Here is a 72,089-nt window from a genome sequence, read left to right as displayed (position 1 = left end):
ACTCAGATGCTTCAGAAGTTTTTTACTTAACTTTTTTTCTTGATTGTTTTTCCAATAAATGTGACAAATGATGTGAACACTTTTTTCGTGCTTTGAAATTTGTATTTTGAACAATGTAATGCAATTTTAATTTTCGAAGAATGGTCATATATTATCCGAGGCATTTAACTGGCAGCTAATACTAAAACAATTTGATTTTTCAATGAAATCCTCTATATCTGATCACAGAATTATACTCTATATTCATTCCATTAGATTGCGAGTTCCAACTAGCAATTCGGGTTATATAATTGGCTTTATTAATGGAAAAAACTAATTATATATTTTTATGAGTGGTAGTTTATTCCTAACTTGCCGATGAACTTAGCATGCGTAGAAGTAATTGGAGAACGAAACAATTTGAATATTTCGTTGTAATAGATTGTCTTAAGTTTTTGTCTCTTGATCCTCCTGATTCAAAAATGTCCGTAAATTTTCAAATTAAATTCAATTTTCCAACTGCTCACAGAGATAGTGCTAACTAATACCCGTCCCCTTGCTGTAATAATTTTAAATGGATGATTTTTGCCAAAACTTTTTGTGGGGTATACAGTGGACAGTTAGCAATCAGTTTCTGTCTTCATACCTTAGTTTTATGATATTGTTTTTATTTAATCATTAAAAGAGGACTATATGTTAGTAGTGTGTCACTTTAATGCCCGACACGGACAATTGAGATTACTGCAGTCGAATAAAAAGTGGTCAAAAAATTGTCTCTTTCAGTTTGATGGTTGATTTGAATTGTGAAGTTTTACAAAGATCAAATCAATTTAGGACTATATCTGATTGTTTATTCCACTGAACTGGCGTGCATTGCAAGTTTTTTTTTTGTGTCAAAATTGAAATGCAGTGCTTACGTTATTGCGTCATGGAGCATCAGCATTTTCTCTTCGTATTAAGAGAGTTTATCTCCTTAGTCAAAAAATGTTAGTTCTTAGGGCTTTGAGACAATTTCACAGAACAACCCGAAAGCACCCCGAACGCTCCCCGAACGCACCCCGAACGCGCCCCAGACGGATCCCGAAATATCCAGTATCAGTGAAAGTAGCAGTATGCACACGGTATGTAGTACGTATGTAGCTGTTTTAACTGGTAACGTGTCGTTACAGCGAAATGCATACATTCTGCATGCATTTTGCATGCTTTTCTGACATGCTCACCATATTTCAACATTTTCGAAAATTTCAAAGCACTGTTTTTACTCTGAAATTACTCTGAACAGTCTGAATAGTTGTTCTGTTTTTTTCTGGGCATAATGACCAACTTTTTTGATGTAAATAAGCTGTTTCAGTGCTGGTTTTGTAAGATAATATGGAGATACTCAGGTTCAGTACTGAAATACTCTGGGTGGTCAGCCCGGGCAGTGACTTAATTTTGAAGACGAAAACAACTCAATTTGCTTTTTCACACTAATAGGCAACCTGATTGCTATTTTCTATTAAATTTCAGTTGACACCTAATCCATACTCTCATTGTGGGACGGAGATTCGGCTTTAGTTTTCACCCTCTTAACATTTTTATATTTTTTTGGTGCAGTTTTTTTTCTAAATCTAACGGCCAATTTTTTCAAGTTTACTTTTACTCGAGAGAACTGTCTCAAATGGAAATTTTCCTTCGAATAGTCCCTACTAGATGTTCGTACGCCGTTGGAAATGTAATCATTGACCAATTAAATTGTCTTCTTGAAACATCATTTATTATGTTTTATACTTGTGAGTGCAAATAGGCAATAGATTACAAAATATTGGAACAATAAAACCGGGTTGGGAAATAATAATAAAATTGATGTTAAACAGTCTATCGAGCCAATATTTTCAAATCAGAACAGTTTGAGATAGAAAACATTGCAAATCTTTGGCTTTAGTGAAATAAAAGTGCTTTTTTGGACAACAGCTTGAGGTCTTATATTACTGATGTCTGTTCTTGATGCAATTTAATACTGTTCACAAGTTTTAAGCAACTTTAACACAATTTTCACATGCTCGAAAACAAAGACGTGCCAAAATGACGTATTGTGTGTTTTTTAATATTTTACAAAATCTATTAAATTTTGAAGAAGTTAACTTATCCTTGTGCTCTGTTATAATTTTCTGGTATAAAAAGAACGCAGGTTGCATAATTCAAAGTTACAAAAGGTTTAGTCAAATTTCACAGATTTCATAGTTGAATGCACAGAAATAGGGAATCAAAATACACTAGAGCGCGCAAAATTTTCTAATTTTATCATTGACTTTGTAAAAACAATGGTAATCTTCGCCAATTTTTGCCATAAATTAAAAAAGAATGTACTTATATTTATAGTTCGCATCTGTTCCGTATACTAGAGATTAATCTGTAAAAAACTCATGGGGATTCAAAGTTAAGAGCTTAATACAGTTTTTATTTGTGCTTGACTTCAGGGACAAAACTGGAACGCTTTATATTCTTTAAATTTTAATTTTTGTATTGTACTCAGTTTTTTAGGTGAGTGTCTGCTGTTTAAATCCGGCACTTAAATTGCAAAGATGCTCTGATACGTTTAGCAAAATTTTTGAAAATGACTAACCACGCATTGGTAACAGTATAAAAGCTAAAGTTGCCCAGAAATTCCAAACTCCAAGAAATTCCAATCTCGACTCTTGAAATTGTTATTGTAAACCTGCATGGCGTTGAAGATATTGTTTCAAATTTTTATACATTAATAGCAAAATCTCAACCCTTAAGTCAATTACAACTTTTTCGAGTTTAAATAAATAAATTGGTTAATATAAAATAGAGCAGAAGGCACTGTATGGACTATGGTAAAGAAATATTTCATTATTCAAGAAAGTTAAAACAAGATTCGAGATTTTTTTAATTGAGACACTTTTAACTGCATTATGTTAAAAAAAACTGAAACCCAAATACAATTTCATATAATTATTTTGCAAAATAATTTTCTTCATTTCGTTTGCTTTCTGGCTAACATTACGCATAGTGTTGCATATATTGGCTGCCATGGCAGATGCGATCTCAGGTTTAACGATTACTTCAGTGAATTTTATATCCGTTGTCAGTATTTGTGTTTTGTCCTCCGAAAAGATCATTTTGAAATATTTTGCTGAATAAAAACGATTCGCTTTCTAGGGTTTTTGAGCTTTTTCATTGTTCCAGTGTCGTCACTACTTAGTTGTTTGTTTCGTGATTGCCTGATGATTGCTTTATTTTTTTGGTTCAACGACAACTGGTTTCTTTAAGCTAAAAAATGTTTTTGATTTTGAGATCAAACCTAATACCTAATGAAACAGCGAGATCTTGTGGTAGCATATGAATTTTCTACTTGGCAAAGTTAATCTCAGCTTATCAATTACAAACTCAGATGTTGGTAGCCTTACGAATGTGTATGTCGTTTACCCATTTCCCGGGTCTGATTTATTTCGCTTAATGTCTTCATCCCATTCAAAGCATTATCAGAAGCAAGAAACGACCGGCACTTTAACTTATATCAAACAACAATAGAAAAAAAAGAGGTTCCAAATCCTCGTTTTCTCTGTGACAGGACTGCAGTTCTAATGAAAAGACCACAATTCAATTGTTTTGCAACGAATGAGCATACATCAATAGTTTTTCTTCTCCGCGGATTACAAAAAAGGCGTGTTTGGACTTGAGTTGCATGTAACGATGGTTTTTTCTTGAAAAACAACTTAACGTAAATTTTATCAGACAAATTTTTTAGTTAACAAAGTTTGTAAAGCAACTCTAAACAAATGCCATAACTGAAACTAGATGTAAAATGGAAATAACTTTTCCTCCTTGAATGAGAATTTAAAAAATTTGGCATCAAAACCCAGAGCATGAGCTGCACAAGGCTACATAAGTGTTTGAAATGTATTGCAAAAAATCCAATTATCAAGCTACCTTATAAGTTATTCTGTTTCTCATTTGTTACACTGCCGAAAAATGTAACATAGACAGTCATTTGCTTTTTTAGATCAATATGCGCACCTATATGATTATATTAAGCTGAAATGGTGCAAAAATTTAGTACTTCGTCTTAAAACTGTGCCACTGAAAACCACACTCCGTATCACTGAAAAGATTCCCTATTTGATTTTTGACAGAGGTACAAACTAATGAAGATAGTCACTCCCACTTTCTATCTTGTCCTCAATGAAGTGGGTTTTGGCTCACATTGTTTGGTCCTCTTTTGCATGACATATTAAGGCACGAATATATGAAACTTGGGTGGCCTCCAATAATTATATCGGGGCTCTTGTTTGTAATCCAGTGTTCTCTAGAGGTTGTGGCTTCAAAAAATGCAGCCACAATATCATGACTTTCTGCTTCTATTGAAAACATGAAAGGCGTGGTTGCTTTTTACTCCACAGTTGAATACTACGCCAAGCCCCTTCAATTTAAAAAAGTAGCTGACTTCCATTTGTCAATTTCCTGTTAGTTGAATTCCTATCATATGCCTCTCAGAAACAGTCGGTATCTTTTTTAATCAAATAAAACATAATTTTCCTTATTAGTATAATTAAGTGTCAACCACCTCTTAACAGCTCAGATAGCGCAAAGATTGTTTTCCACACTGCGAGTTTTGAATTCGCAGGTGCATTCTTGTGTCTGGAAAATTTGTTACCTATCAATATCAGTTCTACTTTTGTGAGTTTTGACAAATAGAAAAGTTATTAAGACAAACTTCTTTAGATTCCCCCATCCAGTTTCTCGCATCAGTTTATGCTGCCTGAAATTTTGAGAGTTTCGGGGAAATCACCCACGTATCGTCTCTAAGTAACGCATCTTGTCGGTTTTGGCTTTGATGTCGTATCTTCTGATCTCGGGGCCGCGCAAACCGTGATATAACCCTATGTTGTCCATGTGAGAAATAACTTATACAGCCTTCTTGGAGTCAAAAATCACATCACTGGCCAGTTTCTTGATGCTACTTGTTTCTGTCACTCTCTGTGAAGGCCGAGCTTATCTAAAGTTCCCATAATTGTTAAGCAAACATATCCAGCTCTGAATTGGACATATGTTACTCAAAGTTTGGTGTACGATATATTTAAAGCCAAACAATTACGTCAATTTTTCACCAAAAAGTTGACGTGGATTTCCAATACAACACAACAATTCTTGACGTCAGTTTTGCATAGAAAAAATGACGTTTTTAATGCCGTCATAGCCAACCAATCAAGGATGCAGTTTTGACATGTAGAGCAGTATAAATAGAGCTTAAAAAACTACCAAAAAGGAGCGAAAACTCGATAATTTTGTGATATTAAAATTGACATAAAGTGCGTATTGAAGCACAATTCCTCGAGCAGTAAATAACTGGTTACTGTGTCCTGTATCGACAAAATACTTGGGAAATAATTCAACTGTTGGCATCCCAAATTTTGACGTTTTCAAATCGTGAGTACAGAGAGCAAAACTCTACTTAAGTTTAAGTTTAAATATTTTTGCAAAACAGGTCTTAGACATATATCTTTGTCTTCGATTTGTTCTGATATCGGAGTGAACTGGTATACATAAAAAAGATTGCGTATTTTGTGATCTGTAGTAAACCCAGTTGAGTTTGATATTGAAAAAACTAAGATTAGCTAGCAGTTAGTTGTGAACTGAAATTGTAATGCAACGGTAAGAATATAGCGGATATACAGCTACAAAAGCGAATAGCAAAAACACAATATCCGGACAGATTTGTGGCCGCTGAAACGAACTGGGCGGTGTAAAGCTTTCCTCGTCATAAGTGGGAGAGCAGCCGTTACATTTGGTCCGCCGACCCGGACAGTGGAAGGCAAACTGCTGTCCAATCTGATGAAGAGAGTGTCTAAGGCACCCACTAAAGAAAGTCAAACGAAACAACAACGCAACACCAGTGAGGCAGAGCGAAGAGTTCAATTCACTGAAGCAGCTATAGTCCCATACGAGTGGCTAACTCTGCGTAAAAGCAAGAAGTAAAGCAAAAGCGAACAGCAACCAGGCAATTCAAGCACAATCAGCAGAGAACAGCTTCAGGCAACAGTTCAAAGGCACGACAACAAGCTTCAAGATTTAGTGGACGAAGTCAACACTAAAAGAAGACTTGGTCAGAGAATAATTGCAGATTCAGATCGACCTAACAAAACTAAAGGTACTCTATCAACAGACTGTTCATTTACTAGAGGAAGAAATACCCAAGCAATTGCAGCGTCGTAACCAACTTGCACCCTACCCAACAAACTTTTTTGAAGAACAACTACAGCAGGCAAGGGAGTGCAAAGCAAATCTGTATATTCATTGGCTTGCGTATATAAGCAAAAGCACGCAACCAGAAATGAATACAGAGCAAAGCAACACGAGTCAAGCAGTGAACGAAAGTGAGAGTAACAACAACTATCCAACGGACAATTCAGCTACCCAAACGCTACAAAATGGCACATTAGCAAACGATCAGAATACTGAGAATATTTCTGAAACATCTTCAGCATAGCAAAGGCGCGAAGAACGGATGAAGAAGTTCGATATTGAGTTCGAAACACAGTTGCGGCTCGAACAGGCAAGGTTCGAGCGAAGTAAGCTAGAGCTCGAGATGCAGATGAAGGAGTTAGAAACCAAGCATCAACTACTGGAACAAGAGCGTGAACTGGAGCGCAAAGTGAAAAGAACAGCATTAGAGAATGATGATGCTCGTTCCCAATCAACCGGTGCTCGAGATAAATCACCCTTCAACTGGACCCCAAGGAGAAGAGATGTCTCTGACTGGGCCAGCAGGATCGACCCCCTTCTAACCCTAAGCAGTGCAAGAGCTCGCTTCGATGCAACCCCTGAACTGAACAGGCAGAGTCAGTTCTCACGATATCGAAACCGTTCATCAAGTGCTGAAGACAGGGACGTTTCCCCCAGAGCTGGATTACGATACAACAGTGGATATGCAGGTAGCAGTAACCTACCTAAGCTGAAGTTGAACAGCTTCGATGGAAACCCTCTCGAATGGCCGGAGTGGTCCAGTATGTTCATTGCTACGGTGGATAGACGAACAATACCAGACTCAGAGAAGATGAGCCATCTCAAGACCCTCCTGACAGGCAAGGCAAAGTCCGCAATATCTGGAATGGGCTACTCTGGGCAACTCTATGGTGCTGCTTGGAGCATTCTGGAGAGGAAGTTTGGAAGGCCTCATGTGATCATCGATGCACAGTTGGAGAGTCTTCGCAAGGCTAGTCAGGTGAAACCACACAACTCAACAGGTCTGATCAGTTTCTCAGTTATTGTATCAAACTTTGTGAAAATGCTCAAAGAGTACAAGCAGATCGGCGATCTGCAATCAAGCTCGACACTGTATATGGCAGTAGATAAACTACCTCAAGTTCTCAAAGGGAAGTGGTGGTTTTATGTTGATGATAAAGATGAAGACTGGCCTGATCTGATTATGTTTGAAAAATGGCCATCACAAATGGCAATCGTGCATGAAGGGTTTTCAGCTTTCAAGGGAGAGCGCAAGGACGAAGACCGAAGAAGCACGAACAGAGACAAACAGTTTTCAAAGACATCGAACTTCAGTGCGAGTTCAAATGTGGAAGAAGTGAAGCGAATGCACAACGACCACTGCCTGCTAGCTGATGGCACCCACAAGATTTGGAACTGTCCACTCTTCAGGAATATGAATGTGAATGATCGGTATGCAGCAGTGAGGAAGCAACGCTTATGTTACGGATGTCTGGGCAAAGGACATGCAATCAAAGATTGTAAAGTCAATGCGTGCGGTATCAATGGATGCACCAAGAAGCACAACAGATTGCTACACTGAGAAAACTAAATGGACGAGGGCAATCACGCAGTCAACGTAAGCGCAGCAACACTCAACAAGAGTAACGAAGTCACGAGCTTTCTACAGATAGTTCCTGTCTCAATACAGAGCGGTGGCAGCAGGCTGAACACATATGCTTTCCTCGATAGTGGATCAACGGTGTCATTCATCGATCAAAGTGTGCAACAGAAGTTACGAGCCCAAGGCACCGATGCAACACTCAACATAGCAGGCATACACGGAACGAAGGATCTGAAGACAGAAAAGATTCTTCTCAAAATAAAGGGATTACCTTCAAAGATGCATTCAATCGAAGTGTTTGCACACCCGTCAATTTCGATGGGAAACACAAACTATGACTACAGCAAGCTGAAGCAAAGCTTCAACCACTTGAGTGTTCTATCAAACAAGAGCTTCAACTTGAAGGAAGTTGACATCATCCTTGGTCAAGATGCTTACGAGCTACAACGCCCATTGGACTACAAGATAGGAACACGAAGTGAACCTTTCGCCGTTCTAACAGAATTAGGATGGGTAGTCAGTGGACCCATGACGGGATAGGGAAGACAAAATGTTTGTCACTTTGCCTTCACAGAGGATGTGAAAGTGGCTGAGAATATCCAAACGTGGTGGGACATAGAAACACATGCCTCCAAAATCAACGTTGTCAGTCAGTCAAAGAAGGAACTGCAGGCACAAAAGATGCTAGAGTGTACGACGAAGTTTACAGGCGAGCGGTACGAAGTGGGAATGCTATGGAGTGAACCAGAGCCAAGCCGAACAACTACAGCTCAGCCTTGGGTCAGCTTTTCTCACTGGAGCGAAGATTCCAAAAAGACCCAAACCTGAAAAGTTTGTATCAACAGTCAATAGATACCGATGTTGAAAAGGGATTCGTAAAGATACTGGACAAATCCGAAGTGAAAGGCACCTCCGGGAAGGAATGGTAATTGCCGCATCATCCTGTGCTGAACCCGAACAAGCCTGGGCAAAGTAAGACGCGTTTGCAATGCTGCATCAAAGTACAAAGAAGGGTTCCTAAACAACAAGCTACTAGCAGGACCCGATCTAATACATGGATTGATCGGAACAATATTCAGATTTCGTGAGAGACCAATAGCCCTAACAGCGGATATCGAATCAATGTTTCTGCAAGTACAAGTTCCCGAACAGGACAGAAGTTGCTTGAGGTTTCTGTGGCGTCCAAGAACTAACGAACCTGTTCAAATATACGAATATCAGCGACACGTATTTGGAGCAAAGAATTCTCCAACATGTGCAAATTACGCTCTCAAGCGAGTGGGACTGGACAATGAAGAAATGTATCCAATAGCAGCAAAGGCAATACAAAACAACTTCTACATGGACGATTTCATCAATTCAGTAGAAACCCCTGAAGAAGCAATCGAAGTCTTTAATCAGTTACAACCTCTTCTCTCTCAACACGGATTCAAGCTAAAGAAGTGGATAAGCAACAACGATGAGGTTACCGAAGCAATCCCAGAGGACTTGAAGTCGATCAGCAACACAAAGCAAGTCGAGGTGGAACCCAACGCGGAGGGATCTTCAGTGCTTGGACTACAGTGGACTGTTACTGACGATAGTCTTCAAGTGTGTAGAGGTACAAACAAAGAAGTTGAAACTCCAATAATTCAGAGGAAGATTCTTTCACTTGTCTCTTCACTCTTTGACCCGATCGGATTGTTTGCTCCGTTCAGTGTTCACATGAGACGACTACTAAAAGGAATTTGGACTAAGAATGGACAACATTGGGACAAAGAAGTCGAGCCTGGTGAGGAAGCAGAATTTCTAAGGTGGAAATAACAACTTCCAATTGTAGCTGAAACAAGCATTGCTAGAAGGTACTTCTATACAGCAAGGGACAAAATTGAACTTCATGTGTTTGCCGACGCATCTGAAGACACGATGTACGCAGTGGCCTATCTACGTTCACAACCCAAAAAGTACTCAGCCGACTTAGCATTTGTAATTAGAAAATGCAGGGTGGCACCGATGAGGCATCTTTCAATACCCCGCTTGGAACTGCAAGCAGCGGTGATGGCAGTGAGGTTGAAGGAACAGATAGTCAAGGAATATGAGATGAAGATAAGCAGTTGCAGTTTTTGGTCAGACTCAACTACAGTATTACAGTGGATACACCGCTCCCATTGTAAGCAGCAAGTGTTTGTGGCCAATCGAGTTGCTGAGTTACTGGATACAACTGATGTTTCACAGTGGAAACATGTGAGCGGTATCAACAACCCAGCTGACATTGGCACGAGAGCAATCAACATTGAAGAACTCAGGAGAAGTGAGTGTCTCGCTGGGCCGGCCTGGTTGAAGCGACCAGAAAGTGAATGACCAGAGCAAGTGAACCTAGTCTTCGACTCAGATGAAGAGAATATACCCGTACGGTCTTTGCAACACAGACTGAAGAGGAGAAAGCTGTTATTCAGTGGGAACGATTCAGTAACTTCAACAGGCTAGTGAATGCAGTGGCATATGTGCGGCGAGCCATGAGCAAACACAAACCAGCAACACTTATAGTAAGCGTTGAAGAACGAGAAAAAGCAAAAGCAACAATCTTCAAGCTACTACAGCAAGAACAGTTTAGTGAAGAGATGAAATCTCTCAGGGCTGAAAAAAAAATTCCAAAAAGCAGCAAAATCCTACAATTTTCACCCTTTCTATTTGAAGAGGGGCTTATTCGAGCCAAAGGCAGAATAGGCAAAAGTCAATTGGACTTCGATGCAAAGCATCCAATATTGCTACATTGGAAACATCTTGCAGTTGAATTATTCTTGCGAAACGAGCACAAGAACAATCAGCATGAAGGCACTGAGCATGTAAGAAACATTGTTCAGCAGAAGATGTGGATCCCAGGCATACGAAATGCCTTGCGATCAATCAAGAACAAGTGTGTAACCTGCAAAAAGGGCAGAGCACAAACGATAGCACCAGTAATGGCAGATCTACCCGAAGAACGGCTAGATGCTTCAACAGCCTTTACAAATGTTGGAGTGGACTACTTGGGCCCTTTCATTGTGAAGATTGGGCGAAGGAACGAAAAGCGATGGTGTTGTCTGTTCACATGTCTAACTGTGAGAGCGGTGCATATAGAGGTTGTACCCAAGATAGACACAGACGGTTGTCTCAATGCAATTATGAGGTTTATTGCACGAAGAGGCAAACCAAGTACAATGATCAGCGACAACGGGACAAACTTTGTTGGAGCTGAAAGAGAATTTGCAGAATATGTTGCAGCATGGAACAAAGAGATGATCCAAGAACATTTGATTCAACAAGGAATCAGATTGAAGTTCAACCCACCCGCAGCACCTCAATTTGGAGGAGTATGGGAGCGGCTGGTCAGAAGCTGCAAGAAAGCAATGTATGCAGTGTTGGGGAACAGATCAGTCACCGAGGACGTTCTATCAACTACGATGTGTATTGTGGAACAAAAGATGAACGCAAGACCGTTGACTTCGGTCAGTTCAGATGCTAATTACTTAGAAGCATTGACCCCTAATCACTTCTTGCTTGGCAACAAGAACATTTGCCTACCCTATCTACCATGCGCAGAGGAATTTGTTGACCACAGAAAACTCTTTCGACAAACTCAAGCATATGCAAATCTCATCTGGGACAGATTTCGTAAAGAATACTTGCCAACTTTGAATAATTGGCAAAAGTGGAGATCTATGACGAACGAAAACCTTAAAGAAGGAGATCTCGTTTGGTTGATCAAAGATAGTGACAAGCGAGGATACTACAAACTGGGTCGAGTTGTGGAGAGGTCTGACGGGGTCTGAGGGTCTGACGGAGTCTGAGGGTTAGAACGAACGCCGGAGTTTACAAGAGACCAGTAGTGAAGCTCGCCCCTGTGCTGCCAAACGAGAAAGATGTTTTCACTAAGGAAAACAGGGCCGGCGATGTGAAGGCCGAGCTTCACATATTTCCTGCAAGATTTGTTATATTGCATTTACCAAATTGATGTTTTCATTAATGAATAATGCTCACAATATCAAGGCGTTATCAAAACAAATAGGCATCCAGTTTGACTTTTCTCAACACAAATAGAACACGTAATTCATTTCCACTCGTACGGAAATACAACAATAATTCATTACAGAATCAGTGCAATTTTCTTACTCTTAGAAGTAACTCCTCATCTTCTGTTCATATTTGAATTGCGTTATTTCATAATTTAGACACTGGTGCAGACTTAGAGTCAGATTATGATCACTGATCGTATTCTGATTCATGAACTGATCTGAAATCCTGTGAAGGCCGAGCTTAACTAAAGTTCCCATATTTGTTAAGCAAATAAATCCAGCTCTGAATTGGACATATGTTACTCAAACTTTGGTGTACGATATATTTAAAGCCAAACAATTACGTCAATTTTTCACCAAAAACTTGACGTGGATTTCCAATACAACACAATAATTCTGGACGTCAGTTTTGCATGGAAAAAATGACGTTTTTAATGCCGTCATAGCCAACCAATCAACGATGCAGTTTTGACATGTAAAGCAGTATAAATAGAGCTTAAAAAACTACCAAAAAGGAGCGAAAACTCGATAATTTTGTGATATTAAAATTGACATAAAGTGCGTATTGAAGCACAATTCCGCGAGCAGCAAATAACTGGTTACTGTGTCCTGTATCGAAAAAATACTTGGGAAATAATTCAACTTCGTCTTAGATATATATCTTTGTCTTCGATTTGTTCAGATATCGGAGTGAACTGGTATACATAAAAGAGATTGCGTATTTTGTGATCTGTAGTAAACCCAGTCCAGTTTGATATTGAAAAAACTAAAATTAGCAGTTAGTTGTGAACTGAAATTGTAATGCAACGGTAAGAATATAGCGGGTATACAGTTATAAAAGCGAATAGCAAAAACACAATATCCGGACAGATTTGTGGCCGCTGAAACGAACTGGGCGGTGTAAAGCTTTCCTCGTCATAAGCGGGAGAGCAGCCGTTACACTCTCTCAATGATTTCGTGCTTCTGCAGAAAAACAATTATCTTTCTCGTTTCTGTTGTTGTCCTGTCTCAGAAGAAAGTTGGTTGATCCGATTGTAACTGTAAATTATTTCATTTGGTACGCATTTTTTTTTCAATTGTCCTGTCTGTGCTTCAAAAACTCTTGAAGCAGTTCCAGGTATACTTCTTCAGTAGCTGAATGCAGGATAACCGAATTGACCTCATTTTGGTGCGTCACATGGATTTGCTGCACTCAAGGTTGAAGTCAAATCTTCTCAATGTTGTCATGTCAATCCTGTAGTCTGCCGCCCATTGCTGTACGTGTCATTTAGATTTGTATTTGGATTTAACATCGGTACCAATCAGCTACAACAATTGGTGCCTATGTTCAATTTCGGTCGAAACTAAACTAATAAATTTTATTGAGCTGAAAATATAGTCTATACGTAATTTGAATACGTAATGTTCACCTGTACAGCCTGGATTTCAATATCGGTTCTTCCAAAGTAACAACTGGAAATTTGTGTTATATGAGTGGCTGACATCTGACATTTGATTTCTGGCTTCTGTATAAAAATTCCCTGACTGTGTTCTTCTCTGTAGGCCTGCTCTTGTACGTCTTTCGATTCCTAATGGTTGATCCATTTGTCTTTTAGAAGCTCTGCTCGTTCTGTAGTCTGTGTAAAAATTTTAAATCCTCGCTTCAATATCAATGCTTTCGAATCAACAACTGGAAGATTTGGTTCAATCTTATGAAAATTTGTTTTTCAAATTTCTTGTTAAAAACTGAGCGCTCTCCAAAAGATTGAGTCGTTTTCTCTCGTTGTAATTTTTTTTACCATTTAATAAACGGGCTGTAAATTTATGATAGTAACTCTTTGATGAGCTCTAGTTGTTAAGTTTTAAAACTATCAATAAATCAATTTACCAATATGGTTGAGACCAAATGTAACTACGGGGAAATTTTTTGCTAGTTTTCGTCGGTTTGTTCTCCGCCATTTTTCTCAATTCACTTTTAGTCTAAATGAACACATCCTTTTGTGTGACTTTATCTTCAGGCCTACGGTTTTGCTGTGATTCGCTTTTTTTACAGTAGTTTTCACTTATAGTTGAACAAGTCCTGTTTGAGCTGTCAACATTTTTATTTGAATTTAAATGTACGGTGAAAAAAAGAGTCGATAATTTGCTCTGAAACTAATTTTGGAGACGAAGCATATTTGCTGACAGAAGTGAATGCTTAATAAAAAATATTCACAACTTTTTTTAATTGCCTTAGACGTTTGTGGTGTTATTTTTGTGAGGCTAGAATGCAACTTAAAATTTTGAACTTAGGTGACATTATCAACAGATAATAACGTCCTTATTTTTCGAAAGGATTCCTTTGGGAAAACTTCAAAATAGGGTCTACTGCACTGTTCTCAAGAGTCTTACGAACCGTTGCAACCGTCTGTAAAATGGGATGCCCCCCAATATTAAAAGACTAAGGTTGAAGAACAATAAGTTTTAAACTAGTTCTAACTATTTAACTGCACTTAAATTTTTCATAATATAAAGTCTATTGATACTATAAGTAAATATGAGGGTAAAAGTTATTAAAATAAAAATAAAGGAAATTTGTTTTTGCAAGTAGGGAAGAAAGCTTTTAAGTTCACAGGTATAGAGTATATAACTTCCATAAATATTTAGTCCTTGCAAAATAACCATAGAATGGAAGTAAGTTCAACTGCAAATGTAATATTCAGTATACGTCGCGAAGAAGACTAAAAACTACCATTTAAGTGGGACAATAATGAAAAGTAAACAATAAACAACCTAGTTTTTATTATAATAACCGACAGTCAATCTATTTATTTCTCTCCGATCATTGAAATTTTACTTTTTTAAAAAATATATCACATAACGTCAGGAAATCTATGAAACATAGTAAGCAAGAAACCGAGTATTTATATATGTATATAAAGTATGTCCTCAAACTATTAGTTTAAGTTGCGGCTATTTTCACGCTAAATGTTTTTTGCCCAAAATATTTTTTTAGCCAAAGGGATAAAAACGACACTTAAATATCAGCTCTCACTTTCACGGGTAGCAATTTGATGCGTATACGTATGCAAATAATTTTCACAAGCGCTTCTTATAGATTATTTGAATAAATTGCCTCGACTCAAAGTTTTCCAAGCCGAGGTAACATTTTCCTTTCCATAACGAAAGGCGGGTTGAAATTTGGGCAAAAAATTGTACACCAGCAAAAATTTTATTTATTTTGTTTGTATGCTATGGTACTGTATGTATGAGTTGATAAGGGTAAAAACATGCAAATATATTTGGGTAGAATTAGGTATATGTTAATTAAAATTCAACTGATAAAATTATATGCGTTGGCTATCATTACGTAAACAACAACAAAAAACAATATTTTTTTGCTAAATTTAGGGCAATTATGCATGAATTTTGCCTGTTTATCTTCTGAAAAAAATTCACAATTTGTTAAAACTGGCCATGACCTTTACCTGAAAAAATAAACATTTTTCAGTACGGATTACATGCGCTATATTCTCAATTAATTTTCCGCTTTTCCAAATTTTAGACTTGATATAAATAATAATAATTTTGGTTCCTGCGTAATCGCAGCGGAACAGCATTAGGCCTACAGTAGCCTGTTCTCAGCTGTCCTTTTTCTTATTTTCTTATATATCTGTTACTCTCTTAGTTGTCAAGTTTTGTGCTCAAAAAACTCTGTATAAAGTTGCAAAAGTATTTCAACCCAAGTAAGGACAACTTCAAATGAGTTATGGGCTGATACGCTCAAAAACGGTGATCAACTGTAGAAAATGCTCAAAAACTATCATTTCCTATATCGGAAAAACGATCAAAAACGCTCAATCCGGTCTCAAAAACGTATGTAATTTGACCGTTTTCCCTAAAAATACCCCTCAAAAACGATCATTTCTTATGTTTTGACAAAATTTCAACAGGGGTACCGCACAGATGAATTTTTCTCTGCTCGAAATGAAATGTAAAATTAAGTCAAATCTTGAAAATATGATGTTTGAGGGCATTTCCCTTCTTATAAAATGTTTATTCTGTTAATATTTGTTCATATATTTGTTCTGCTCATATTTGATGTCGAGGCAACCAAGATCAAGACAACATTAATTCAGATTTGAATCATGATATCTCGTCTACTATGAAGTCTACGTTTTTTATATTTTCTAGGAGAGAATGAAACGCATCGAACAATGGAATATTTTGCCTCGAATTTTTAGAAACTGAGTTTTAGTTCCATGGTATTACATTGGAAAAAATAACTGAATTGCTTACGAGAATAAACAACGGCTGGGACAGTAGAAACAAACGACTACTGCACCCAACATTTAAAGCACCCAATATGTAAAAATCTTTCAGCCAAAGTGCGATTCTAAATATGCTTCGTCGGCACACATAAGATAAAAATACGAAGTTGCCCGACTTATCTGGATAAACGCTAGCTGAAATTGTTTGTGTTTTTAAACTTTTATTTTTCAAAAATTTTTGAAGCCTAATTCTTTAGAAAAGATAACCGACAACTTGTACAGCCGTCGGACTCGCTTCATTGTGTAGATTCATCTAATTCCAATAGGTTAACTAGTTTCTTTTGATCAGTGATTGCGCGACCTGCAATTCATTTATGTGCAGCTTATCCAGCATCATGATATTTTTTCAAACACTTCAGAGTTCTTCCAGGTGAACACACCAATAAAAAATTGTAACCAATCAAATAATTCTACTCCCAACTTCATTGATTGAAATACCAACTTTTTAAAAAAATGATTCAAGCAACAAGAAAATTGGTATCAGTTTTGTAGCCAATACATTGTAGAATACTTATGGCTGGTGGAGTGAAACTTTTTTGAAAAAAAAAGGATTCAGAAAAAAGTTGAATCAACAAGAATTTGTTTTTGGAGTTGCTATCACTTGATCTGATTTTGAACAAAAACTACTCAATTTTTTTCAGTTTTTAGTTTTGACCGTTAACTTTATTACCTATTCTTCGGTCTGCAATCAATATTTTGACATCGGTACACTTTTTGTAAAGTCTGAAAAACTTGGTATATCAAATTAATCAAAGCACAATATGTTAGAAACGAAAAATGTTAGAAACAGAAACACAACTAAGGTTTCAGAGAAATAGATAACTATAAATATTAAAACATCAATGTTTGATTTCGACAGTTTTATAATTCTGATGCAGATAGTGTCCAGCAAGACGACCCATTTAGTTGCTCTTTTTACCTCAAATCTTTGATTGATTGCTTTAAAATCCAAAAAAAATTGGTTTTTCTAATATTGGCTGTTAATTTTAATACTCAAGGCAACTTGCTGTAAACGAGGTTCTGCGAATTTTGTCTTCAAGGCAAAGAATTTGCCAACGAAAAACTAATGTTTCTAGAACTCATTTTTGAGCTTAGCAGCAGATACTTCACAGGGATTAAATTGCAAAGTTCTGCAAATACTTTAAGATAAATTGATAATAGATATTTTTTCAGCAGCACTTGCTTTCGGATTTTGAGATATCTTCTGATTATTACTTTCTTCAAAATTTTTTTCTTAAAAATTTCTTGAGAGGAGATACTGGCTGAGTGAGCCTGGGAGAAAATTTACTCAACTCTATTTGTTTTAAACAGAACAAAGGAATAATCGCTCCTGGAGTTGAGTTCAATGTGTTGAAAAGGTTGAAGTTTTTTTAGCTTGATGTGGCGGCTGAGCGTACTAACTCAACAACCAAATTGAATAGCGCTTTAAGGCCATTTCAAGCATTAAAGCTAGATAAGCATGAAGAGCGAAATTTAATGCTACACTCTGTCAAAGCCATATGGATTTGTTCACTTTGCTCAACCTTTATGTTTAGCAACTATTATTAGTACCCAATGGTCAGACATGAAGTGAAAAACAAACTCGAGTTACCTCAACCACCAACAAAACAATACTACGACTTAACAGTATTGCATCAGATTCTTTGCGATTGGATTGCGAATCAAGCTGTTATTGATACAGAATATTCGACACAATTTATACATGATTAACAAGCTTCCCCTGACATCAAGTTCACACTGAAAAAGTGACGTAATGGAAAAACGTTCACATTCTATATTCTTATCTACAACCAATCAGAGATGCTAATTTGACACGTACGGCAGTATAAATAGAGCTTGAAAAACTACCAAAAATTAATAGCAATTAGCAATTTGGTTAGATAAAAACTGACACACAGTGCGTATTGAAGCACACTTTCTTGAGCGGTAATTTATTTGTTATTGTGTCTTTTTTTGTAGATCATATTAGTGATTGTACAGCTTTAACTTAACTTTGACTTGTTGAAAAGAGAATTAACTTTGATATTCTCAAAACTTTCTTTCTGAGGAACAAAGTTACTGAGTAGGAGAAACTCTGTGCAAAGCACATAGTCAGTTGCTCTTACTGGCTTTCAAAAATCCCACTGTAGTTCAAAATAGGTAATATTTAAACCAATAGAGAGACTTGATAACTTTGAAGTTAGAAAACTTTTAGTGTTTTTTATCAGATTTGCATCTCTTAAAAGACCCTGTTTCACAACTGCTATTTGCAGCAGTTTGAAATTTTGCATAGTTATAGCTTAGTTATAGAGCTACAATTTTTTAAAGCGGGATTTCTAAAATTTGATTAATAATTTGAGTTAAAAACAAAAACTCAATATAAGATTTGATTGTTTCAATTGGAAATATTTTGTTATTCTGAGAGAATCAAGTTGTTATACAGCAAAACTGAGCATTTAGTTATCAGGAGTAATTGAGCAACAAGTAATGCAGCAGTAACCTACAGTATAGTGGACAATACACTTCACAAGAGTTAACTGCACAAACACAAATTCTGGACAGATTTGAAACCGATGAAACGAACTGGGCGGTGTAAAGTTTTACTTGACTCTGATAGGAGCGCAGCCGTTACACTTGATAATAGATATTTTTTCCGCAGCACTTGCTTTGGAAATTTGAAATATCTTCTAATTAATACTTTCTTCAAAATTTTTTTCTTCAAATTTCTTGAGAGGAGATACTGGCTGAGTGAGCGTAAGAGAAAATTTTACACAACTCTGTTCGTTTTAAACAGAACAAAGGAATAATCGCTCCTGGAGTTGAGTTCAATGTGTTGAAAAGGTTGAAGTTTTTTTAGCTTGATGTGGCGGCTGAGCGTACTAACTCAACAACCAAATTGAATAGCGCTTTAAGGCCATTTCAAGCGTTAAAGCTAGATAAGCATGAAGAGCGAAATTTAATGCTACACTCTGTCAAAGCCATATGGATTTGTTCACTTTGCTCAACCTTTATGTTTAGCAACTATTATTAGTACCCAATGGTCAGACATGAAGTGAAAAACAAACTCGAGTTACTTCAACCACCAACAAAACAATACTACGACTTAACAGTATTGCATCAGATTCTTTGCGATTGGATTGCGAATCAAGCTGTTATTGATACAGAATATTCTACAAAACTTGTACATGATTAACAAAATTCCCCTGACATCAAATTTACACTGAAAAAGTGACGTAATGGAAAAATGTTGACATTCTCTATTCTTATCTACAACCAATCAGAGATGCTAATTTGACACGTACGGCAGTATAAATAGAGCTTGAAAAACTACCAAAAATTAATAGCAATTAGCAATTTGGTTAGATAAAAACTGACACACAGTGCGTATTGAAGCACATTTTCTTGAGCGGTAATTTATTTGTTATTGTGTCTTTTTTGTAGATCATATTAGTGATTGTACAGCTTTAACTTAACTTTGACTTGTTGAAAAGAGAATTAACTTTGATATTCTCAAAACTTTCCTTCTGAGGAACAAAGTTACTGAGTAGGAGAAACTCTGTGCAAAGCACATAGTCAGTTGCTCTTACTGGCTTTCAAAAAGCCCATTCTAGTTCAAAATAGGTATTATTTAAACCAATAGAGAGACTTGATAACTTTGAAGTTAGAAAACTTTTAGTGTTTTTTATCAGATTTGCATCTCTTAAAAGACCCTGTTTCACAACTGCTATTTGGAGCAGTTTGAAACTTTGCATAGTTATAGCTTAGTTATATAGCTACAATTTTTTAAAGCGGGATTTCTAAAATTTGATTAATAAATTGAGTTAAAAACAAAAACTCAATATAAGATTTGATTGTTTCAATTTGAAATATTTTGTTATTCTGAGAGAATCAAGTTGTTATACAGCAAAACCGAGCATTTAGTTATCAGGAGTAATTGAGCAACAAGTAATGCAACAGTAACCTACAGTATAGTGGACAATACACTTCACAAAAGTTAACTGCACAAACACAAATTCTGGACAGATTTGAAACCGCTGAAACGAACTGGGCGGTGTAAAGTTTTCCTTGACTCTGATAGGAGCGCAGCCGTTACACTTGATAATAGATATTTTTTCAGCAGCACTTGCTATGGAAATTTGAAATATCTTCTAATTAATACTTTCTTCACAATTTTTATCTTCAAAATTTCTTGAGAGGAGATACTGGCTGAGTGAGCGTGAGAGAAAATTTTACACAACTCTGTTCGTTTTAAACAGAACAAAGGAATAATCGCTCCTGAAGTTGAGTTCAATGTGTTGAAAAAGTTGAAATTTTTTTCGCTTGATGTGGCGGCTTAGCTTACTAACTCAACAAGCAAATTGAATAGCGCTTTAAGGCCATTTCAAGCATTAAAGCTAGGTAAGCATGAAGAGCGAAATTTAATGCTACACTCTGTCGAAGCCATATGGATTTGTTCACTTTGTTCAACTTTTATGTTTAGCAACTATTATTATTACCCAATGGTCATACATGAAGTGACAAACAAACTCGAGTTACCTCAACCACCAGCAAAGCAATACTACGACTTAACAGTATTGCATCAGATTCTTTGCGATTGGATTGCGAATCAAGCTGTTATTGATACAGAATATTACACAAAACTTGTACATGATTAACAAAATTCCCCTGACATCAAATTTACACTGAAAAAGTGACGTAATGGAAAAATGTTCACATTCTCTATTCTTATCTACAACCAATCAGAGACGCTAATGTGACACGTACGGCAGTATAAATAGAGCTTGAAAAACTACCAAAAATTAATAGCAATTAGCAATTTGGTTAGATAAAAACTGACACACAGTGTCTATTGAAGCACACTTTCTTGCGCGGTAAATTTTTTGTTATCGTGTCTTGTTTTTGTAGATCATATTAGTGATTGTACTGTTTTAATTTAACTTTGACTTGTTGAAAAGAGAATTAACTTTGATATTCTCAAAACTTTCTTTCTGAGGAACAAAGTTACTAAGTAGGAGAAACTCTGAGCAAAGCACATAGTCAGTTGCTTTTACTGGCTTTAAAAAGCCCACTCTAGTTCAAAATAGGTATTATTTAATCCAATAGAGAGACTTGATAACTTTGAAGTTAGAAAACTTTTAGTGTTTTTTTTATCAGATTTGCATCTCTTAAAAGACCCTGTTTCACAACTGCTATTTGCAGCAGTTTGAAATTTTGCATAGTTATAGCTTAGTTATAGAGCCACAATTTTTTAAAGCGGGATTTCTAAAATTTGATTAATAAATTGAGTTAAAAACAAAAACTCATTATAAGATTTGATTGTTTCAATTTGAAATATTTTGTTATTCTGAGAGAATCAAGTTGTTATACAGCAAAACTGAGCATTTAGTTATCAGGAGTAATTGAGCAACAAGTAATGCAACAGTAACCTACAGTATAGTGGACAATACACTTCACAAAAGTTAACTGCACAAACACAATTTCTGGACAGATTTGAAACCGCTGAAACGAACTGGGTGGTGTAAAGTTTTCCTTGACTTTGATAGGAGAGCGGCCGTTACACTTGATAAAAAAGACAAACCGTTTCTGAATCGTGAAATAAAATTTACACATATTCATCTTTATGGATTTTCGAATTGTATGAGAACTCAAAATCTGTATAGCAGATTATAATATTAGTTTTTATCTGTTTTAGCGCATTCTTTTTTTCGGTTTACGGAAGTGCTCCTAAGGAATTTTTAGACAGATACTAACATCAATTTGTAACCCTTCGGCTCCAGTTTACTCCAACAAGATATAAAGTTAGAAATACTAATTCAAACCAAAATTTAAAGCTTCCGTAGCCAGCATATTTAAAAGTAACCTCTGGGCCCCCAATAGTTGTTTACAATCGAATAAAATCAAACTATTGTGACAACTACTGTTTGAGCAATTGAGCAAAATGCTTTTTTAAATAATTTTAACAGCTATCGTAATTTTTTTTTCAAAAATCGTTACTTCAGTTTATTCAGTTTGAGTTCTTTGCAAGATGAATTGTGTTAAATTCACTACAGATTCTCCTTTGCAAGATTCTGCCAGAAAACTATGGTTTTTACGCGATGCAAATATTTTTGGAGTGATTATATGATGCGCAGCGCTGCATTTAGTTTCCTGAAAAGATCCCGTGAGCTAGGACAATTTTTCTACATGAAGCATTTTTTACTTCCCAGTTGAATTGTCGGTTCGATCCTAGAAATGCATGGCAATTGAGACTTTGACAAGAAATTGCATTGAAAATGAAATACAATTAAGCAAATGGTGTAGTCTGTATCAGTCAGGCTTTGAGAGGTACTTGATAGCACATCGAATAAATTGACCTCATCGTATTATTATTTTTGTTCCCACACACTTTAGGGGGGGGGGGGGGGGGGAGGAACTATATACTCAACTGGTTTTTTTTGCTCAGACAATTTTGGCCGATCGTTAAAATCATCGTAGAGAGTTGTGAGTGGTATCATTAGAAAGCACCTCGAGCGTAGAATATGGAATTAAAAAAATTTTTCCAATTTTCGCTTTTTAAAGGGAGTTATCGAGGCTTAAATTATTGTGAATATTAGACGCAATTTAGCTGTTTTTATTCACATTTCCGTTATTTTTGACCGAATTTTGCTAAAATATGCTGAAATTGTTCACTGTAGTTTTTTTTGATTTATTCTCTAAAGACAGAGGAGGGTTGCTGAACTGTTCGATCCGAGTTTTTTTTTGCTAGAAATAATGCTAAAATATTCATAATTCTGATTTTTTTAGTCAAAATGAGACGAAAATTGTTTTTTATAGCCCACTTGCTTTAAATCTGCTGGAAGTAGACGCCTTAAAGCACATGTACTCCCGCTGGTTTCAAGAGGCTTCTGGAATTATAGATTGGCCAGTTTTTTGTTGCAACTTTAGACTCGATAATTATACAAAATGCCGTATTTAATTTTCACAAACTGAAAAACTTTGGTTAAAACTTGATCTGTTTCGCAACCATTTGATCAATTGTGTATTTTGTTAGAGGCTCAGCAACATCTGGGCTGAACTTGATATCAACATGAATCCTCACCATAAAAAAGTTTTTAGATTTAATGGGACGCGAGCTTTTTTGTTCAAAATATTTCCGCTATGTAAATATTTTTCAAGCAAAATACTGACACGAATTTCAAATCAGGGCTCAATTAATGAGATATAAAATTTCTAATGAACGAGGCTCAACGAGATTACACTTTGATTTCAGAGTTTAGCTCATGGCTCTGTCCAATTGTTTACGTGAAAATTTTAGGGTCTTCTTGAATTTTTCTTTCATTTGTTGTTTTCTGTAACCTAATGACTTGGTGTCCCCAATCAAAGATCCCGTTGGCTTTCCAGGGGTTATAACGAACCTAGAGAACTCTTACAGTTGTTATCTGGTGTCTTTTATGTCTTTGAAAATAATTGTTTTTAAGAAAATATCGGAATTTTTTTGAACGTTGCCACTAATTTATTCGACTTTTCTTAACTACGAGCGCAGTCGAAGTAATAAAACGGAAAACATTTTCCGGAGAATTATAATTTAAAGCAGGTTACGGTTTTATAATCAACTAATGGTTTCTTTGTTTTGATACTACGCTTTTCCATTTTTTAGCAGAATTGTATAATTTAAGAGTTCATTTTGATTCCTGGTCTGATTATTACAATTTTGACCAATTGGCAGAAAGCATAGTATGGAAATTCCCATTGCTGGAAAAAGCGTACCTGGATATGTTAACCGTTTTTTTTGAAGAGTTTATGCTTTTTGTGCTGAGACAAAGTTGTCTCGCCAAAATGTGTTGATTATTTTGTTTTTACCTGTGTTTGTCTTTTTTGTTGTTGTTGTACGCCATATACCTGATAACGATAGGTCTCAACTGCTTCTCCAAGACGTGTAACGCAAAACCTTCTTAGAGATTTCAGTTCATAGCTGTTTGTTTTAAAGATTTTTGAATCAAATTTAAAAAAGAGATTTTTTTCAACTGTCTCCTTTGTTTTCAGCTTTGTCGCCATGTAACTCAATCTCATTAATTAGGATATTGTTGATTCAGACATTTTTTTGCGCTTGGTTATGCGTTGTGACTGATTGGTTCGGCCGTTTAGTTTCACAAAAGTTTTCGATATTTATGTACTAATCAATTTTTGAGTTTCTTTCTGTTGTCATGTTTACGTAGTCCTTTTATAGAGAAGACACGTTGCTGATAAAATGTATAAAAAGTGATGATTTACAGTTCTTGAAGGTATAATCTTATAATTCCAGTGCCTTGACCAGCGTGATGTCCTAAAACTGTTTGAAGTATTGGCTTTTTTATGTGTTTGTTGTTATTTTGTGGGGTCGTGACTTAATCACATTAATAACAGGCTTAATTGGCTTCCTGAGGTGTTGTAACCTAATCAATTGCTTTTAAAGAAAATTGAAGTGTGTTATGACATTTGAATTTTTTTCAAATGTAATAACAGTCATTTTTCTAACTAGTTTTTTGGTCGGTTTATAGCTCAGTCTCTGTAAGCACAGGTCACAAACCGTTTCCAGTGAGCTATACTTGAATCGTTATAACAGTTTTAGCTTCAAACAATCGCTTCTCGGCTTTTTAAATACTGTTGGTACCAGATTTTTTGGAAATATTTGATGTTTTTTCTTTGTACATTTTATTGGATTTGTTTTCTTTTTTATTTCATAGCAATATTTGTTGGTACCGTTGGCTTTGAAATTTTGCGCAATTGAACATTGGATAATGCTTCCAACCGAGATATAAATGTACTTTTCAGTGAATTCAGTTGATAACCAATGCCATTAATGAGTGTGAAATTAATCTTTTTCAAAAATAGAAATTTATTTTTGACTTTCTTTGCTCTTTTGTTGACCTGTTAACCAGTCGCATTGAGGACAAGTCCTATATCTTTTCTAATGAAGCATAGGTTAAATTGTTTTGTTTCGGTTTTTCTGATACTAGTTTGATTTTATGATTATTTTTATTATAGACATCAAGTTTTGGTCGCAAATATTGTTGGTTTCTTGGTTTTTATCATTGTCCTTACTAGTAGTCCTATTATCAACAACTTTCATCGGCCCTCTAGCGTGACCATATTTTATTCCATTGTTTGTTTATTGAACGATATGTTTGTTATTGAAAGTGTTCTATCTCTTCATCATTTGGTAGCCAATTAAGTCAAGGATGTGGATGTGCAGGGTCGGAACACTATATGTCAACGCACATTCCGTGCCTCCTTGTCAGTATGAAAATTATGCAACCAATCGAAAAACGAAGTTTATTTTGGAGACATGCTTATTCCCCAGCATCTGCAAAATTTGACTCTTACAAAATTCTTTTTTAAAAACTTGTTCTGCGTTGGGATAAGAAATTAGATTTTTCTGCTCTTTTGATTAATTTGTTTTCAATTTTGCACGGTTTTTAAGGAATTCAAGTACTCATTTTCAAGTGTTCTTCAAGCTAACTCCCAAGAAAAACTATTATTGGAAAAAATTATGCTAGAGAATTGAGCTAGAGTAATTTTTGAGTAAAATTCTTTAGAGACTCATGCTTGTAAACTAAACGAACTAATTTTTGCGAGAAATAAAAAATTTGCCAATGTGAGACAACATGTCCCTAAAGAATATATGTCCTCAAATTTATGTCGTGCTTTGCACTTGGTTCAAAACTTTGCACAATCAGCAATATGATAGGGCGTAGCGGACCATTTTGAAAGAATTATAGCCGCAATCGTCGGCCTCGTTAAGGCTGTCAGCTCGTTGTCGTAATTGTTTATGCATAGATTTCTGCATCAGTTTTGGGACCTTTTGTTGCTAGATACACATTAATTTCTTCAGGCAAAATGGTACAAGTTGGTTTTGACATTATTCAGTTTCCAGATGGTTCAAGATGTTGTTGCAGATGTTCAAGATGTTGTTGCAGATGTGTTGTAGATGTTCGCATCTGCAACAACATCTTGAACCATCTGGAAACTGAATAATGTCACAACCAACTTGTACCATTTTGCCTGAAGAAATTAAACTGTATCTAACAACAAAAGGTCCCACAACTGATGCAGAAATCTATGCATAAACAATTACGGGAACGAGATGACAGCGTTAACGAGGCCTACAACTGCGTCTATAATTCTTCCATAATGGTCCACTACGCCCTATCATATTGCTGATTGTGCAAAACTTTGAACCAATAGCCAAACACGGCTTAAGTTTGAGGACTTATATTCTTGAAGAACAAGTTTCCTCAAGAAATATTAGCAAATATTTGATTTGTCAAAGAAATTAGTTTGTTTCGTTTACAAGCATGAGTCTCTAAAAAATTTGACTCAAAAATTATTCAAGCTCAATTCTCTTTAGCATAATTTTGTCCAATAATAGCTTTTCTGGAAGTTAGTTTTTCTTAAAGTTTTCTGGAAAAATATAATGAATATTGCATGTGTTATAAACGAACTATTATTATGATCCTACTGGTTTTTCGCCGCCTTTACGGGCCATTCCTTGAAATCTCCAAAATCAAACCATTTATTGCTATTGAAATCCATAGCAACTCATAATTTTTTATTGGTAGGAAATTATTATAGTTTTGATTCAAAATGAAAAGAATTCAAAGTTAAGTTCTCAACTTGATTAATTTTCTTGATAAAAAACACTTGATTAAAGCTCTTGCTGTATGTTGCATTATCTGCTGCTTATTTCTGTTTTGACTTATGTTGATAAGTACATTGTTATTGTTCCGACCCCTCTTGAGGGGGGAGGAACTATATACTCAAATGAGTTTATTTTTGTTCAGTCAATTTTGGCCGATCGATATATTCATCGTAGAGAATTGAGACTGGTATGATTAGAAAGCTTGTCCAGCGTAGATATGGAATTAAAAAGATTTTTTTGATTTTCGTTTTTGACAGGGAGATATCGAGGTATAAATTTTCTAGAAAATAGAGTAAACTCCGTTGATTTCATTAACCTTTTTTTCGGAATTTTTGACTAAAATTTCGCCAATTTTGATAAAATTTAATAAAATTTTTCAAAAAATTTTTGTTGATTTTACGCTTAAAGACAAAATATTTTGTCGGCTATTTTCATTGAGTTTTTTGTCACAAATTACTTCTAATTATTTCAAAAACTTCAGACTTTTTCATTAAAAAACAGCACGAAATAAGTTTCTTTAGTCCACTCTGATTAAATTTGCAGGAAGTGCACACCCAAACACCACTAACACAATCTTTTTGACTGAAAAGGAGGCTAATTCTACTTTAACTTCCGTTGAGAGTGCTCTGTAAATAAAACTTTGCCTTTTTTGCTAACTTTATTCGTTGATTATCAAAAACGCAGCATTTATTTTTGATTTTTTAACTAACAAAATATCTATATCAATGATAATCTAAAAATTCAATATTCCTAATGGACAATCAGCATTAGCAGGGCCATTTCTGTACCAATCTTGGGCCGTTAGAATCCAAAGATAAATCGGATTGTCGCCAGTCGGATTTTATTAAAAAAGAATTCGATCTTTTTTATATTAATTAAATAACAGAACTTTTCAAATCAAATATCACTAGTGATAGGTCCTATTGGTTTCGTAATTATCTCGAAATTAACTTATCTAGTTGTTTGCTTGAAAGCTTATGGTCGTTTTGACTTTTAAAATATTTGATTTTTAAGTAAAAAAAGGCTTATTGAACTTTGCCTCCATTTTTCTCTTAATTTTGTCAAGCTGTAGCTTAGTGTCAGCAATCTAGAGGGCTCCTTCTTTATGCTGAATTCAATTTTTGTCTTTATTGCGGTTTTACGCCTTAAGTTATGGTGTTCTGGCTTTGATATTACTAGATTTTACAATTTTTTTTTTAATTTTCAGATTTTTGCCCATTTTTCATGTTTTCTAGTTTTGTCAAATTATTACGTTATTGTCAGTTCAAAAAAACGCAAAATTGTTAATATTTAAATACGTAAAGATATAGATTGTGGTTCTTTACCGCTTCGACAGTACTTTCTCGAAGAATTTAATTGAATTTTTTAATTTTGTCTTTAACTGACGTTTTTACTTTGTCTTTTTAGTCGTATTTAAATTCCTGTACAATGACCCCGTTTTAATGGCCTTTCCTGGAAGATTAGATGAGCCGATATTCTGATATTGGAAGATAGATAATGGCTTTCATGACGTTGAAAACAATTGTTTTCCAAAATGAAAAAAAAAAAACCTTTCAACTTCGCAATTTTGTTCCTTTTGTTGTCTGTTTGTTACCTGGTCTCGTTAATTAAAGGTTAAGGATGACATTTTTTTTGGTCAAGGGAAGGTGTCAAAAGGGATTGGTATCAAAAAATCTAATGTTTTTAAAGAATTCGTTATGAATTTACTGGCTTCGACACTGGTTTTTCACAAAAAAATTAAAATAATTTTTGATTTTTGTCAATTTTGACGTTCTTTTTGTAGACCTAAGACTTATTCTGGATAATTCCAGGTCTCGAGGGCTTCCCTTCGAAGAATAAACGAACCTATTCAAATTTTTCATTTTGTAATTAATGGCTTTTATATCTTTTGGAAATAAGTTTTTTTCGAAATAAAACAAGTTTTACATAATTTTGCCTTTTTTCGTTGTCCAATTGTTGCTTATTTTCAATAATAAGCGGCCACATAATACATTATCGGTGTTCGATGAAGGTGCAGTCGAACATATTTTGGGGGCCAAATCATGGCTTTACGGCTTCCAAAGCATTTTCTGCCAAGTTTTAATTGATTTTTAGTCTGTTGTCTATTTGTTGTTCTTTTTGTAACTGCATAAAAAATTGAATACCAAGAGTTCTTAATTCCCTTCTTCAGAAGGGTTGGTAATTGTAAACCTATGGGATCTCTTAGTTGATTCCTAATGGTTTTCATCACTTTGAAATTAATTGTTTTTTAAAAAAAATTCAGCGAATTTTATAACTTTAAAGTTTCTGTTCTTTTTTGTTCAATTGTTACCAAGCTTTAATACGAACTGGTGAATAATCACTTTTTTCTGGTGAACTACAAGTTAATTTTTTTGTTTTCAGTTTTATCTGACGCTATTTTGACTTATTTATTAAGTTTTGTTTTTTAAAACGGACATAAATTTTTTGATGTAATTAATGTTTGTTGTTGTTGTTTGATTTTGCCGTTCGTCTTCGCTCGCTTTCTTAATATCGGCATATCTCATCAATCTAATGCATCAGGTTTTACTCCACTGAGTTATTTGCTTTGGAGGCTATCTTTTCGTTCATACTCCAGTTTTTTTTGAAAAATACTTGAATTTTTTGTGTTTTTCCATCTGTTCCTCATTTGGTAGACAATTATGCCAAAAATGTGGATGAGCGGGGTCGGAACTTTATGTGCGATCGCACATTACCAAGCCGCCTTGTTTTAGTTTATTTCCCAAAGTTTTCTTGATATATATATTTTAAGTATTTGCAAAAAAGTTAATTAGTGAAAAAATCTTGCAAAATTCATTTTGAGCCTCTTTTGTTTAATTCCATGGACTATGGTTCTATGCCACTACTCGGATTGGTTCGACTCCCAAAAGGTTTATATAAAATATTTTATTGTAACTGCTTCAATAAGATTTTTCTCGATCTCGTTTCCTATGAAGAGCTTGTTTATTTCTTCTGCTCAGTACGTCAAAAAAGTTGAAACTCATTTGAAAACTTATGAAAAAGTATCTGTAACAATTCACATTAACACGCAGCTTTCAGACCAAAACAAAAGTGTTCAAGACTGTACTAAGCGTTCCAGACTATATTTAACCCCGTCAACTTTTTTTCTTTTTAAAAAATGGTGTCTACCGGGTTTTTTTTTAATATTTTTTTTGTAAAGACATGAAATTATTTTGACCGATATTTGCTAAAGAAGCCATGGTTATTTAACAGAAAAAAATTGATTTGATTTACGCGTTAGTTTTTCAGTGGTTTGTATCCTACGTCATGTATTCTTTACAGAGTGAAATCTCTATTTGAATAAATTATTTTTGTGGCAGACCTCGATTAAAAACTTTGAAAAAAATGCCCGTTACTAAAAAAATCTGTTGATATTTCCGTGTCTTTGCATCCAAATAAAATCTTCCTTTGATTATATATAAGATGTATGATAAATTTGTTGTATTTTTTTGCTTTGATGCTTTTCTGTCTTTGATACGTTTGCTGAATTTTCTTCTATTATCCAAACTTCAAGGTAGTTGCCATTGTTAATTTCATTTGCCAATCATGCTTAGTTCAATAAACGAAACTATTCAATTTTTTCAATCTGTAATTAATGGTTTTCATTTCTTTGGAACTAAATTTTTTTCGATAAAAGCAAGTATTACATAATTTTGCTTTGCTTCTTTTTGTTCTAATTGTTACCTAGTTTCATTAATTAATGAGAAGTCACATAATACATTTCAAAGGAAGGTGCTAAAAGGGATTGGTGTCACATAATGTAATGTTTAAGAGAATTCGTTATTACTTTGCTGGCTTCTACACGGGTTTTTCTCAAAAAGAAGTAAATGAATTCTTGATTTTTGTCAATTTTGACGTTCTTTTTGTAGACGTAAGACTTATTCTGGATAATTGCAGGTCTCGAGGGCTTCCCTTGGAAGAATAAACGAACCTAATCAAGTTTTTCATTTTGTAATTAATGGCTTTTATGTCTTTTGGAAATAAGTTTTTTTCGAAAGAAAACAAGTATTACATAATTTTGCCTTTTTTCCGTTGTCCAATTGTTGCTTATTTTCAATATTAAGCGGCCACATAATACATTATCGGTGTTCGATGAAGGTGCAGTCGAACATTTTTTGGGGGCCAAAGTATGGCTTTACGGCTTCCAAAGCATTTTCTGCCAAGTTTTAATTGATTTTTAGTCTGTTGTCTATTTGTTGTTCTTTTTGTAACTGCATAAAAAATTGAATACCAAGAGTTCTTAATTCCCTTCTTCAGAAGGGTTGGTAATTGTAAACCTATGGGATCTCTTAGTTGATTCCTAATGGTTTTCATCACTTTGAAATTAATTGTTTTTTAAAAAAAATTCAGCGAATTTTATAACTTTAAAGTTTCTGTTCTTTTTTGTTCAATTGTTACCAAGCTTTATTACGAACTGGTGAATAATCACTTTTTTCTGGTGAACTACAAGTTATTTTTTTGTTTTCAGTTTCATTTGACGCTATTTTGACTTATTTATTAAGTTTTGTTTTTTAAAACGGACAAAAATTTTTTGATTTTAATAATGTTTGTTGTTGTTGTTTGATTTTGCCGTTCGTCTTCGCTCGCTTTCTTAATATCGGCATATCTCATCAATCTAATGCATCAGGTTTCACTCCACTGAGTTATTTGCTTTGGAGGCTATCTTTTCGTTCATACTCCAGTTTTTTTTGAAAAATACTCGAATTTTTTGTGTTTTTCCATCTGTTCCTCATTTGGTAGACAATTATGCCAAAATTGTGGATGAGCGGGGTCGGAACTTTATGTGCGATCGCACATTACCAAGCCGCCTTGTTTTAGTTTATTTCCCAAAGTATTCTTGATATATATATATATATATATATATATATATATATATATATATATATATATATTAAGTATTTGCAAAGAAGTTAATTAGTGAAAAAATTTTGCAAAACTCATTTTGAGCCTCTTTTGTTTAATTCAATGGACTATGGTTCTATGCCACTACTCGGATTGATTCGACTCCCAAAAGTTTTATATAAAATATTTTAATGTAACTGCTTCAATAAGATTTTTCTCGATCTCGTTTCCTATGAAGAGCTTGTTTATTTCTTCTGCTCAGTACGTCAAAAAAGTTGAAACTCATTTGAAAACTTATGAAAAAGTATCCGTAACAATTCACATTAACACGCAGCTTTCAGACCAAAACAAAAGTGTTCAATACTGTACTAAGCATTCCAGACTATATTTAACCCCGTCAACTTTCTTTCTATTTAAAAAATGGTGTCTACCGGGGTTTTTTTTAATAATTTTTTTTTGTAAAGACATGAAATTATTTTGACCGATAATTGCTAAAGAAGCCATGGTTATTTAACAGAAAAAAATTGATTTGATTTACGCTTTAGTTTTTCAGTGGTTGATATCCTAAGTCATGTATTCTTTACAGAGTGAAGTCTCTATTTGAATAAATTAATTTTTGTGGCAGACCTCGATTAAAAACTTTGAAAAAAATGCCCGTTACTAAAAAAATCTGTTGATATTTCCGTGTCTTTGCATCCAAATAAAATCTTCCTTTGATTATATATAAGATGGATGATAAATTTGTTGTATTTTTTGCTTTGATGCTTTTCTGTCTTTGATACGTTTGCTGAATTTTCTTCTATTATCCAAACTTCAAGGTCGTTGCCATTGTTAATTTCATCTGCCAATCATGTTTAGTTCGAACCAAAGTTCCCGAAACAATACTTTTTCCAGTTTAATCAAATCAAAAATTTGTGACAACAATTGTTTTCAGTGAAGTAGCGATAAAAAATATGAAACAATTTTGAAAAAAGCAAAATCTTTTTCACTCTTGCATTTAGAAGGCAAACTTTGATTCCATTGTTGTTTAAATCAATTGTTTCTTTCAAAAAGTCGTTTAAAAGTTAAGCTAAAGGACTTGGCATTATAAAAAGTAGCAATATCATCACAACAAAACAAGTGCAATTTTTGTTTAAATTAGTTATATGAAAAAAGGTATTTTGCCAAACTGAACCAAACCTGAAAACTAAAGAAATATATATTTGATTGCTTGAATTAATTAATTACTTCATTAAAGAGTGTTTGACCAAATTTAGCACAATAGCGATTGTTAGTACGAAAACCCTCAAAAAATGGAAAACATGCAAGCAAACATATAAAATCACGATGTCAAATGCTTTTGTCTCATTTCAATACTCCGATACGACATTTTGATATTATTTCGCTGATAACACCTTTTTAGTTTATGAACAGCCAAATTGAGTCAAACTATCAATAGATTTCTAAAATGTTATAGTTCAACTGTTAAACTGTTGCTGAATAATTATACTTGTCATTGCGCAATCGCATCAAAAAAAGAAATTTTTTGAATTCCGAAACAGAGCAGAAATTTGATAAGAACGTACTGGGTGAAATAACATTTTTTTCCAACAGTAGTGCATGTCGTTGTTTTGTAATTAAATTAAACGTTGCTGAGAGAAAAATGTGCAACATTTTCAACTAATTAGAAAACTTTTTGTTCCACTTCAGCTGGCGATATTTTTCTAGTTTGATCAATTTTCAAGAATTTTTTTGCATTAATCGATGACAGAATTTAAAAGATATACAGTTGGCGAAATTTTTACATTGTTAAAGGCTAAATAGAAACGCGTGTTCACAAATATCGCTGTAGTCACTGATCATGCACGAACAATGTAAGACCATAAAGGTAATAAAGAAAAAGTTTTGGGACCGCGCAAGTTAATGAGAGTATTTAAACTCAAAGCCGGACATGCCAAGAACGTGCAAAGGCCAAAAAAGTTCTGCCTGGTAATTTTTTTAATGCTGGACATTATAGCCCTAGAACACTGGAAACTGCCAGGTTATCAAAATATCTGTCAAGTAGTAATTGAAGTCGACAATTTTTCTGAAATTTTCTTTAATGAACGAAGATTGTCTTCGATATTGCCAAAAATTGCAAATTGCTTTTTTGATCTCAAAACACCGGTATCCAATGCTTAAAGTGTTAAAAATGCTACTCAAAAGCAAATGAACAAGTTAAATAAAGCGGTGTAAAATTTAGAGATAAAACAAAAGAAATTGTGAAATATTTTTTGCAAAACTTCAAAATAGTATATTTTTTTTCTATTTTGAACGACGGTTTCTGCAGTAAAGTGCAGTATTTGCTTGTCAATATGATTTTACAGCAAACGCTTTGAAATATTTCAAATTATTTTTGTTACCCACTGAAAGGAACCGACGATATTTCCTCTCGAAATAAGAATAAATCGAAGAATTAAAAAAATTTTACTTGATAATTAAGTTTCTTGCAGTGAGCATAATTAACATCATTTTCGAGGAAAAATGCATCAGTCAAGAATTGCATCATTGTTTTTAAAAAAATAAAGTTTTAGAAAAGCAAAAAAAGCGTTGGCAGAAGCTTCATTAATTACAGTTTTCCAATACGGCTAATCTGATCCAAACTTCTGTTTTGCTCTCAGAGCGTATTTTGGAAGATATTTTTACGGGAAACAAATTAGCACCTTATTATTGGTTTAAGAATTATTTGTAAAAGAATTGTCCAATAGGGGACTGGGTGAGAAGAATACGAGTATTTGTGGTTTCTGCGTAATCACAGCGGTACAGCAATAGTCCAGAGCAGCCTCTTCTTGCCTCTTCTCGCCTCTTTTTTATTTTTCCCTTCTTTTAATAATGTTTTCTTTGCCAACGGAATTAGTGGTTTTTCTAGTGCTAATTAGGCTAATTGGCGCCCTCTTTCCAAAAATATGATAGATTCAATCAATTGGGCGCAGAGTTTACACCCAGGTTTAGGTCCAGACCCAAATTGAGCTATGACAGACTATGCAGACTGAAATGACCTCTGATCAGACTTTCCAGACCGGAGTTACCTCTGATCAGACCTTCCAGACCAAAAAGATCTCTGATAAGACTTTCCAGACCAAAATGTCCTCTGATCAGACCGAACCCAGACTACTGTCCAGACTATAGTGCGCTTATGATCAGACCCAAATTCAGACCATTGTCCAGACTATAAACAGACTATGATCAGACCATCTTCAGACCATGGTCCAGACTCAATTTCAGACCATTGCCCAGACCTTAATCAGACCATGATCAGACTCAAGTGCGCTCAAAATAGTCTGATCAGAGAAAGATTTTAATTATGAACAAATCTCTTAATTTTGCTATAATATATTCCTTTCATAAAAACTGGTGTTTGCAGTATTAATATCATCTAAGGAAAAGCCAATTTTGAAAATATTGCTAATGAAAACGAAACCTAACTGTTGAGGAAAAAATTTATTTACCATACCCCTTAGTTCATATTTCTGACTCAATGGATGAACTTAGACAGCTTTCCACAAGAAACGTCGTGGTCTTCAGTTAATCAAAATTTTCTCTTGAGGGGACCGGCATTTGCTATCAGCTGGACTCCTTGTTTCTGATCAGAGTCAACGGACTTTAGATGAGTCTCTGATCGGAACGCTGCGTTATTGTTGCCTCTTGGCAGCCAACATCCCTCAATAAAAAAAAACAAAAAAAAATGAAGAAATAATGCACTCGAAATCAGAACTTCCAGACCAAATTGACCTCTGATCAGACCGAACTCAGACCATGGTCCAGACTATAAAGACTGTGATCAGACCTTCTAGACCGAATTGACCACTGATCAGACCGAACCCAGACCATGGTCCAGAGTAAAAAGACTATGATCAGACCGTCCACACCGAATTGACCTCTGATCAGACCGAAATCAGACCATGGTCCAGACTATTGTGCGCTCGAACCGCTTTCCAGACCCTGTAATTTTGGTCTGTGAACACAGGGGTGTGCGCTCGGTTGGGTCTGATCATAGCTTAATTTGGGTTTGGACTTCTTACTTTTTTGTTTGAAGAGACACTTTTTCAAAGTTCATTTTGCAAAAGAAACGTAAAACTTAGGGGACTGTGACTACTATTGTTTTGTTTGTCATGTGACACGACTACAAAAATTTGGGTCACACAAACTGTGAAAAAGAGAAAGTTTTCATTTATGGATTTTTGTTTTGAAAAAAAAAACGCTATCTTGAAAAGAATAAGATTTTGAATATTTGGGTTTTAATTTCTTTCTCTTTTTTATCTTCTTCTCGGTATTTATCTGTTTGATTTTCCATCTTTGTCATCTTTTGAACGAAAACATCTATACTTGTTGTTGATGATAAATATTTTGTAGTCGCAACTTGTGAAGAATTAAAAAAAATCAGCATTTCCTTTTATTATTGTGTTTTTTTCTCCCTTTTTTGTTTTCAAGATGAATGGTATAATGAGATAAATAGTTCACATAAGTTAGTGAGAGGTGAGCTGGACCTAAGCTGATATCTGCTGCGACTCGATTCCGTCTATTTTTTGGATTTGCTGTTGTTTTTATTTGACCTGACATGAATTTTTAAAGGCATTTTGCTTTTCCGATTCACTTTAAAGTCCCTAATCTTGCATTTTACGTGGTCCTATTGTTCTCTCATTCACAATTGCAAAAAACTGAAGACAATTGGAGGAAGTTGTACTTCTAACTAAAGGTGCCTATTGAACTGATACATCCCCCCCCCCCCAATTTAGGAGACAAAATGGCGATTACCCTCAACTCGCCCGCTAACACGCACAGAACTGCAATCGACCGAATATCAAACATTACCGAGCCACCGTATGTCGTTCGAGAGCAATTATTTGAACGTTAGACGTTCAATTTATGACTATAATAATTACAACTAACATAAGAACATAAAATTTAGGGGGTACTTAAAAAACTTGTTTGATTGAAAACAGAAAAAAGTTTTAATTAGTAGAATTATTTTGATATCATTCATGGTACAACCCGAATATGACGCAAATAGCGAACAAGCTTTTGTTTTTGTAATTAATCGTGAATTGAGTGTCGAATTTCGGCTCCCACAGACATCGACTCGACATCCGGATGTCTTGATTCTTAATCTGACCGATTGTGACCATGACTATGAACTTGTACCTCGGAAAATTCATCTGCATAAGTTGGTTCTTAATGTAGTCAGCAAATTCTAGAGACATTTCTTTAGTTTCTTGACCTGTTTCGGAGTAAGAAACGTTCTCCAGTTGCTCGTCGAAAAGAGCCTTGACCATCGCAGTCACTTTGCCTCTGAAGGATGCCAGTCTGAAATTGAGACAACGGGTCTGTTATGCTTCGGCTCCAATTTCTTATGACCCCCCACTCGGCGGAAGGGTGGCATAATAGATCAGAAATAACGTTTAATCTTTCGTCAATATAATGACGTCAGGTTTCAATTATGCTATCGATATTTTCTGTTTGCCCACTGCGGTGAAAAAAAACTTTATCGCCTGGTAGCCGTGAAGTTACACATTTTCACCGGTGATTTTAGCAATGATTTTACATAAATTCAGCGCTTTGAAACAAGTGTCCTAATTATGTGAGATAAGCGGCGATTGCGATGAAATTACATACATTCAGCGCTTAACTTAGTGGTGAACCTACATAAATTCACCGCGTAGAAAAAAGTGTAACAGTTCTGTGAGATCAGCAGTGAATGCTTTTGCGGTGAATTGCGGTAAAATTAATGCGGAGTAAGGGAGAAATTGTTAGATTTAACCACCCCCCCCCCCCCCCCCCCTAAAATTACCGCTTTATATTTTAATTTTTTGACACTTTTTTCTAAGCGGAGAATTTATGTAATTTCACCACTAGAGTAAGCAGTGAAATTACAAAAAAACAACATTTCACCGCTAAAATATGTAATTTCAACGCTAAAAATCACAAATCTTACAAAAATTCACCGCGTTTGATTAACAAAAAGTAGAGTGAATTCGATTCATATTCAAAACAAAAATACTAGGAGTTAGTGAGAGATGGCGCTGTGGAAGAAAACGTGCATGACATGTAGGAGATGAGAGATTCGAAACCTTGTAAGTTGGTGAAATGCGGTGACTTTTTGCAAGTTCATCGCTTACTATAGCGGTGAAATTACATAATTTCACCGCATTTCACAGCAAACTTATGTAAGAAATTTGCGGTGAAATAAACAAATTTTCACCGCTTATCTTAGATATTTTCCAATTTTTCCTCGATCTTGGAATTGCGTGAGCTCTTTTCTTGCTGCTTTTACAAGCGATGAAATTTTCTGTCACAACTCAACCAGCGTTAAAAATAATTTGGATCTATTCTGTTTACCCCCCCCCCCCCCCCTGTTCTTTTATGGTCCCCACTTTCAAACTATCCGAGATTATATAGGACGGTACTATGCAATAACAGCACTTGCACCAGAAGCCGTAAAGTTTAAATACCTTCTAAGCTGCCGGGGGCATAATAGATCCAAGATTTCTTCAGTGTTACCAAATTTGCGGTAAAAAGATATTCACCGTTTATTTTGCGACCTTTCTGACCGAAATTCACCAAAATCTTCTTTATAAAATAGCGCGACCCTCACTGAAATACAAAATAAAACACTAGAGAAGAACTTGACAAATGCCAAAGGAAGAAGGAGACAGCTGAACAGGGGACTGCGGTTCAAAGGCAGTTGAGTAGATAATGTTTTCAGCTCCGATAAATCCCCTTATCTTACTTATTTTTCCATTTTTTCGTCGACCCGGGAACCGCTCCTGGAATTATTCTAATTACACCATAATAGGGAGCGAGCTGTATTTCCTTCCGGCAGGGCTATAATGGGAAAAGCCAAAAATTGAGCGGTGAAATCGCAAAAATTGTTTTTTTTTGGGGGGGAGTGAGTTGAGATTTTTTTGATACTTTTTTTATCAGGAATTGAGATGATTCATCTTTGAATTATTAGTTTTCAACGGATTTATCGGAGTTGAAAACATTCTCTGCTCAACTGGCTTAGAACAACGGTCTGCTGTTTAGCTGTCTCCTGCTTCTTTCGACACTAACCAAGTACTTCTCAAGTCTTATATTTTGTATTTCAGTGTGGTTCGCACTTTTTTTCAAGAAGAAATTGGTGAATTTCAGTTAGAAAGGTCGCAAAATTAACGGTGAATATTTTTAACCGAAAATGGGAGGTAAACAGAATAAATACGAATTATGTTTACGCTGGTTAGAATTTCATCGCTTGTGAAACCTGCAAGGAAAGAGCTCATGCAATTCCCCGGTAGAGGACAAAATTGTAAGATACGCGGTGAAAAGTTGTTTTTTTCCACCGCAAATTTTGTGTATGATTTTGCGGTGAAATGCGGTGAAAATAGGTAATTTCACCGCATTAGTAAGCGGTGAGTTTACAAAAATTCGTCGCTTTTCACCCCCTTAGAAGCGTTCGAACCACTCACCACCTGAATGTCATGCAATTCTTCTTCCACTGCGCCATCTCTCACCAAGTACTACAGTTTTTGTTTTGAAAATAAATCAAATTCACTCTACTTTTTGTAAAACATGCGCGGTGAATTTTTGTAAGATTTGTGATTTTCGTAAGAGTTTCAATTTTACCGCTTACTCTAGTGGTGAAATTAAATAAATTCACCGCTTAGAAAAAAATGTCAAAAGGATGTAAGATTAAGGGGTAATTTTAGGAGGGCTTAAATCTAACAAATCCTCCCCTACTCCGCATTAATTTCACGACTTTAACTGCTGATCTCACACAATTTTAACACTTTTTTCTAAGCGGTGAATTTATGTAATTTCATCGCAATCACCGCTTATCTCACATTATTTGGAGATTTTTTTCACAGCGCTGAATTTATGTAAATTCTCCGCTAAAATAACCGGTGGGATTATGTAATTTCACCGCTACCAGGCGATAAGGTGTTTTTCTCCGCATTCACCGGGTTATATCTTGCAACAAACGAGATTAGTAAAACTGAAAAGGTAGGAGGAAAATCAACATGAGAAACAATGGTTGATGCTCTACGCAAAAGTATGAATATTTGAACAACAACAAAGTGAATTCCGGTAGGAGGTCTTGAAACGATCACTCAGCGGTTCAAGGCAACAAATAAAACTGACTAGATGCTTGAGGCAAAAAACTGAGACTTGTCTCAAATATGAGATTTTTGATATTTTTATGGGTATTTTTTCAATTTCATGTTAAGAACTCTGATGTTTCATAATTATCAACTAAAAGATTCCGAAATAATTCTTGACCGGAATGGGAGAAATGACAGCATGGGGTAACTCTTTTGCTTGATCGATATAGCAGAGAATTAAAATTAAATACTCCAAAGCCTTTTGAAAAAAAATTAATTGATCCCATACTGCTATTAAGGTTACAAGAAAAACACAGTTTTTTGATTTGATAGTAACAAATGAGGCTAACGTAACACAAAAGAACATTCACATTCAAAATTAACTTTTTGAAGTTCCAACTAAAATTATTTAATTTTCCTTCCTAGAATATCAAGGAACACTATTATTCTTTATATAATATGATCAAAATTTTACGTCTAGAGCTATAAACCTATTGTTCTGTAATTTTTCGCTCAACTTGGCCATTATTGGTCGCAAAGGTGTCTTTGATAGATTGGAAATGCATTCCATTGTTATGTTAAGGTCCGCTAGAAAAAAAAGTTAGTGATCAAAACATGGACTTAAAGATTCTCCGTTTTAGTTCATCAGACTTATACTCTTATATTTACACGAAAATTGCTTTTTTAAACATTGCTTCCCATTAGTCCCCTAAACGTTTCTTTTTCAGTGTACTAAAAGTTTGTTGTTTACTAATTAAAATCTTCGAGATTGTATTATATGTTCAATTGCTGCTACTGACCTCTATGATCTGCCAATCAAAGCAAAATTTTCTTAAATTTTCTAAAACTGCTTCAGTTTATTTGGATTGTTTTCTAAGACCTGATCTTCAAAAATTTTCTCAATAACCAGGTTGAGATTTCAATTGCGTTGTATTTTATCAGCAGATAAAATGTTATAAGACAAAACTTAAACAGTTTGTTATCGACAAACGATTCTATCGAGATGTCATACATAAGCAACCAGTTACCTTTAGTTTGTTTAGAACCTTTACAGCAAAAAATAAGATACTGAGTAACAATTTGAGCCTAAAGTAGTTTATTGAGTATTAAGGGTGTTTAAAATGTTGGAAAATGTAAATTCTTGTTTATGAGAGAAAAATTGTCCGGTTTTAAATGTTTTTGATTGTTTTTTTTTAAGTATTTATATGAAGCTAATCTCTATTTTTTGTCGATTTTGGTCAGAATAGCCTTTGTAAAAACACAAACCATTTTTAATTTGTTCTTTTTGGGATCCTTTCGTAAATAAAATCATTTTAAACGGAACTGTTCCTAGCTGTGTAGGCCACTGTGTAACTGATTTTTAAAATTTAATGTTATTTTTTGTGATTATGAGCTCAAGGACTTCAAAAAATTATTTACAAATGGAAAAAAAATTATAAGAGATCCTATCAACGCAATTAGGGTCTTGACGAAAATGAAATCAAGATTATGAATACATATTTAACGTTGTATCGTATTTGTTGAAATATTAATTGTCAGTTTTTGTTTCATTTGCCTTTAAATGGTGATCGTTACTGTGGTTGACCTGCACTTCAATTATTTTGCTGCGTTGGGAAAAAAAATTTCTGTTACACGCCTTTTTAATTTAAAGATTTTATTATTGATAAAGAACACTCAACAGTTTTAAACTTATATTTCAAATGTTTCAAAGGTTTTGTGAATTCATGTACTTTTTTTCTGTTTGTGCTAATCAAACAAGTCTTCGTGAGGTAGCACTTGCGTTAATTTGTTGTTGTTGTTCAGCAGTTGATATTGAAACACAGCAGTTGATATTGAAACACATATTGCTTTGACACATCAGTTTTGCTCTCTTTGTTTTCATTTTGCTCTCTGTGACTTCAAAAATTTGTATTCTACAAACGTTGAGTTTTGTGTTCTTTTTATTAGCTGCTACTGACCCCAATGGCTGTGAAAAAATAATTTTTTAGATTTTTCAAATTGGTTTGTGCTCAATTCCTTATAAAATTTTTCAGGAAAAGCTCTGCTTTTTCTTTATAACTACTTGTAGCCCATTTGACTCAAAGAAAACTTTGATGTTAATAAGGCACGGCTTTTTTGTTCGCTTATGCGAAACCAGATTGGCATTGCCAAGAGCTTGCATTTAGAAGACATATAAAATCGTATAGAAACTCATATTGAAAATAATAGATGGAAAACTTGCTATCAAGTTTTTCTCCAGCAAGATATTCAACATAATTTAGCAGATAGTAAAAACTAAATTTTCCTATTTTCATCAAATTTAATTCATCTGTTACAGCTATTATCGCTATGAGATAAAATAAAACTTCTTTTTCAGCAACAATTTAGACTAATTGTTCAAGGAAGTTTTTTGCCATGACAAAATTTTTTTCAACGTTTGCTCTCAAACGAAACATATTTCTTGCTTGAAAGCGTTAAAACTTCCAGAAGCAATATTCTTCTCAGCCAATTTTTGGAAATAAACTTTTTAGTTAAGTTTACAATTTTATACCAAGATTGCCTGCAGCTTAAACGTTTTTATTGGGTAATTTTTCCCAAATTTGTGTTTTCCCCTGTTTTGTCTTCTATTGTTGGAAAAGGAGGAATTCGATAGCTTGTAATTGCATTCCCTTGTCTCTGTTGGCTAGAAAAATTGGCTAAAAGCGTTAAAACTTCCAGGAGCATTATTTTTCTCAGCTAATTTTTAAAATTTATATTTTATTTTAGTTCACATTTTTTTTTACCAAGATCGCCTACAGCTTAAACGATCTTATTGATTATTTTTTCCTAAAATTTGTTATCTGTCTCCGTTTTTGTCTTCTTTTGTTCAAAAGGAGGTTTTCGACAGCTGGTAATTGCATTCCCTTGTCTCTGTTGGCTAGAAAAATTGGCGAGGAGGACATGGACACGAAGATTTTCGCATTTCGTTGATCCCCATTATACTTTTTTCCTCAAATGTTGTTTATCTTGTTGAATTGAACGTCTCTCTTTCATTGACCTAAACAATCAATGCTAGTTTTTCTAATACTCAGATTGTCTTATTTGGTCAAGGGCTTCTGTTGATCTCTGTGATAGGCCAATGAAAACAAGATTCTCGGTTAGATTGTTCAAAACTTTTGTTGTAATAATTTAAACATTGAGCAAATACTTGAGTCTAAAATCGTTTAATGAGTATTTCCTGTGTCCAAACTGCTCGTAAAACATAAATTCTCTTTTTGAAATGCGTTTGTGTTTTTAAGGGTTTTTGGTCTTTTTTATATTACATTTTTTATAGTTAGTCTTTATTTCTTGTTTTTTCTGCTCTTGAACAAATAAAAACAGCTTTTAATTTGAGTTTTTAAATTTTTCAAAGTGAAATGAAGTGCACCGATCAAAGACTTCTGTTTGCACCTATCAAAAAAGTCTTCGCTGGGTAGCACTTGCGTTAATTTGTTGTTGTTGTCGTTGATCAGCAGCTGATTTTGAAACACAGAAGTCTTTGGAATATAGGTTTTTTTGCTCTTACAATTTTCATGGTTTTGTTTTCTTGGTTTTTATTTAGCTTCCTTTGACCTCAAAACTTTATATTTTATAAACCTTGAATTTGTGTTATTTTCATTAGCTGCTATTGACCCCAAGGGAAATGACAAAATAATTTGTCAGATTTTTGAAATTGATTTCTTTGAAAGGAATTTCAGGAAATATTCTGCTTTTTTGTTATGAACACTGTAGCCCAATATACTCAAAAAAATTTAAAGCGAACGAGGCGCGGTTTTCTCTTCGTGTCTGCAAAACCAGATAGGCATTGCCATGCGTTTGAATTTAGGAGTCAGATGAAAGCAAATAGAAACTAATTTGGAAAATAATAGATTGACAACTTGCTATCAGGTTTTTCTACAGCAAGATATTCTACGTAAGTTAGCAGAAAATAAAAGGTAAATTTCCTAGTTTGTTTATTTCATTGAATTTAATTTTACAGTTACAGTTATTATCGCTATAAGATAAAACAAAGCTTCTTTGTTAGCAACAGTTAAGGCTAAAGATTACAAGAAAACTTTTTGCTTTGAAACTGATTCATTTAAAGTCTATTCTCAAACGAAATAATTTTCCTTGCTGGAAAACGTTAAAACTTCCAGGAGCATTATTTTTCTCAGCTTAATTTAAAATTTATATTTTATTTTAGTTCACAATTTTTTTACCTAGATCGCCTACAGCTTAAACGATCTTATTGATTATTTTTTCCTTAAATTTGTTATCCCTCTCCGTTTCTGTCTTCTTTTCTTCAAAAAGAGGTTTTCGATAGCTGGTAAATGCATTCCCTTGTCTCTGTTGGCTAGAAAAATTGGTGAGGAGGACATGGCCACGAAGAGTTTCGCATTTCGTTGATCCCCATTATACTTTTTTCCTCAAATGTTGTTAATCTTGTTGATTTGAACGTCTCTCTTTCATTGACCTAAACAATCAATGCTAGTTTTTCTAATACTCAGATTGTCTTATTTGGTCAAGGGCTTCTGTTGATCTCTGTGATAGGCCAATGAAAACAAGATTCTCGGTTAGATTGTTCAAAACTTTTGTTGTAATAATTTAAACATTAAACATTGAGCAAATACTTGAGTCTAAAATCGTTTAATGAGTATTTCCTGTGTCCAAACTGCTCGTAAAACATAAATTCTCTTTTTGAAATGCGTTTGTGTTTTTAAGGGTTTTTGGTCTTTTTTATATTACATTTTTTATAGTTAGTCTTTATTTCTTGTTTTTTCTGCTCTTGAACAAATAAAAACAGCTTTTAATTTGAGTTTTTAAATTTTTCAAAGTGAAATGAAGTGCACCGATCAAAGACTTCTGTTTGCACCTATCAAAAAAGTCTTCGCTGGGTAGCACTTGCGTTAATTTGTTGTTGTTGTCGTTGATCAGCAGCTGATTTTGAAACACAGAAGTCTTTGGAATATAGGTTTTTTTGCTCTTACAATTTTCATGGTTTTGTTTTCTTGGTTTTTATTTAGCTTCCTTTGACCTCAAAACTTTATATTTTATAAACCTTGAATTTGTGTTATTTTCATTAGCTGCTATTGACCCCAAGGGAAATGACAATATAATTTGTCAGATTTTTGAAATTGATTTCTCTGAAAGGAATTTCAGGAAATATTCTGCTTTTCTGCTTTTTTGTTATGAACACTGTAGCCCAATATACTCAAAAAAATTTAAAGCGAACGAGGCGCGGTTTTCTCTTCGTGTCTGCAAAACCAGATAGGCATTGCCATGCGTTTGAATTTAGGAGTCAGATGAAACCAAATAGAAACTAATTTGGAAAATAATAGATTGACAACTTGCTATCAGGTTTTTCTACAGCAAGATATTCTACATAAGTTAGCAGAAAATAAAAGGTAAATTTCCTAGTTTGTTTATTTCATTGAATTTAATTTTACAGTTACAGTTATTATCGCTATAAGATAAAACAAAGCTTCTTTGTTAGCAACAGTTAAGGCTAAAGATTACAAGAAAACTTTTTGCTTTGAAACTGATTCCTTTAAAGTCTATTCTCAAACGAAATAATTTTCCTTGCTGGAAAACGTTAAAACTTCCAGGAGCATTATTTTTCTCAGCTTAATTTAAAATTTATATTTTATTTTAGTTCACAATTTTTTTACCTAGGTCGCCTACAGCTTAAACGATCTTATTGATTATTTTTTCCTTAAATTTGTTATCCCTCTCCGTTTCTGTCTTCTTTTCTTCAAAAAGAGGTTTTCGATAGCTGGTAAATGCATTCCCTTGTCTCTGTTGGCTAGAAAAATTGGTGAGGAGGACATGGACACGAAGATTTTCGCATTTCGTTGATCCCCATTATACTTTTTTCCTCAAATGTTGTTAATCTTGTTGATTTGAACGTCTCTCTTTCATTGACCTAAACAATCAATGCTAGTTTTTCTAATTCTCAGATTGTCTTATTTGGTCAATGGCTTCTGGTGATCTCTGTGATAGACCAATGAAAACAAGATTTTTGGTTAGATTGTTCAAAACTTTTGTAGTAATAATTTAAACATTGAGCAGATACTTGAGTCTAAAGTTATTTAATGAGTATTCCATGTGTCCAAACTGCTTGTAAAAGGTAAATTCTCTCATTGAGGCTCATTCGACGCGGTTTAACTGTTTTTGATTGTTTTTTTAATACTTTTTATCTAGTTGATTTTTTTTCTTGTCGATTTTGGTAATTTTGGCCCTTGAAGAAACAAAAACAACATTTAATTTGAGTTTTTAAAAGTATGCTTAAAACAATTAGCTTGAAAATTTTTTTAAACATGCATTTTAAAAACTCAGAGTAAAGGTTATAAGATTTTTGTAATTCGTTGTATTTTCAAAACTTCAAAACTTTTTTTCAGACAGCAGAACAACGATTGGACAGATCTCAACATCAAAATCATCGTCCCGAGGACGTTAACATCAGAGAATGTGAACACAGTTTAAGCGTTTTGTGGTATTTTCTAAAAACAATGTTGGCAGGTTTTTTTAAACCCATATAAAAAGATTGTCGAAACTGACTGTGGTTCATTTATTTCGTGGAGTTCGGTCTTTTGTAGTCAATTTTGTGAGGTTTATTATTTTTTTTGTGTTGGTCGACAAATTTTTGATTGGTAGCACTTGCCTTATTTTGTTGCTGTCAGTTAAAATTTAATTTTAAAAAAACAAAAATTTTGGAATTAGGATTTTTTCTGCTATTTTTTTTGAATATTGCTCTCTTTGTTTTTTTATTTTTCATTTTTTGGCCTCAATTTTTTTTTAAATGTTATTAGTCTTGAGTTTTGTCGATTTTGTTGAGTAGCTGCTAATATTGTCGTTTATTTCTCGGATTGCATTTTAGGAAACTTTTTCCTAGATCGAGCAAAAATCGGAAAATATATAAGATAAGCGGCGAAAAATTGTGTTCGCTGCAATTTTTGTAAATTATTTTGATGTGAAAAGTGGCGAATGCAGTGAATTGTTAATTTTCACCGAATTCAATGGAATTCTTACAAAAAAACTAATTTCCGGACAGGGGTTCGAAGCTCTCAGCTACTGCATGTCTTTAACTGCTGATTCCAATTCGCTATCTGTCACTTACTTCTACGATATTTCTCTTGAATTTAAATCAGATTCAATAAACAATGGAAAACAAATGGTTTCAATTTTTGTGAAAAAAATGCTATGAATTTCGCTGCAATTTTTTGTAAGAATTGCGGTGAAATGCGGTGGATTATTTTTCACAGTATTCACCGCTTTGTTTACATTATTTCGCCACAAAAGTAGAATGAACATCTGAATACCAATAGCCTTCTTTTTCGCTAACTTGAGCAATATTCAAGGAGTTTGTCTACCATTATTAAGAAGAACGTTAACCTCTAAATAGCTAAGACTTTTTTGAAAACTCATTCAAAGGATCTGAAATCAGCAAAGACTTATAACATCATATCAAACCCATAAATAGGCTAAAAAAAGGCTATAGAGTGAGAGAATGCGAGAGACGCACGAGAGAAGAGCGATGTAATTTCCTCGCACTCACTGCTTATCTCACCTATTTTTGACACTATTTTCTAAGCGGTGAGTTTATGTAATTTCAACACAAAGTTAGGCCGTGAATTTGTGTAATTTCACCAATAAGTTAGGAGGTGAAATTATTTAATTTCACTGCATTCACTGCTTATCTCGCACAATCTTCACACTTTTTTAAGCGGTGAATTCATGTAACTTCACCACTAAATTGAGCGGTGAAATTATGTAATTTCACAGCAATCAGGCAATAATTTTTTTCAACCTCATTCACCGCCTGATTTATGTAATGTCACCGCAGTAGTAAGAAATGTGTACACCCTGACTCACTTTTTGGCACATTTTAACCAAACATGTTCGATCATGCGCGCGCATGGAAAGTTCTTGGCAATTATTCCCTGTATGTTAGGATGGTGGCCTGAAAACGTAAAAGTCTTACCTTAAATCCATTTTGAACGTGGCAGTGTGGAAGTTTATACGGAAAATTAAAACACTGTGGAGAATACTGTTTGTATATCCGACAAATGCCTAAGGGCTATAAATCCAGTCTATATTTGTCAAGAACACTTTTACGCGGAAATCGGGGCGTCTAATGTGAATAAACTATATATTGGTATTGAAAATGCAGGCTTAATTACTGCTTTCGCAATTTTGAAGAGCACAGGTCTATAAGTTTATAATCAAGCGTTTACACTGTGGAGAATATTGTTTGTATACCAATGTCTGAGGGCTATAAATCCAGTGAAAACTTTTGGGCAGTACCAGAAATCTGGGCGTCTAATGCGAATAAATTATATATTGATATTGCAAATGCAGACTCACGTTGAAGATAATATTTTTTACTTCATGTGAAACGTTTGGGATTGAAGCGTTCTACATTCTGATGAAGATTTTACCTAAGTGCTATTTTTAGAACACAAACGCAAACTCAAACTTGAATTCGTCACGTTCAGACTGTTAATAGACTTCCCATTCATTTTTAACACAACAAGCCGTATGATTCAGACGTATTACGTTTTGACGAAGTTCGTATCCGAAAACAACAAGTTTGAACACGATAAAAGGAAGTTAATGATTCTCTAATAGGGTTTATGTAAAAAAGGAACAAAAGAGCATCCTGAAAGATAATAAGCTACTGAAACTTTGACCTCGTTAATTGTTATTTTGTCCAGCAAAGATCATTGGTTTTTGACAGGGAAGACAATTATCGATCAGAAAGAAGACAAGTTGAGAGTAACTTCTACCCCCGCAATTTAAATCAGGTTAATTCATCATTTGAGAAGAATTCATCGTTTGAAGTGATACTAAAATGTCAAAACAAAGTCCTTGAGGAGTCCGAAAAGTATAGAAACATCTTTTTTAGTTTTGAAGGATCTATCAGAAAAACGAGTAGTGTCAAGAAGAACAGTTGGGTGGAACAATATCTTGTCATTTTGGTTGCAGAGAGCATAAGGACACAAAAAACGGAAAAGAACATCTGTTTGAATTCCGAGCGCTTCAAAAACAAATTTGCATCAGGAAGCAAAAAAAGAAGAACATCTGGAAACCAGAAGAACAACATTTTGTTTGTCTATCATCAGAGCGCATCATGAAATCCCTAGGCAAGTGGAGTGGTTCAAAAAAGAAAATATGTGGAAAATATGTTAAAAAATTTCTTTTATTTCCATGTAGCTCTTCCATCATTTCAACCTAAATAACTCATCCACGGATTAGAACAAGGTAGTCGGAACAAAAAAATAGTTAAAAATTAGCATCCCTTAATCATCAGCAAGCATTTTCTCTCTATGTTTGAAAACCGAGGAGCTGAGATTAGTCAATTAGCAAATAATTAGGTCACATATTTATTTGTTAAGATTGCATCACAAAATTTATGACCTGTCATATGTGAATTGTGAAACTACTTTACAAAACAAACACAAAACTGTTTTTAAAACATCAGTTCTGCTCACATAACATAAATATGAGTCATCAAAGTTCAATTGTACATCATTTTTTTCCCTCTGAAGTTACAAGTTCTAGAGAAAAATTTCTTAAGGAAAAGTTGTTCCATTAGTGAAAACTAACACAAAACTATTTTAGAAAACATCAATTTTGATCACATATCATATATATGAGTCATCAAAGGTCAATGGTACATCATTTTTTTCTCTCAATGTACAAGTCCTAGAGAAAAGTTTCTTAGGGAAAAGTTGTTCCATTTGTAAAAACTAACACAAAACTACTTTAAAGAACATCAATTTTGCTCACATAACACAAATATGAGTCATCAAATGTCAATTGTACATAACTTTTTTCCTCTTAATGTACAAGTCCTAGAAAAAAATTTTTTTAAGGAAAAAGTTGTTCCATTTGTAAAAACTGACACAAAACTACTTTAAAAAACATCAATTTGGCTCACATAACATAAATATGAGTCATCAAATTTCAATTGTACATCATTTTTTTCCTCTTAATGTACAAGTCCTGGAGAAATATTTCTTAAGGAAAAGTTGTTCCATTAGTAAAAACTAACAAAAAACTACTTTAGAAAACATCAATTTTGATCACATATCATATATATGAGTCATCAAAGGTCAATGGTACATCATTTTTCCTCATAATGTACAAGTCCTAGAGAAAAGTTTTTTAAGGAAAAGTTGTTCCATTTGTAAAAACTAACACAAAACTACTTTAAAAAACATCAATTTGGCTCACATAACATAAATATGAGTCATCAAATGTCAATTGTATATAATTTTTTTCCTCTTAATGTACAAGTCCTAGAGAAAAATTTCTTAAGGAAAAGTTGTTCCATTTGTAAAAACTGACACAAAACTACTTTAAAAAACATCAATTTGGCTCACATAACATAAATATGAGTCATCAAATTTCAATTGTACATCATTTTTTTCCTCCTAATGTACAAGTCCTAGAGAAAAATTTCTTAAGGAAAACTGTTCCATTAGTGAAAACTAACACAAAACTACTTTAAAAAACATCAATTTGGCTCACATAACATATATATGAGTCATCAAAAGGTCAATTGTTCATCATTTTTTCCCTCTTAATGTACAAGTTCTAGAGAAAAGTTTCTTATGGAAAAGTTGTTCCATTAGTAAAAACTAACATAAAAATGCTTTGAAAAACATCAATTTTGCTCACACAAAATATATATGAGTCATCAAAGGTCAATTTCACATTATTTTTTCCCTCTTAATGTACAAGTCCTAGAGCAAAGTTTCTTATGGAAAAGTTGTTCCATTAGTGAAAACTAACACGAAACTACTTTAAAAAACATCAACTTTGCTCACACAACATATATATGAGTAATCAAAGGTCAATTGTACATCATTTTTTCCCTCTTAATGTGCAAGTCCTAGAGAAAAATTTCTTAAGGAAAAGTTGTTCCATTAGTGAAAACTAACACAAAACTACTCTAAAAACATTAATTTTGCTCACACAACATATAAATATGTGTCATCAAATGTCAATTCTACATCATTTTTTCCCTCTAAATGTACAATTACTAGAGAAAAATTTCTTCAGGAAAACTGTTCCATTAGTGAAAACTAACACAAAACTACTTTAAAAAACATCAATTTGGCTCACATAACATATACATGAGTCATCAAAAGGTCAATTGTTCATCATTTTTTCCCTCTTAATGTACAAGTTCTAGAGAAAAGTTTCTTATGGAAAAGTTGTTCATTAGTAAAAACTAACATAAAAATGCTTTGAAAAACATCAATTTTGCTCACACAAAATATATATGAGTCATCAAAGGTCAATTTCACATTATTTTTTCCCTCTTAATGTACAATTCCTAGAGCAAAGTTTCTTATGGAAAAGTTGTTCCATTAGTCAAAACTAACACGAAACTACTTTAAAAAACATCAACTTTGCACACACAACATATATATGAGTAATCAAAGGTCAATTGTACATCATTTTTTTCCTCTTAATGTGCAAGTACTGGAGAAAAATTTCTTCAGGAAAAGTTGTTCCCTTATTGAAAACTAACACAAAACTACTTTAAAAAACATCAACTTTGCTCACACAACATATATATATATATATATATATATATATATATATATATATATATGAGTCATCAAAGGTCAATTGTACATCATTTTTTTCCTCTTAATGTACAAGTCCTAGAGAAAAGTTTCTTAAGGAAAAGTTGTTCCATTAGTGAAAACTAACATAAAACTTCTTTGAAAAGCATCAATTTTGCTCACACAACATATATTTGAGTAATCAAATGTCAATTGTACATCATTTTTTTTCCTCTTATTGTACAAGTCCTAGAGAAAAATTTAATAAGGAAAAGATGTTGCATTAGTGAAAACTAACATAAAACTACTTTAAAAACATCAATTTTGTTCACATAACATACATATGAGTCATCAAAAGGTCAATTGTACATTATTTTTTCCCTCTTAATGTACAAGTCCAGGAGAAAAACTTCTTAAGGAAAAGTTGTCCCATTAGTGGAAACTAACACAAAACTACTTTAAAAAACATCAATTTTGATCACATAACAATTATATGAGTCATCAAAGGTCAATTGTACATCATTTTTTCCCTCTTAATGTACAAGTCCTGGGGAAAAATTTCTTCAGGAAATGTTGTTCTATTAGTGAAAACTAACACAGAACTACTTTAAAAACATAAATTTTGCTCACACAACATATAAATATGTGTCATCAAAGGTCAATTCTTCATCATTTTTTCCCTCTTAATGTGCAAGTCCTAGAGAAAAATTTCTTAAGGAAAAGTTGTTCCATTAGTGAAAACTAACACAAAACTACTCTAAAAACATTAATTTTGCTCACACAACATATAAATATGTGTCATCAAATGTCAATTCTACATCATTTTTTCCCTCTAAATGTACAATTACTAGAGAAAAATTTCTTCAGGAAAACTGTTCCATTAGTGAAAACTAACACAAAACTACTTTAAAAAACATCAATTTGGCTCACATAACATATATATGAGTCATCAAAAGGTCAATTGTTCATCATTTTTTCCCTCTTAATGTACAAGTTCTAGAGAAAAGTTTCTTATGGAAAAGTTGTTCATTAGTAAAAACTAACATAAAAATGCTTTGAAAAACATCAATTTTGCTCACACAAAATATATATGAGTCATCAAAGGTCAATTTCACATTATTTTTTCCCTCTTAATGTACAAGTCCTAGAGCAAAGTTTCTTATGGAAAAGTTGTTCCATTAGTGAAAACTAACACGAAACTACTTTAAAAAACATCAACTTTGCACACACAACATATATATGAGTAATCAAAGGTCAATTGTACATCATTTCTTTCCTCTTAATGTGCAAGTACTAGAGAAAAATTTCTTCAGGAAAAGTTGTTCCCTTATTGAAAACTAACACAAAACTACTTTAAAAAACATCAACTTTGCTCACACAACATATATATATATATATATATATATATATATATATATATATATATATATATATATGAGTCATCAAAGGTCAATTGTACATCATTTTTTTCCTCTTAATGTACAAGTCCTAGAGAAAAGTTTCTTAAGGAAAAGTTGTTCCATTAGTGAAAACTAACATAAAACTTCTTTGAAAAGCATCAATTTTGCTCACACAACATATATATGAGTAATCAAATGTCAATTGTACATCATTTTTTTTCCTCTTATTGTACAAGTCCTAGAGAAAAATTTAATAAGGAAAAGATGTTGCATTAGTGAAAACTAACATAAAACTACTTTAATAACATCAATTTTGTTCACATAACATACATATGAGTCATCAAAAGGTCAATTGTACATTATTTTTTCCCTTTTAATGTACAAGTCCAGGAGAAAAACTTCTTAAGGAAAAGTTGTCCCATTAGTGGAAACTAACACAAAACTACTTTAAAAAACATCAATTTTGATCACATAACAATTATATGAGTCATCAAAGGTCAATTGTACATCATTTTTTCCCTCTTATTGTACAAGTCCTAGAGAAAAATTCATAAAGTAAAGCTGTTCCATTAGTTAAAACTAACACAAAACTACTTTAAAAAGCATCAATTTGGCTCACATAACATAAATATGAGTCATCAAATGTCAATTTTACATAATTTTTTTCCTCTTAATGTACAAGTCCTAGAGAAAATTTTCTTAAGGAAAAGTTGTTCCATTTGTAAAAACTGACACAAAACTACTTTAAAAAACATCAATTTTGATCACATAACAATTACATGAGTCATCAAATGTCAATTGTACATCATTTTTTCCCTCTTATTGTACAAGTCCTAGAGAAAAATTCATAAGGTAAAGTTATTCCATTAGTTAAAACTAACACAAAACTTCTTTTAAAAATATCAATTTTGCTCAGATAACAATTATATGAGTCATCGAGGGTCACCTGTATATCAATTATTTCCTCTTAATGTACAACTCCTACAGAAAAACTTCTAAAGGAAAAGTTGTTCCCATAGTGAAAGCTAACTCAAAACTACTTTGAAAAACTTAAATAAAGCTCACATAAAGTATATATAAGTCAGCTCAGGTCATTTGTACATTATTTTTTCCTCTTAATTCACAAGTCGGGGAGGAAATTTTTTAATGTAGAAGTTATTTAATTAGTAAAAATCAACATTAAACTAGTATAAAAAATGTAAATAACGTTCACATAAAATATATACGAATCATCAAAGATCAATTGTTCATCAAAATTTTACTCTTAATGTACAAGTGATAGAGGATAACTTCCTAAGTAGAAGACTAAGTAACACAAGATTAATTTTAAAAAAACTTAAATAAAGCTCACATAAACTATATATGAGTCAGCACAGGTCCTTTGTACATCAATTTTTTTCCTCTTATTGTACAAGTCCTAGAAAAAAATTTCCTAAGGAAAAATTGTTCAATTAGTGAGAAGTAACACATAACTATTTTAGGCAAACCTAAATACTGCTCACATAATGCATATATGAGTCATCAAAGTTCAAATTAACATCAATTTTTCTCTTAATGTACAAGTCAGAGAGGAATATTTCTTAATTAAAAGTTGTTTAATTAGTGGAAGTTAAAACAAAACTATTTTAAAAAATTTAAATAAAGATCACATAAAGTATATATGAGTCATCAGAGGTCATATGAACATCATTTTTTTCCCTCTCAATGTACAAGACATAGAGAAAAGTTATTTGAGGAAAATTTGTTCTATTAGTGAAAACAAACGCAAATCTGCATTGAAAAATGTCAATTGCGCACACATAAATAATATATATGAGTCATCGAAGGTCATTTTTTCCCTCTTAACGCACAAGTCATAGAGAAAAATTTCTTAGGGAAAACTTGCTCAATTTAAAAAAATATCAGAAAAATGTTTAAAAAATGTCAATTTGGCTAACATAATTGATATATGAGTCATCAAATGTAACTTACACGTCTTTTTTCCTCTTAATGTTCAACACATAGAGAAAAATTTCAACAATTTCAAAAAAGAGTCAACAAAGTTCATTTGTACCTCATCTTTTAGAGGTTGTTTCATATGTCATCATGTGTCATCTAAATTTATGTGAGAGCCATCATAAGTACATCGTTTTGCTCTTAACTTACTAGCTACAGTGAAAAATTCATTCTATAAAGTTGTTTTGTATCTGAAAGATAACAGAAAAAACCTAAAATTGAATCAATTTTGCTCATAAAAGGTAAATATGTGTATATGCGAAATAAAGGGTCAATTGTACATCATTTCTTTCTACTTAATGAAAAAGTCCTGGCGAAAAGTACAAGTAAAAACAAATACGTTCATTTCTGAAAATTAACGCAAGATTATTTTAAAATGTATTAGTTTGTGTCATAAAAAATATAAAATGAGTCATCAAAGGTTTATTGTACATCGTTTCTTCATCTTAATATACAAGTCACAGTGAAAAATTCATCAAATAAAAAAATCTTTCATTGGTGAAAATTAACAAAAACTCACTTTACTTTGCATTAATTCTTTTCATATAACGTATGAACGAGTCAGCAAACCTTGATGTTCATCATTTTATTCCGCTTGAGTTACAAATATTGGGGAAAGTTCCTTCATTAAAAGGTTTTTCGTAAGTTAAAACTCATCCAAAACTACTTAAATTTTTACGCAATCAAAAATGAGACTAATTTTTCCCTTCATAATTTACAAGTCTCTGAGCGAAACCTTCAGAGACAAATTTTTTTCAAGAAAAACTCGATCAATCAGCAAAAACTAACGGAAAAATTCTCAAAAGAGTATCAATTTTGTTCACGAAAATGCAAATGAGTCATTAAAAGTCAATTTTTAATCATTTTTCGCCCTCTTAATGTACCCAGAGATTAGATATTTAGAAAAAACTTGTTTCAATAGTGAAAACTAACATGCAAACAAATTGCAATGTATTAGTGTCGGTAATGTAGATGATATATGGGTCATCAAAACGTGTAATTCTACGTCATTTTTTAATCCGCTCAATATACATGTCGCGGAGAAATAATTCCTAAATAAAAGTTGATTCTTACGCAAAAACTATTTATTATTATTTCAAAATGCATGAAGCTCGGTCATATAAACTATAAATGAGTCATTACTAGTAAACAATAAATCATTCATTATCTTTCGATGTACAAGCAGTAGAGTGAAAATTATTCAATGAAAGTTAGTTTTCTGAAAAGAAAAAAATGTTCGAAGGAAATCTATTTTATGCACTTACATTACGTATGATTGATCCGGGCTCAGACGTACAGTTTCTCAGATCACATAAGGTGCAATAGTACAGCAATTTTTGGAAAATTTTTTTTTACTAGAAAATTGTTTGGAAAGTAATTTCTTCAATGGAAACTTTAAAAAAAATCAATTTCGTGCTCATTATCGAGAAAGAAATGTTCAATTGTTTATAGTTTCCCATCTCTCAAGTGTTATACCAAAATATACCTAATGATTAATTCCACAAACTCACACAAAACTGTGTTAAAGATTACTATGCATGAGTTGGAATTAACCGATGTACGTCTTACTCAGTGTTAATTTTTGAGTTTTTCATTTAAAAAATGCGGAATAACTTTCCAAATATGGTAGACAAAGGATTTGTTGTTGACTATGCCGGTTTTTTCGTAACGTAATTTTAATGAAACAAAGTTACGCATTTGCAATCGTTTTTTCTTTTGTGAAAAACGAAGCAATGAACCATGCATGCACAAAAACCTACCAGATAGAACTCTAAGTGCATGCATGGTTCCTTGCTTCGTCTTCAAAAAAGAAAAAACGATTGCAATTGCGTAACTTTGTTTCATTAAAATTACGTTACGAAAAACCCGACACAGTCAACAAAAAATCGTTTATCTACCATATTTGGAGAATTATTCCGGACTTTTTTATATGAAAAACTCAAAAATTAACACTGAGCAAGACGTACATCGGTTAATTCCAACTCATGCATAGTAATCTTTAACACAATTTGGTGTGAGTTTGTGGAAATAATCATTAGGTATATTTTGGTATAACACTTGAGAGATGGTAAACTATAAACAATTGAACATTTCTTTCTCGATAATGAGCACGAAATTGATTTTTTTAAAAGTTTCCATTGAAGAATTTACTTTCCAAACATCTTTCTAGTAAAAAAAAGTTTTCAAAAAATTGCTGTACTATTGTACCTAATGTGATCTGAGATAGTGTACGTCTGAGCCCGGATCAATCATACGTAATGTAAGTGCATAAAATATATTTCCTTTGAACACATTTTCTTTTCAGAAAACTAACTTTCATTGAATAAGTTTCACTCTACTGCTTGTACATCGAAAGATAATGAATGATTTATTGTTTACTTGTAATGACTCATTTATAGTTTATATGACCGAGCTTCATACATTGTGAAATAATGATAAATAGTTTTTCCATATGAATCAACTTTTACTTAGGAATTATTTCTCCGCGACATGTATGTTGAGCGGATTAAAAAATGACGTAGAATTACATATTTTGATGACCCATATATAAATTACATTACCGACACGTATATTTTTCGAATTGTTTGCATGTTGTTTTCACTATTGAAACAAGTTTTTTCTAAATATCTAATCTCTGGGTACATTAACAGGGCGAAAAATGATTTGAAATTGACTTTTAATGACTCACTTGCATTTTCGTGAACAAAATTGATACTCTTTTGAGAATTTTTCCGTTAGTTTTTGCTGATTGATCAAGTTTTTCTTGAAAAAATTTGTCTCTGAAGGTTTTGCTCAGAGACTTGTATTTTATGAAGGGAAAAATGAGTCTCATTTTAGTTTGCGTAAAATTTTAAGTAGTTTTGGATTGGATTTAACTTACGAAAAACCTTTTAATGAAGGAACTTTCCCCAATACTTGTACCTCAAGCGGAATAAAATGATGAACTTTGACGTTTGCTGACTCATTCATACGTTATATGAAAAGAACTAATGCAAAGTAAAGTGAGTTTTTGTTAATTTTCACCAATGAAAGATTTTTTCTATTTGATGAATTTTTCAATGTGACTTGTACATTAAGAGGAAAAAAACGATGTACAATAAACCTTTGATGACTCATTTTATATTTTTTATGACACAAACTAATACATTTTAAAATAATCTTGCGTTAATTTTCAGAAATGAACGTATTTTTTTACTTGTACTTTTCTCCAGGACTTCTTCAATAAGTAGAAAGAAATGATGTAACTTTGACCCTTTATTTCACATATACTCATACTTACCTTTTATGAGCAAAATTGATTCAATTTTTAGTTTTTTCTGTTATCTTTCAGATACAAATCAACTTTATAGAATGAATTTTTCACTGTAACTAGTAAGCTAAGAGAAAAACGATGTACTTATGATGACTCTCACATAAGTTTAGATGACACATGATGACACATGAAACAACCTCTAAAAAATGAGGTACAAATGAACTTTGTTGACTCTTTTTTAAATTGTTGAAATTTTTCTCTATGTCTTGAACATTAAGAGAAAAAAAGATGTGTAAGTTACATTTGATGACTCATATATCAATTATGTTAGCCAAATTGATATTTTTTAAACATTTTTGTGTTATTTTTACTAATTGAGCAAGTTTTGCCTAAGAAATTTTTCTCTATGACTTGTACGTTAAGAGGAAAAAAATGACCTTCAATGACTCATATATATTCTTTATGTGTGCGCAATTGACATTTTTCAAAGCAGATTTGCGTTTGTTTTCACTGATAGAACAAATTGTCCTCAAATAACTTTTCTCTATGACTTGTACATTGAGAGGGAAAAAAATGATGTTCATATGAAATTTGAAGACTCTTATATACTTTATGTGATCTTTATCTAAATTCTTTAGAATAGTTTTGTGTTAACCTTCACTAATTAAACATCTTTTAATTAAAAAATTTTCCTCTATGACTTGTACATTAAGAGAAAAATTGATGTACATTTGAACTTTGATTACTCATATATGCATTATGTGAGCAGTATTTAGGTTTGCCTAAAGAAGTTATGTGTTACTTCTCACTAAATGAACAACTTTTCCTTAGGAACTTTTTCCTTATGACTTCTACAATAAGAGCGAAAAAATGATGTACAAATGACCTGTGCTGACTCATATATACTTTATGTGAGCTTCAATTAAATTTTTTAAAATAGTTTTTTTGTTAACTTTCACTAATTATTCTTTTAATTAATAAATTTTCCTCTATCACTTGTACATTAAGAGGAAAAATTGATTTACAAATGACCTGTGCTGACTCATATATAGTTTGTGTGAGCTTTATTTAAGTTTTTTTTTAAAATAATCTTGTATTAACTTTCACTAATTAAACAACTTTTACTTAAGTATTTTTCCTCTATGACTTGTACATTAGTAGATTAAATTTGATTACTCATATGTGGTATATGCGAGCAACATATAATTTTCCAAGGTAGTTTTGAGTTATCTTTCACTTATTTAACCACTTTTACTTAGGAAGCTTTCATCTATCACTTGTACATTAAGAGTAAAGTTTTGATGAACAATTGGTCTTTGATGACTCTTATATGATTTATGTGAACGTTATTTAAATTTTTTATACTAGCTTAATGTTGATTTTTACTAACTAAATAACTTTTACCTTAAAACATTTCCTCTCCGACTTGTAAATTAAGAGGAAAAAATGATGTACAAATGACCTGTGCTGACTCATATATACTTTATGTGAGCCTTATTTAAGTTTTTCAAAGTAGTTTTGAGTTAGCTTTCACTATTGGAACAACTTTTCCTTTAAAGTTTTCCTCTAGGAGTTGTACATTAAGAGGAAAAAATTGATATCCAGGTGACCCTCGATGACTCATATAATTGTTATCTGAGCAAAATTGATATTTTAAAAGAAGTTTTGTTTTCGTTTTTACTAATGGAACAACTTTACGTTATGAAATTTTTCTCTAGGACTTGTACAATAAGAGGGAAAAAATGATGTTCAATTGACCTTAGATGACTCATATAATTGTTATGTGATCAAAAATGATGTTTTTTAAATTAGTTTTGTGTTAGTTTTCACTAACGGAACAACTTTTCGTTAAGAAATTTTTCTCTAGGACTTGTACAATAAGAGCAAAAAAATTGATGTACAATTGACCTTTTGATGACTCATAAATATGTTATGTGAACAAAATCGACGTTTTTTAAAGTAGTTAAATGTTAGTTTTCAGTAATGCAACATGTTTTCCTTAAGAAATTTTTCTCTAGGACTTGTAAAATAAGAGCAAAAAAATGATGTACAATTGACCTTTGATGACTCATATATATGTTGTGTGAGCAAAATTGATATTTTTCAAAGTTGTTTTGTGTTAGTTGTCACTAATGGAACACCTTTTCCTGAAGACATTTTTCCCTAGGACTTGTACATTAAGAGGAAAAAAATTATGTAAAATTGACATTTGATGACTCATATTTATGTTATGTGAGCCAAATTGATGCTTTTTAAAGTAGTTTTGTGTTAGTTTTAACTAATGGAACAGCTTTACTTTATGAATTTTTCTCTAGGACTTGTACAATAAGAGGGAAAAAATGATGTACAATTGACCTTTGATGACTCATATAATTGTTTTGTGATCAAAATTGATGTTTTTTAAAGTAGTTTTGTGTTAGTTTCCACTAATGGGACAACTTTTCCTTAAGAAGTTTTTCTCCAGGACTTGTACATTAAGAGGGAAAAAATGATGTACAATTGACCATTGATGACTCATATATATGTTGTGTGAACAAAGTTGATGTTTTAAAAGTAGTTTTGTGTTAGTTTTCACTAATGGAACAACTTTTCCTTAATAAATTTTTCTCTAGTAGTTGTACATTTAGAAGAAAAAAATGATGTGAAATTGACCTTTGATGACTCATATATATGTTGTGTGAGCAAAATTGATGTTTTCCAAAGTATTTTTATGTCAGTTTGTTTTTTCTAATGGAACAATTTTTCCTTAAGAAACTTTTCTCTAGAACTTGTACATTAAGAGCAAAAAAATGATGTACAATTGACATTTGATGACACATATATATATGTTGTGTGAGCAAAATTGATGTTTTTGGAGCAGTTCTGTGTTAGTTTTCACTAATAGAACAACTTTTCCTGAAGAAATTTTTCTCTAGCACTTGTACATTAAGAGGGAAATAATGATGTACAATTGACCTTTGACGACTCAAATTTATGTTATGTGATCAAAATTGATGTTTTTTAAAGTAGTTTTGTGTTAGTTTTCATTAATGGAACAACTTTTCCTTCAGAAACTTTTCTCTAGGACTTGTACATTAAGAGGAAAAAATGATTGGAAATTGACCTTTGATGACTCATAAATATGTTGTGTGAGCAAAATTGATGTTTTTCAAAGTACTTTTATGTTAGTTTGTTTTTACTAATGGAACAATTTTTCCTTAAGAAACTTTTCTCTAGAACTTGTACCTTAAGAGGGAAAAAATGATGTACAATTGACCTTTGATGACTCATATATATGTTGTGTGAACAAAGTTGATGTTTTAAAAGTAGTTTTGTGTTAGTTTTCACCAATGGAACAACTTTTCCTGAAGAAATTTTTCTCTAGTACTTGTACATTTAGAGGAAAAAATGATGTACAATTGACCTTTGATGACTCATATAATTGTTATGTGATCAAAATTGATGTTTTTTAAAGTAGTTTTGTGTTAGTTTCCACTAATGGGACAAATTTTCCTTAAGAAGTTTTTCTCCAGGACTTGTACATTAAGAGGGAAAAAAATGATGTACAATTGACCATTGATGATTCATATATATGTTGTGTGAACAAAGTTGATGTTTTAAAAGTAGTTTTGTGTTAGTTTTCACTAATGGAACAACTTTTCCTTAATAAATTTTTCTCCAGTAGTTGTACATTTAGAAGAAAAAAATGATGTGAAATTGACCTTTGATGACTCATATATATGTTGTGTGAGCAAAATTGATGTTTTCCAAAGTATTTTTATGTTAGTTTGTTTTTTCTAATGGAACAATTTTTCCTTAAGAAACTTTTCTCTAGAACTTGTACATTAAGAGCAAAAAAATGATGTACAATTGACATTTGATGACACATATATATATGTTGTGTGAGCAAAATTGATGTTTTTGGAGCAGTTCTGTGTTAGTTTTCACTAATAGAACAACTTTTCCTGAAGAAATTTTTCTCTAGCACTTGTACATTAAGAGGGAAATAATGATGTACAATTGACCTTTGACGACTCAAATTTATGTTATGTGATCAAAATTGATGTTTTTTAAAGTAGTTTTGTGTTAGTTTTCATTAATGGAACAACTTTTCCTTCAGAAACTTTTCTCTAGGACTTGTACATTAAGAGGAAAAAATGATTGGAAATTGACCTTTGATGACTCATAAATATGTTGTGTGAGCAAAATTGATGTTTTTCAAAGTACTTTTATGTTAGTTTGTTTTTACTAATGGAACAATTTTTCCTTAAGAAACTTTTCTCTAGAACTTGTACCTTAAGAGGGAAAAAATGATGTACAATTGACCTTTGATGACTCATATATATGTTGTGTGAACAAAGTTGATGTTTTAAAAGTAGTTTTGTGTTAGTTTTCACTAATGGAACAACTTTTCCTGAAGAAATTTTTCTCTAGTACTTGTACATTTAGAGGAAAAAATGATGTAGAATTGACCTTTGATGACACATATTTATATGTTGTGTGAGCAAAATTTATGTTTTTAGAGTAGTTCTGTGTTAGTTTTCACTAATAGAACAACATTTCCTGAAGAAATTTTTCCCCAGGACTTGTACATTATGAGGGAAAAAATGATGTACAATTGACCTTTGACGACTCAAATTTATGTTATGTGATCAAAATTGATGTTTTTTAAAGTAGTTTTGTGTTAGTTTTCATTAATGGAACAACTTTTCCTTAATAAATTTTTCTCTAGTACTTGTACATTTAGGAGAAAAAAATGATGTGAAATTGACCTTTGATGACTCATATATATGTTGTGTGAGCAAAATTGATGTTTTTCAAAGTATTTTTATGTTAGTTTGTTTTTTCTAATGGAACAGTTTTTCCTTAAGAAACTTTTCTCTAGAACTTGTACATTAAGAGCAAAAAAATGATGTTTAATTGACATTTGATGACACATATTTATATGTTGTGTGAGCAAAATTGATGTTTTTGGAGTAGTTCTGTGTCAGTTTTCACTAATGGAACAACTTTTCCTGAAGAAATTTTTCCCCAGGACTTGTACATTAAGAGGGAAAAAATTATGTACAATTGACCTTTGACGACTCAAATTTATGTTATGTGATCAAAATTGATGTTTTTTAAAGTGGTTTTGGTTAGTTTTCCTTAATGGAACAATTTTTCCTTAAGAAACTTTTCTCTAGAACTTGTACGTTAAGAGGGAAAAAATGATGTACAATTGACCATTGATGACTCATATATATGTTGTGTGAACAAAGTTGATGTTTTAAAAGTAGTTTTGTGTTAGTTTTCACTAATGGAACAACTTTTCCTGAAGAAATTTTTCTCTAGTACTTGTACATTTAGAGGAAAAAATGATGTAGAATTGACCTTTGATGACACATATTTATATGTTGTGTGAGCAAAATTTATGTTTTTAGAGTAGTTCTGTGTTAGTTTTCACTAATAGAACAACATTTCCTGAAGAAATTTTTTTACCAGGACTTGTACATTAAGAGGGAAAAAATGATGTACAATTGACCTTTGACGACTCAAATTTATGTTATGTGGTCAAAGTGATGTTTTTTAAAGTAGTTTTGTGTTAGTTTTCAATAATGGAACAACTTTTCCTTAAGAAACTTTTCTCTAGGACTTGTACGTTAAGAGGGAAAAAATGATGTACAATTGACCTTTGATGACTCATATATATGTTGTGTGAGCAAAGTTGATGTTTTAAAAGTAGTTTTGTGTTAGTTTTCACTAATGGAACAACTTTTCCTGAAGAATTTTTTCTCTAGTACTTGTACATTTAGAGGAAAAAATGATGCAGAATTGACCTTTGATGACACATATTTATATGTTGTGTGGGCAAAATTGATGTTTTTAGAGTAGTTCTGTTTTAGTTTTCACTAATAGAACAACTTTTCCTGAAAAAATTTTTCTCTAGGACTTGTAAATTAAGCGGGAAAAAGTGATTTACAATGGACCTTTGATGACTCATTTTTATGTTATGTAATCAAAATTGGTGTTTTTTAAAGTAGTTTTGTGTCAGTTTTCACTGATGCAACATCTTTTCCCTAAGAAATTTTTCTCTAGGACTTGTACAATAAGAGGAAAAAATGATGCACAATTGACCTTTGATGACTCATATATATGATGTTTGAGCAAAATTGATGTTTTTCAAAGTAGTTTTATGTTAGTTTACACTAATGGAACAACTTTTCCTGAAAAAATTTTTCTCTAGGACTTGTAGATTATGAGGGAAAAAATGATGTACAATTGACCTTTGATGACACATATTTACATGTTGTGTGAGCAAAATTGATGTTTTTAGAGTAGTTTTGTGTTAGTTTTCACAAATGGAACAACTTTTCCTGAAGAAATTTTTCTCTAGGACTTGTACATTAAGCGGGAAAAAGTGATGTACAATGGACCTTTGATGACTCATTTTTATGTTATGTAATCACAATTGGTGTTTTTTAAAGTAGTTTTGTGTCAGTTTTCACTAATGCAACATCTTTTCCCAAAGAAATTTTTCTCTAGGACTTGTACAATAAGAGGAAAAAATGATGTACAATTGACCTTTGATGACTCATATATATGATGTGTGAGCCACATTGATGTTTTTCAAAGTAGTTTTATGTTAGTTTACACTAATGGAACAACTATTCCTGAAAAAATTTTTCTCTAGGACTTGTAGATTAAGAGGGAAAAAATGATGTACAATTGACCTTTGATTACACATATTTACATGTTGTGTGAGCAAAATTGATGTTTTTAGAGTAGTTTTGTGTTAGTTTTCACAAATGGAACAACTTTTCCTGAAGAAATTTTTCTCTAGGACTTGTAGATTAAGAGGGAAAAAAAGATGTACAATGGACCTTTGATGACTCATATTTATGTTATAATCAAAATTGGTGTTTCTAAAGTAGTTTTGTGTCAGTTTTCACTATTCGCACAACTTTTCCTTAAGAAACTTTTCTCTAGCACTTGTACATTAAGAGGGAAAAAGTGATGTATAATTGACCTTTGATGACACATATTTATATATTGTGTGAGCAAAATTGATGTTTTCAGAGTAGTTCTGTGTTAGTTTTCACTAATAGAACAACTTTTCCTGAAGAAATTTTTCTCTAGCACTTGTACATTAAGCGGGAAAAAATGATATACAATTGACCTTTGACGACTCAAATTTATGTTATGTGATCAAAATTGATGTTTTTTAAAGTAGTTTTATGTTAGTTTTCATTAATGGAACAACTTTTCCGTAAGAAACTTTTCTCTAGGACTTGTACATTAAGAGGAAAAAATGATGTGAAATTGACCTTTGATGACTCATAAATATGTTGTGTGAGCAAAATTGATGTTTTTCAAAGTACTTTTATGTTAGTTTGTTTTAACTAATGGAACAATTTTTCCTTAAGAAACTTTTCTCTAGAACTTGTACGTTAAGAGTGAAAAAATGATGTACAATTGACCTTTGATGACTCATATATATGTTGTGTGAGCAAAGTTGATGTTTTAAAAGTAGTTTTGTGTTAGTTTTCACTAATGGAACAACTTTTCCTGAAGAAATTTTTCTCTAGTACTTGTACATTTAGAGGAAAAAATGATGAAGAATTGACCTTTGATGACACATATTTATATGTTGTGTGAGCAAAATTTATGTTTTTAAAGTAGTTCTGTGTTAGTTTTCACTAATAGAACAACATTTCCTGAAGAAATTTTTCCCCAGGACTTGTACATTAAGAGGGAAAAAATGATGTACAATTGTCCTTTGACGACTCAAATTTATGTTGTGTGAGCAAAGTTGATGTTTTAAAAGTAGTTTTGAGTTAGTTTTCACTACTAGAACAACTTTTCCTGAAGAAATTTTTCTCTAGTACTTGTACATTTAGAGGAAAAAATGATGCAGAATTGACCTTTGATGACACATATTTATATGTTGTGTGAGCAAAATTGATGTTTTTAGAGTAGTTCTGTGTTAGTTTTCACTAATAGAACAGCTTTTCCTGAAGAAATTTCTCTAGGACTTGTACATTAAGCAGGAAAAAGTGATGTACAATGGACTCATTTTTATGTTATGTAATCAAAATTGGTGTTTTTTAAAGTAGTTTTGTGTCAGTTTTCACTAATGCAACATCTTTTCCCTAAGAAATTTTTCTCTAGGACTTGTACAATAAGAGGAAAAAATGATGTACAATTGACCTTTGATGACTCATATATATGATGTGTGAGCAAAATTGATGTTTTTCAAAGTAGTTTTATGTTAGTTTACACTAATGGAACAACTTTTCCTGAAAAATTTTTCTCTAGGACTTGTAGATTAAGAGGGAAAAAATGATGTACAATTGACCTTTGATGACACACATTTACATGTTGTGTGAGCAAAATTGATGTTTTTGGAGTAGTTTTGTGTTAGTTTTGACAAATGGAACAACTTTTCCTGAAGAAATTTTTCTCTAGGACATGTAGATTAAGAGGGAAAAAAAGATGTACAATGGACCTTTGATGACTCATATTTATGTTATAATCAAAATTGGTGTTTTTTAAAGTATTTTTGTGTCAGTTTTCACTATTCGCACAACTTTTCCTTAAGAAACTTTTCTCTAGTACTTGTACATTAAGAGGGAAAAAATGATGTACAATTGACCTTTGATGACACATATTTATATATTGTGTGAGCAAAATTGATGTTTTAAGAGTAGTTCTGTGTTAGTTTTCACTAATCGAACAACTTTTCCTGAAGAAATTTTTTCCCAGGACTTGTACATTAAGAGGGAAAAAATGATGTACAATTGACCTTTGACGACTCAAATTTATGTTATGTGATCAAAATTGATGTTTTTTAAAGTAGTTTTGTGTTAGTTGTCACTATTCGCACAACATTTTCCTTAAGAAACTTTTCTCTAGCACTTGTACATTAAGCGGGAAAAAGTGATGTACAATGGACCTTTGATGACTCATTTTTATGTTATGTAATCAAAATTGGTGTTTTTTAAAGTAGTTTTGTGTCAGATTTCACTAATGCAACATCTTTTCCCTAAGAAATTTTTCTCTAGGACTTGTACAATAAGAGGAAAGAAATGATGTACAATTGACCTTTAATGACTCATATATATGATGTGTGAGCAAAATTTATGTTTTTCAAAGTAGTTTTATGTTAGTTTACACTAATGGAACAACTTTTCCTGAAAAAATTTTTCTCTAGGACTTGTAGATTAAGAGGGAAAAAATGATGTACAATTGACCTTTGATGACACATATTTACATGTTGTGTGAGCAAAATTGATGTTTTTAGAGTAGTTTTGTGTTAGTTTTCACAAATGGAACAACTTTTCCTGAAGAAATTTTTCTCTAGGACTTTTAGATTAAGAGGGAAAAAAAGATGTACAATGGACCTTTGATGACTCATATTTATGTTATAGTCAAAATCGGTGTTTTTTAAAGTAGGTTTGTGTCAGTTTTCACTAATGGAACAACTTTTCCTTAAGAAATTTTTTTCTAGAACTTGCAACTTCAGAGGCAAAAAATGGTGTACAATTGACCTTTGATGACTCCTATTTATGTTATGTGAGCCAAATTGATGTTTTTTAAAGCAGTTTTGTGTTTGTGTTTACTAATGGAACAAGTTCTCCCTAAGAAACTTTTCTCTAGGTCTTGTACATTAAGAGGAAAAAAATGATGTACAATTGAAATTTGATGACTCATATTTATGTTATGTAATCAAAGTTGGTGTTTTTTAAAGTAGTTTTGTGTCAGTTTTCACTAATGGAACAACTTTTCCTTAAGAAATTTTTCTCTAGAACTCGCAACTTCAGAGGAAAAAAATGGTGTACAATTGACCTTTGATGACTCATATTTATGTTATGTGAGCAGAACTGATGTTTTAAAAGTAATTTTGTGTTTTTTTTAAAGTAGTTTCACATTTCACATATGACAGGTCATAAATTTTGTGATGCAATCTTAACAAATAAATATGTGACTTAATTATTTGCTAATTGACTAATCTCAGCTCCTCGCTTTTCAAACATAGAGAAAAAATGCTTGCTGATGATTAAGGGATGCTAATTTTTAACTATTTTTATGTTCCGACTACCTTGTTCTAATCCGTGGATGAGTTATTTAGGTTGAAATGATGGAAGAGCTACATGGAAATAAAAGAAATTTTTTAACATATTTTCCACATATTTTCTTTTTTGAACCACTCCACTTGCCTAGGGATTCTTGATTCGCTCGTATGATAGACAAACAAAATGTTGTTCCTCTGGTTTCCAGATGTTCTCTTTTTTTTGCTTCGTGATGCCAATTTGTTTTTGAAGCGCTCGGAATTCAAACAAGATGTTTTTTTCCGTTTTTTGTGTCCTTATGCTCTCTGCGACCAAAGTGACAAGATGTTGTTCCACCCAACTGTTCTTCTTGACACCACTTGTTTTTCTGATAGATCCTTCAAAACTAAAAAAAAGATGTTTCTATACTTTTCGGACTCCTCAAGGACTTTGTTTTGACTTCTTAGTATCACTTCAAACGATGAATTCTTTTCAAATGATGAATTAACTTGATTTAAATTGCGGAGGTAGAAGTTACTCTCAACTTGTGTTCTTTCTGATCGACGATAGTCTTCCCTGTCAAAAACCACTGATCTTTGCTAGACAGAATAACAATTAATCAGGTCAAAGTTTAACTAGATTATTATCTTTCAGGATGTTCTTTTGTTTCTTTTTACATAAACTGTATGAGATAATCATTAACTTCCTTTTATCGTGTTCAAACTTGTTGTTTTCGGATACGAATTTCGTCAAAACGTAATACGTCTGAATCATATGGCTTGTTGTGTTATAAATGAAAGGGAAATCTATTAGCAGTCTGAACGTGACGAGTTCGAGTTTGAGTTTGAGTTTGTGTTCTAAAAATAGCCCTTAGGTAAAATTTTCATCAGAATGTAGAACGCTTCAAACCCAAACGTTTCACATGTAGTAAAAAATATTATCTTCAACGTGAGTCTGCATTTGCAATATCAATATATAGTTTATTCGCATTAGACGCCCAGATTTCTGGTACTGCGCAAAAGTTTTCACTGGATTTATAGCCCTCAGACATTTGTATACAAACAATATTCTCCACAGTGTAAACGCTTGATTAATAACTTATAGACCTGTGCTCTTCAAAATTGCGTAAGCAGTAATTAAGCCTGCATTTGCAATACCAATATATAGTTTATTCACATTAGACGCCCAGATTTCTGCGCAAAAGTGTTCTTGACAAATATAGACTGGATTTATAGCCCTTAGGCATTTGTCGGATATACAAACAGTTTTCTCCACAGTGTGTTAATTTTCCGTATAAACTTCCACACTGCCACGTTCAAAATGGATTTAAGCTAAGTCTTTTACATTTTCAGGCAACAATCCTAACATACAGGGAATAATTGCCAAGAACTTTTCATCCGCGCGCATGATCGGACATGTTTGGGTAAAATGTGCCAAAAAGTGAGTCAGGGTGTACACATTTCTTACTACTCACCGCTTATCTTACAAAGTTTTCCACATTCACCACTTATCTTGGATATTTTTTCGATGAATGACGGTGATCTTTTACCTGGGTTGCTGTTTTTTGTTACAACCACATGTAGCACATTCTACTTTATGTTCTTCTAAAGTTAGTAAGGAGCGGTTTTCAAATTCGAAAAAAAACTTTTCGGTATCGCCAAAATGCGTGAATTTAGTACTCATATAAAAATAAACACCAACCTCAAAAAGATTGATAATAACTTTCTCCCAAGTTTTTCTCTCAAAGACTCTAGCGAGATATTCGACTAACCTTTTTGCTAGACTTTCCAACTGCGGCAATACAGAAATCGCTGCAGAAGCCGCTTAACTGAATATCCATTTGAACCGAAAAATCTTGGGAACAAGATAAAACGCCAAGTGAATAGTCAAATTTTCATAGTTTCACAGAAACCGTCTCATGAAAATTATGAATTCAAGTTTAAAATTAAAACAAACCTGACGTTGGGTTCCAAGCGAAACGTGTTCTCAAACTCAATTTGATGAGTCGATCTGTCAGCTTGGTCCTGCTTGGGTCGGGGTTCAACAATATTGGTAGTTTGGTACCTCCCGATTGCGTGAATTGCGTCCCGTTTTAGTCGCAGGGTTCTCGCAAACTTTTTGGTCGCTAAAAGTCCTCGAATGCTGCCGACTCCGTTGATTCCTCCGAACGCCGCAAAGTTGATGCTAGTCATGGTCGGGTTTTTGTTTTTCGAAAGATATTCTAGGAACTGTTTTCTTTTTATTCTTCGTTTTTCTTTATAAGTTTTCATTTCGGGTTTTTTTTAACCAGACAGAAAATCGAAATTTTGCCTAGATGATGACTTGTAAAACTTAAAAGAATTTATTTATAAAGAAAAATAGTTACATGAAATCATATAATATAGACTGTAGATTACTTTCAATGGGATGGAGGGTTGAAAATATAAAGTAGTGGGTGGGGGGGGGGGGGAGGGGGGTTTGGATCAATAAAATTGAGAAGGGACGGCCAATCTTAAAAGTTTGGTTTCTTTTAAGATAGTTAAGGTGTCTATCGCATTGAGCTGTAAAATTGCATCTTAGCAATTACATTTAAGTCTGTAGCTAAGCTGATTATTACAAACAATACCTAATCCCTAAAAATAAACAAACAAAAAACCCCAAATACGCATGGTTAAACCTTGACCGAGGACAGAAAACAATCCCTTTAAAGTTGTTGAATCAAATCAAGTTTCAAAATGTTGCAATAATTTGAACACCTCTTCGGGTGAAGTTTTTCGAGGAAAATTGGCTGTAACAAGTCTGTTGTGTTAAGATAGCAGAAAATGAACAGTCACGTATGTATTAATTTGCGGATACAATAAAATTACAGAAAATTACTAACTAATAATATTATTATTTTTCGATGCTTTGAATAGACTTTACATTGAGGCGCTCTAATAGAATTGAGAAAATGATGAAGGTTTTTGTTTATTTGTTTACTGTAGTGAGTACATTGTTTTCTTCACGCTTCGAATGACAACAGCAGCTGTTTTGGGGGAAAACATTTCGTCTGGAGAGTAAAAACAGATAATGTTAAAAACCGCAGCATCATTTAAAAATGGCAAACTAAAAAGACGACTTTAAATAGTGAGTGTACTTACAGACTTGTTTCTGACAATTTAAAAAACTAGTTGTTGAGTTTTCTTTCTCATATAAAAGGAGATAACACTCAACTTTTTTAAAGCTTATCAAATTAAAGATTTTCCAACTGCAGCAATCCAATAGTCGCTGCAGAAGTCGCTTAACTGAATATCAAATTGATCCAAAAAATCTTGGAAACAAGGTACAACACCAAATGAATACTCAAGTTTTGGAACAAAAATCTTGAAAAAAGCAAGAGAACAACAAATAGTTAAAATTAGCAATTTTGACATGTAGATATTAATGTTGATTTAGGTTTTTGCAATCAGTCCAGATTGCAAGAGACCGAAAATACCTGACTGACAACAATTGTTACTTTTTGTTTTTTTGGCCATTGCATGTACTAATAAATTAAAGGGATGTAACTTAATAATGAGATGAAATTTCGATATTGATGTTGAATGAGGACAAGGCCGTTAGTTACCGTTTTTTGCCGTTTTATTTATTTAAACAAATATGCTTTAAAAGCAGGGAACTTGATATTCTTAAACTGTAGAAAAACCCGACATTGATCGGACGAAACCCTTGGCCGCAACTCAATTAACAAATAGTGTGGTATCAAAACTAACAGAGACTTAAGAAATGTAAAATCAACAAAAAATAACGGTTCTTTTCTTTGCAATCTTTATGGGATTGTCCTGTAGGAATTGTCCTGTAGAGCTAAAAAATATTTTTTTTGAACACAGTAAATAAAGAATATAGTTTTAAAATGTGTTTAAAGTTCATCTGGCATTGTCATAACTTGATTTTGCCTTTCTTCAATGATTTTGCTGTCCCTCAAAAAAAGTTTAGCAGATCAATCAGCTCAAATTTATCAATTAAACACCCAAAATTTATGCCAATGTTCACCGTATTTTTCTTAGTCTACTCTTGTTTTCTTAAGTCATCATAAAGATGTTCGCAACTGAAACACAGACTAAAATGAATAAATGAAAAGTTCACTGTAAACAAATTGCCCTAAAGATAAGTTTGTGACAAGTTTAATTTTACAGGTCAAC

General features: G+C 32.9%; 1 protein-coding gene across 1 annotated transcript; it reads right to left on the bottom strand.

Annotated features, from left to right (window-relative positions):
* Positions 1–36,593: 36,593 nt before the first annotated feature.
* Positions 36,594–70,156, bottom strand: LOC142354293 (dynein light chain Tctex-type 5-like). Its single transcript, XM_075406557.1, has 2 exons — positions 69,889–70,156; positions 36,594–36,951 (listed from the first exon to the last, which is right to left on the bottom strand). The coding sequence occupies exons 1-2, from the start codon at positions 70,122–70,124 to the stop codon at positions 36,624–36,626; spliced, it is 564 nt and encodes a 187-aa protein (XP_075262672.1). The 5' UTR covers positions 70,125–70,156; the 3' UTR covers positions 36,594–36,623.
* Positions 70,157–72,089: the final 1,933 nt, after the last annotated feature.

The sequence above is a fragment of the Convolutriloba macropyga genome, chromosome 15 (assembly GCF_964194025.1).
Source record: "Convolutriloba macropyga chromosome 15, txConMacr16.3, whole genome shotgun sequence".
NCBI classification, from domain to species: Eukaryota; Metazoa; Xenacoelomorpha; order Acoela; family Convolutidae; genus Convolutriloba; species Convolutriloba macropyga.
The sequence above is the reverse complement of the archived record's forward strand: the minus strand, read 5'-3'. Positions and strand labels throughout refer to the sequence as shown.

Coding starts and splice junctions, on each gene's coding strand:
- LOC142354293 (XM_075406557.1), bottom strand. CDS start 70,124: ATGACTAGCATCAACTTTGCGGCGTTCGGAGGAATCAACGGAGTCGGC. Junction 36,952..69,888: donor CGCTTGGAACCCAACGTCAG/GTTTGTTTTAAT, acceptor TCTCAATTTCAG/ACTGGCATCCTTCAGAGGCA.